The following is a 72,089-nucleotide window of genomic DNA, read 5'->3' as shown; positions in this document are numbered from 1 at the left end:
GATGGCCACATAGATCGGGTGCTCCACACTGCTCCGACTGCCTAGCGCCTATACAGGCAAACAACATGCCTCAACAGCCAGGGAGGAACAATAAGTCACAGCATTTCCCCATGTCAATGGGACCCATCCGCAGGTCCCTGGATGCACAGATTTCCTGAGCTAGAACTGCTACTCAGGATTCCAAGATGGTGGCCTGCTTCACACACAGGATACACAGGGTCCTCTGCACACAGCACAGCTCCGGAACCCCTGCTATTCAGCCCTGTCCTAGAGGCATCTGTGAGTATCCACCACCCAGGGGATGCCTCATCGGATTCCACAGAATCCCTAATAGGATACACTGTGGAAGATTTCCTGCTATCCCCTATGGAAGAAAGCTCCATACTCCCTCAGATGAGGGAGAACAACCAGACCCTCCAACCTGACCTGCCCACTAATATAGCAGACATGTTCTCCAGATTTTCAGACATGCTCAGCATTGGCCCATCCAAAAATGCAGCTAAAAGTACAGGGGATATTAAAGGGTCACTAAAGGATTTTTTTTAGCTAAATAGCTTCCTTTACCTCACTGCAGTCCTGGTTTTATGTCCTTGTTGTTCATTTTTGCTTTGATGTTGCTGTAATTCCTCTCTGTTCTGGACACTTCCTGGTTGTCTGTTTCCTGATCACCACAGTACTGGGAGATTTCTCACTGTGGTGACTAATCAAGGAGGTGTGATTACTGTTTGTAAGACAAAACTGGATTGGTGCTGAGGGGTTTTAGACAAAGCATCACTGCCCTCTATTGGCTCTTCTGGCTCTGTACATCAGAGAACCAGGAAACAACAGCAAAAAGGAAACTAAACTGTAGGTACATTATATGATTGGTTTTTATCTATTTTTAATAATTGTTAAAATGATTCAGTTAACTATTATGTCTCTATACCCTGTAAACCAGGGGTGCCCAACCTTTTGAAGAGCAAGAGCCACTTAAGCCACTTGGTAACCGGTCGCGGGCCACAATGAGTGGAGTGGGTATATGGCAGCCCACTCGGCTCTATAGAGCCCACTCTACTCTCAGCACACCAAACTCACAGGTAACAGAAGTCTATGGCTCTGTGCAGCTAACACACAGGTGCCCTTCTCTGTACCTGTGGATCAGTTTGAAAGCAGCCCAGTAACCACTGCAGAACATATATGCCCATATATACACTGTGATTTTAGTAATAAAAACTTACCTTTTAATAACAGTATTCTATTTTATTCCATCCCAAAGCAGGAGGTTGTGGGCCACATCAGAGGGCTTCACGGGCCACATGTGGCCCCCGGGCCACTGGTTGGGCACACCTGCTGTAAACAGTCATTACATTTTCCTTTAGTGACCCTTTAAGGCGGAACTACAGAACTTAAGATCCTGCATAGAAACGATTGAAGCGCATCTGGACACACAATCACCAGAACTAACCAAAACACAAGTTCGAAAACAGGATCTTCAAGACCAGCTAGAGTCAGCCATATCCAAGATAGATGACCTCGAGAATAGATCTCGCAGATATAACTTCAGGATTAGGGGCCTTCCTGAATCTTTCACTGATGTAAACGCAACAGTTTGTTCTCTCCTTCAGGACCTCATTCCAGATATTCCCTTTTGCAGATTGGAACAGATTGGAACGAGAGACATAGTGGTAAAACCCCACTGATATGCAGTCAAGGAGGAGGTCACACAGCAGGCCCGCTCGGCCACACAATTTTAGATATGGGATCACCCTGTCCAAGTCTTTGCAGACTTATTCCCATCCACAATTCAAAAAGAGATCACTCAAACCACTCCTCTCAGTACTTTCTCAAAAGAACATAAAATATCGGTGGCTGTTCCCATTCATTCTTAAATTTAAATTTTCAAGTCGTACACCTTCTCCAAATTTCAAGAGGGAGTTTTTTCCCCCTCATTAGGGGGGGTTCTTACCCCTCTCTTTACATATTGTGGATAATTTAGAATATTATACTTAATCTGAGATTTAATTATTACTGTTTTACATAAGTTGTGAATACCCTGGATGAGGGGCACTTTCCAAGATCATACATCTCTAAAATCATCCAGCCTAAATACCCTACTTTTTTCCCAAACTACAGCGGAAGATAAAAACAAAGGGGATAGCAATACTCTTTTTGCACAACTCAAAATTTACAGATGGAATTTAACCACTTGCCGACCTCCTCATGTAAATATACGTCAGCAGAATAGCACGAACAGGCACATGCACGTACCCGTACGTCCTCTGCTTGACGTGGGTCGGGGGTCCGATCGGGGCCCCCCCCATACATGCGGCGGTCGGTAAGCCTCGGGGAGCGATCCGGGACGACGGCGCGGCTATTCGTTTATAGTCGCGATCGCTCCCCGGAGCTGAAGAACGGGGAGAGCCGTATGTAAACACGGCTTCCCCGTGCTTCACTATGGCGGCGCATCGATCGAGTGATCCCTTTTATTAGGGAGACTCGATCGATCATGTCAGTCCTACAGCCACACCCCCTACAGTTGTAAACACACACAAAGTGAACCCTAAATGTTACAGCGCCCCCTGTGTTTAACTCCCAAACTGCAACTGTCATTTTCACAATAAAGAATGCAATTTAAATGCATTTTTTGCTGTGAAAATGACAATGGTCCCAAAAATGTGTCAAAATTGTCCGAAGTGTCCACCATAATGTCGCAGTCACGAAAAAAAATCGCTGATCGCCGCCATTAGTAGTAAAAAAAATAAAAAAAATAAAAATGCAATAAAACTATCCCCTATTTTGTAAACGCTATAAATTTTGCGCAAACCAAGCAATAAACGATTATTGCAATTTTTTTACCAAAAATAGGTAGAAGAATGCGTATCGGCCTAAACTGAGGAAAAAAAATATTTTTATATATGTTTTGGGGGGATATTTATTATAGCAAAAAATATTGCATTTTTTTCAAAATTGTCGCTCTATTTTTGTTTATAGCGCAAAAAATAAAAACCGCAGAGGTGATCAAATACCACCAAAAGAAAGCTCTATTTGTGGGGAAAAAAGGACGCCAATTTTGTTTGGGAGCCACGTCGCACGACCGCGCAATTGTCTGTTAAAGCGACGCAGTCCCGAACTGTAAAAACCCCTTGGGTCTTTAGGCAGCATATTGGTCCGGGGCTTAAGTGGTTAATGACCAGGACGGTAGATTCATTCTGCTCAAGGGGGTACTAGATGACCAGCTCTACTCTTTTGTATCTTATTATGCACCCAATCGAGGACAGGCACAATTCTTTGAGCACATGTTCCAGAAGCTGGGACCCTTGCTCGAGGGCACAATTTTAGTTGGGGCGATTCCAACATGGCCTTTGACTCAGGACTTGATACAAAGCACCAGTCAGGAGCCCATACAACTCATCCTCCCAAACAAAGCCTCTGAATAGCTAGCCTCATTCACCAACAAAAGTTAAAAGATGTCTGGTGAGAACGCGATCCCCAAATTACTTCACACACTTTTCACACCACACCAATCCTTTTCCAGAATTGACCACATTTTAGTGTCCACAATGCACATACCCCTAGCGCACAAATCATTCATTCGTTCATTCAAGAGACTCAGTGTGGTCAGACCATGCTATTGTTTTATTTATTTTACAAAGACCCCAAGGCCCTAGAGGAAACAGTCACTGGAGGCTTAATGAATCAATCCTTAGTGACCCGATGAGAACTATTGAAATTGAGAGAGCATCAATTACTATTTCCTCCTAAATTACATGGAAGGTATAGCTCCAGAAACAAAAGCCACCATCAGAGTGAAACTTATTTAGATCTCTTCTCAAATACGCAGAGCACACAAACTGGACATAAACTAGAAAATACATTCCTTCATATTCGCAAGCAGCATAAGAGGGACCCCACATCCATACCTGCAGCTAAACTAGATAAAACCAGATTAGCGTTAAATCTAGCTCTTACCTCCAAGGCAGAAAAAGAGTCTACGATGGAGTGGAGCCCGATTCTATCACATGAGAGATAGAATCGATTCTAAGCTAGCTGCTGGTCTAACTCCCAAACCTAACTCTCACACACTTCCAAAAATGTGCCTCCCTAATAGCTAAGGGACGCATAACCTTTAGAAAATAATGGGCGCCTTCTATGATTTTTATAAAAATCTTTATAGCGGAGGGGCACAGAAAGACCGCACTAGCATGAAATCCTTTCTCAACTCTCTACCTATTCCCAAACTAGTAGACTGCCCTATAAAGAAATACAAATCTCCAATTATCAGGGACAGACCCCCATGCTGCTTATGCTCTTACATAAACTAAATCACCTGGCTGAAGGCAGAATAGTTTTAGGAGGGGACTTAAATATTATGTTTGATCCATTACTAAACACAACGTCCATTTCCCCTCGTTTTTATTTGTCCCAGCTTAATCGACTCAAACGCCGATTGTATGAGTTACAACTAGTAGATGTGTGGCGGGTGCTCCATCCCACTGAACGTGATTACACAGACATGTGCATTGGATCACAAATCTGGTCGCATCATTTTCTGCTTTTTTTTTTGCTTTTTAATATACCACACTTTCCAAGATCAATAGCATCTTGGAGGATGATTGAAACTCTCTTAAAAAATGAATAAACTTGCAAGGCAGTATAAGGCAGTATACTTATAATCGCTCAATTCCTTATTGGATCATACACAGGATACAATGGCGCTTTTATTTATGTTTCAATATTTTTTTATTGAAGTTTTTACAGAACAAATAGCAAAGATCTCTGCATCACATTGAGCATTGCACAATAGCCTTAGTGCATTAAATGTGCAATATCCTCCTCCTGTGTTTTCAAGGCCAAGTATCTTATCCTGATGCAGACTGTACTGTATTTACTCTAGTAGTTATAATGTATAGATCACACCCCACCAAGATTCCTACACTGTACACTCTACATCTTTTTCAATGGCCCTGTGCATGCTGTATAACATAGGCCCCAGGATTTGCCCCACCCGCTGGGAAATGCCAGCCCTCCACCTTCTACTGGGGGAGTCTGGCTCCCCAGATCATGGGGTGGCACCATCCCGACCACATTAGGTCAATATCTCCCCGAGGGGGAGAAAGGTAGATCTTAGAAGAGAAGAAAAAGAAAATAAGAAAAAAGGGGGGCTCCTAGTCCGTGAAGGACAGGGCCAGAAAGGGAAGTTAGGGAGGGGGATGGCTCCACTCTCTTTGACATGTCCTTCAAGGAGGGTTCTGGTTTGTGAGCATCCTGGGAACATTTGTTAGGTATCTGATCCATGGATCCCATACTTTGTTAAACAACTTCATCTTATCCTGTACAATTGCTGTTAATCTTTCATTTAACATAAGCCATGACATTTTGTGTTTAAGTTTGTCAAATGGTGGGCTGCAGACCTCCAGTTTCTGGCTATGGTAGTTTTAGCTGATATGAATATAAATGTAAGAAGCCTCCTATGGTTTGTTGAGGAGTGTGTGCTTTGCAGACTTTTCAGACAGGCTAATCTGGGTGAGGGTATATATAAAGTTGTAGACCCTAATCCAAAATCTCTGGAACTTGGGACATGTCCACCATATATGATATGTTGTTCCCACCTGACCACATCCCCAAAAGCACCCCGGGGTGGCTCCGGGCACAAAAGCGCCCGTCTGGCCGGTACCATATACCATCTTACTAAAACCTTATAGTTAGCCTCTATAATGGAGGTATTGGTGAGCGATCGAGAAGCTGACATTGTTAGTGAGTGCCACTCCTCAAGATCTAGGGTTTCTTGAAAATCTTGTTCCCATTGGGTCATATAGTTCAGTTTCTTCAAGATATATGTCAAAATCGTATATGTGGCCGATATATGGCCCCTGAGTTTGTCATGTTGTCTGCACATGTGTTCCATGAGAGTCATTGTCACTAAATCACGCTTACGTGCTAAAGTTTGTATATAATGGTGTATTTGGGTGAGTCTATAGCATTCAGTGGTTGGCATTTTATATTTTTCAACCAGAGATCTTTCGGATAGCATACCTCTATGATCACAGAGATCCGCTATCCGTTTTAGGCCCTTGTTGGTCCACCATTCGAATGCGGTGGGAGTGAGGCCCAAGATGAATTCCCTATTTCTCAGTAGGGGTGCTAGCGGATTGTGGGGTGACTTAAATTTCAGAGCCCTGGAGAGTCTATCCCAAATATCTAGCGAGAAAGAGAGAGTAGGGCATAATATAATTGGTCTCTCTTTCATGGGGAGCCACATAATATCAGAGATTGGTTTGTGGTGACAGGAATAGTATCCTTTCCTGGTTTCAGTAAAACATGTAAATATGCTGCATTCTCATGTCTAGAGATTGTATTACCCTGTATCAGGTCGTTAAAATAGGAACATAAATGAGGAGCAAGGATCTCTTGATACTTTCTATAATAATGACCTGAGAAGCTGTCTGGGCCTGAGGCTTTAAAAGGAATGTATAGTTTTTATCGCCATCTTAATCTCCAGTTCTGTGAATTCTTTGTCCATCAGGTCTGTGTGGGCTTGATTAATTTGGGGAAATAGAACGTCTGGAAAGGGCCTTTCTGTCTTAGTTTGTGATTATTTAGTAGGTGGGCTATGCAGTTTGGCGTAGAATTTGTGGAATTCCTGGAGGATTAGTTCAGGATTTTGAGTAGGGTGCCCAATGGACAGTCGCAGTTTAGGTAAAGTTGGTGTGTATGTTCGGGGTACTAACTTCCTAGCCAACATTGTGGTTGGTTTATCTCCCAATGTATAGTATTTATGTTTGGACCAGTGAATATGTTTCTCTGTTTGAGTGGTCAGGCTTAGGTTTAGTGCTAGTCTAGCTTTGTCTATCTTATGCTGTATGTCAACCTGGGGGGTCATATGCTGTTCTTTCATTAGTTTGTCTAGATTTGCTTCTAATTGTTCTTGGATCTGTTTTGCTCTGGCCGCTAATTGAATTAATTTGCCCCATATAGTAGCTTTGTGGGCCACCCTAATTATTATGGGGGATGTGTCCGATGACTTATTGGTTTGAAAGTAGTCCCGTAATTCCTTCTCAATTTCAGTGTAAAGTATGGGGTCCTTTGATAAGCTTATGTTAAGTCTCCATGGAGAGGGATGAGGTTTAGTCCAAAGTCCTGTTAAGGAGAGTTTAATCGGGGAGTGATAAGACCAGGGGGTGGACAAAATCTTTACCGATGTCATGTATGGGAGCAAGGTGGTAAGCACTAAAGTATGATCTATCTGGGAATAGGTATGATGTACCTGTGAAAAGTGCGCATAATCTCTGACTGTGCGGTTTCTCTCCCTTCAGGCATTGATCAGGTCATAGAAGTGAAATAGACATGCAACTTTGCTGCTACCAGTTGGCAGTCGCTTAAGAATCATTTTGGTGGGGTCCAATTTGTCCATAATCCTATCTAACAGTATGTTGCTGTCCCCCCATAATCACCCGTCCTGCACTCTGGTCATCATTATCTTAAGCATTTTGCTAAAAAAACTCTGCCTGTCCAGAATTAGGAGCATAATATGAGATGAATGACACCAGTTGGTCGTGGAGGCATCCACCTATCATAATATATTGGCCACCTTTATCCTCAACTACAGTGATGGGTGTAAAGGGGGTCAGTTTTGAGAAACAAGCCGCCACCGCTCCTTTTTTTCAGGGTTGGAGGCTAAGTAATATTGCGGATACTTGATATTTAGGTATCGGGGGGCAGAGTTTTTTTTTATAAAAGTGGGTTTCCAGCAGTAGGAGAACATCGGCTTTTTGTGCATGAACAAATTGAAAAGCTTTGGTTCTTTTAGTTGGGGAATTAAAGCTGTGGACATTGTGGGTGATTACCAAGTAGTCAGTGGAATATGTCTTAATAAGCCTCATTTTGGGGATCAACCCCAACCGGATGTAATGTCCGGAAATTTGTGTGCAAGCTGTGTACCATCCTCCTCAGAGTTGGAGGAATGGTAGTCTCGCAAATGGGTGGCATGTATGGCCGCCTGACCCAAGTAACAAAACCCATAAGTAGGTCAACAGGAACTTAACTATGACTAATATAGTCATGTAAAACTTTTAGGTGGCCTGCACCGCCCCCCCCCTCGAGGGCCGTGAATCCAGGGCAGGCTGGTTCTCATCAGTTACACCTGCCCCGGAACCACAGGCCCAGGGGGGCCTTGCTATCCCCCTGTCTGATGAGACAGGTACAGTGCCTTGCTGTCACATAGTAACCTAGAAGCAAGTAACAAACAATAACCAAACATTGATCATTCAATTAAGCGATCAGGTCATGCAGTGAACTGCACTGTTCTTGTACCACAGGGATGACTGTATTAAATTAACTGTCATTTGTAGACTTTAACCGGTCCAACTAAGAAAAATTTGGCGCTACCTTTTGGGGGATTTAGTGACAAATACAGTTGCAAGAAAAAGTAGGTGAATCCCTTTGGAATGATATGGATTTCTGCACAAATTGGTCATAAAATATGATCTGATCTTCATCTAAGTCACAACAATAGACAATCACAGTCTGCCTAAACTAATAACACACAAAGAATTACATGTTACCATGTTTTTATTGAACACACCATGTAAAAATTCACAGTGCAGGTGGAAAAAGCATGTGAACCCTTGGATTTAATAACTGGTTGAACCTCCTTTGGTAGCAATAACTTCAACCAAACATTCCCTTTAGTTGCAGATCAGACGTGCACAACGGTAAGGAGGAATTCTTGACCATTCCTCTTTACAGAACTTTTTCAGTTCGGCAATATTCTTGGGATGTCTGGTGCGAATCGCTTTCTTGAGGTCATGCCACAGCATCTCAATCGGGTTAAGGTCAGGACTCTGACTGGGCCACTCCAGAAGATGTATTTTCTTATGTTTAAGCCATTCTGTTGTTGATTTACTTCTATGCTTTGGGTCGTTGTCCTGTTGCAACACCCATCTTCTGTTGAGCTTCAGCTGGTGGACAGATGGCCTTAAGTTCTCCTGCAAATTGTCTTGATAAACTTGGGAATTCATTTTTCCTTTGATGATAGCAATCCGTCCAGGCCCTGATGCAGCAAAGCAGCCCCAAACCATGATGCCCCCACCACCATACTTCACAGTTGGGATGAGGTTTTGATGTTGGTGTGCTGTGCCTCTTTTTCTCCACACATAGTGAGTGTTTCTTCCAAACAACTCAACTTTGGTTTCATCTGTCCACAGAATATTTTGCCAGTACTGCTGTGGAACATCCAGGTGCTCTTGTGCAAACTGTAAATGTGCAGCAATGTTTTTTTGGATAGCAGTGGCTTCCTCTGTGGTATCCTCCCATGAAATCCATTCTTGTTCAGTGTTTTGCGTATCGTAGATACGCTAACAGGGATGTTAGCATATGCCAGAGACTTTTGTAAGTCTTTAGCTGACAGTCTAGGATTCTTCTTCACCTCATTGAGCAGTCTGTGCTGTGGTCTTGCAGTCATCTTTACAGGATGGCCACTCCTAGGGAGAGTAGCAGCAGAACTGAACTTTTTCCATTTATAGACAATTTGTCTTACCATGGACTGATGAACAGCAAGGCTTTTGGAGATACTGTAATGCCTCTGTCATTATCTCTTTTGTTTCTCGCTTCCCCCAACATGTCCTCACTTATTCTCAAGCAGATTCTTCTTTTCAGGCTCCGTTTGACCAATGCGCTGCGTCACTTCCGGTGCGCGCGTGTTTGCGTTCCACCCTGGAACGCGGAAGTGCGTCTCGGCGTTCTCCGCCTCCCTCACACGCTGGCTCCCTATTTAAACCTTCAGACATGGCGGCAAGGTGTTCCACTATTCTGGTAGGACGCCTGCCGCCTCCTGGATACCAGAACCTTGCTTCACCTCCTGGATTACCAGACCCTGAACCCGGATCACGCCACTCACCTTGTGGAGTCCTTACTCGCTCTACCTTGAACTCGGGACATGCCATTGCTATCTTAGAGGACTGAATCAGCTAACCGCAAGTATACTGGTTACCAGAGTTTAAATCATACTAGTAGCATATGTTACCCAGTGACTCAAATCATGTTAAATCATATTCTTGGCACATGCTAATCATTGACTGAACGCTAGATATACATTAAGACCAGAGAGAAGTCACAATCTAAACATATGCCATTCGGAGACAAGCCATTTACTACTGCTGCAATCATATACTGACATATGTCATTCAGCTATACCTCCTGCTGCATCAGTTACATACTGTTCTTTGCCATATCTTAATAGAGTTCATAGACTGATTGTTTAATCCAAATTGCCTATGAGGGAATAGGCAATGACTCATTATTGTTATCAACTACCTATGAAGGAATAGGCAGTACTGATAAGATACACTTGCTGGTTCAACTGAGGTTGTGATGAGCTGATCCCTGAACTCTCTTAACACTACAGAGAGTGATTAAGGGAATCTTACTGAGAAACCTCTGCAGCTGCGATCCACAGTGTTTTTCTTATTCCAAGACAGCAGGGTCATTACAGATACTTTTATAACCCTTTCCAGCTTTATGCAAGTCAACAATTCTTAATCATAGGTCTTTTGAGAGCTCTTTTGTGCGAGGCATCATTCACATCAGGCAATGCTTCTTGTGAAAAGCAAACCCAGAACTGGTGTGTGTTTTTATAGGGCAGGGCAGCTGTAACCAACACCTCCAATTTCATATCATTGATTGGACTCCAGTTGGCTGACACCTCACTCCAATTAGCTCTTAGAGATGTCATTAGTCTAGGGCTTCACATACTTTTTCCACCTGCACTGTGAATGTTTACATGGTGTGTTAAAAAAAAAATGGTAACATTTAATGCTTTGTGTGTTATTAGTCTAAGCAGACTGTGATTGTCTATTGTGACTTATGCCGCGTACACACGGTCGTTTTTTGTGATGAAATAAAACAAAGTTTTTCATCATGAAAAAAAAACGACGTTTTTTTAACTTCATCATAAAAAAACGACGTTGCCCACACACCATCGTTTTCTGAAAATGCTGTAGTAAAGCGCGGTTACGTACAACACGTACAACGGCACTCTGTTCCATTCAAGCTCCCGTCTCATAACTTGCTTCTGAGCATGCGTGGATTTAAAACGTTGTTTAAAACATCGTTTTAGCCCACATACGATCATTTTTTACAACACAAAAAAATGACATTTTCAAAAACAACATAAAAAATTGAAGCAGGTTCGAATATTTTTTTTGTCGTTTTTCTGAAGACAAAAAAATATGTGAAGCCCACACACGATCATTTTAAATGACGTTTTTAAAAAAGGCATTTTATTTCATCACAAAAAACGACCGTGTGTACGCGGCATTAGATGAAGATCAGATCATATTTTATGACTAATTTGTGCAGAAATCCATATAATTTCAAAGGGGTTCACATACTTTTTCTTGCAACTGTATGTTCAGGTAATCTGAGAAGACCTTCAGGCTTGATGGGAGGAAGAAGGAGCGTGGGAGTCCCGTGTGATGATCCCCAGATCCAGCAGTAGGTCTTCACCATCTTGAAATGTTGAGAAAGAGTGGGATCTTCCTTCATATGTGAAAGACAACTTGAATGGGAATGCCCATCTATATTTTATCTGTTTGTTCAGGAGCTGTTGTAGCAAAGGCTTCAGATTCCTCAGTTTTTGTACCGTAGGTAAGGGGCTAGATCAGTAAAGAGTTGAATAGGTGCTCCAAATAAGTCCTGCCTATTGCAAGCGGCTAACATCAACTTCTCCTTTATGCGGTAAAAGTGCAACTTGATTATGATATCGCATGGCAGGCCATCCGTCCTCGGGGCTGTTAGGGCTCGATGAATTTGATCGATCTCCATTTGGTGCATGTTTATATTAGGAATCAGGTCTTTCATCAGCTCCCTCATGGCGCCCTCTAAATCAGTATGAGTTTCAGGGAGGCCCCGTATACCCATGTTATACCTGCGAGACCTGTTTTCCAAAGCTTTTTACATTTTAATGTAAGCCTCTTCCAGGGTGTCCTGGAGGTCAGTAATCATATTGGAATTCTGATTAACCTTCTTAACAGTACTGTCCATCTTTGTTTCAGTCATCTCAAATCTTTCCCCAATACATTGTATGTCTCATTTGAGATCAGTGGTAATTATGGTGCATGCTTTAGATAGCTCTTACTGCAGCATTGTAGAAAAGTGTGCAAGTAACACTGCATCTCCTGCATAATGTGCTAACTGAGGTGCAGAAATGTCAGGGCTGGGTTGACTAAAAATGACTACAGGCTGAATCTACACACTCTTTTATGTCTCTGTATGTGTCCAGTGATGGGGGCTGTGATAGGGACTCACCCTGTTGGTCTGGGGCCAGGTCTCCGGATAATTGAGAGGAGAAGGGATCCCTGACATGCTCAGGCTGGAGCCGTTTGGCCCCCTTCTTCTGGGATTTGTCCATATCAGTTTATTTACTTCCTCGTTTTTCTCCACATCCCGGTGCCATTTTTGATTGCGGCCTGTGTCCGGGGGAGGGCCCAGACGTTCCATTAGTATTGGACTGCTCATATTGTCTTGTCTTGGGCTGACCTTGCACCATTCATCGTCGCTTTCTGCGCTGTATATAGCTATTTCTGGGTCAGAGTGTGTGCAGAGCCATGTCATTTGATGTGATTGACAGCAGCGCAAGCCTATGGCTGCATTGCTTTTAATACATCCAGTGTTGCCAATCAACGGCCAGGCTGAATGGTGAAGAGGATGTTGGGGGCAGGCAAAGGACTTTCGATGGGTCAGGTAAGTATAACGGTTGCTCGGGGGGGTGGTATTGTCAGATGTTTTTTCACCTTAATGCATAGGATGCATTAAGGTGAAAAAAACATTTACCTTTGCAACCCCTTTAATATGCAAGTTATTGTCAAATAAAAGTGTTTGAGAACCTGGGTCCTGCCCCAGGGGACATGTATCAATGCAAAACAATTTTTTAAAAACTTCAGTTTTTTCAGTAGGAGTTATTTTAATAATGCTTAAAGTGAAACAATAAAAGTGAAATATTCCTTTAAATTTTGTACCTGGGGATGTCTATAGTATGCCTGTAAAGTAGCGCATGTTTCCGGTGCTTAGAAAAGTCCCTGCACAAAATGACATTTCTAAAGGAAAAAAAGTCACTTAAAACTACTTGTGGCTATAATAAATTCTCGGGTCCCGGCAATACAGATAAAAGTGTCAATACTGTGATATAACTTTGCCTGGTTCTATTGGAAGCTGTACTTGCTTACTTCTCCCTGGGTGTGATACACCAACAAGCCCGTTCGACTCATCAGGCGCAAGCCTCGCTGGGTCCAACTCGTTTGGTAAGTCTTTGATCTTCACGGTGGTGGATTACCTACAGACAACTAATTATAGAGTCACTTTCATCTCAGTTGAATATTTGGACTATATATTTACTTGTACACCAACAGACTTGGTTTATTGTCACTTTTGATGTTTATTATAGATTCACATTTATCACTTTGTGTATTCATTTACCCTGATTACTTGGACTTTTGTTTTTGTGCATCAATTGTCTTGGTTTTTGTGGTTTCAATATCAGTTTGATCACCATTTATTATTTACTGTGTGTACATCTTAACCAGCATATTGGTGCAACCTAATTGGTTAGTTTACACAGACAGTACATTTATATTTATTTATTCACTTATTTATATATTTTGAGCACATCAGAAGCATTATTTTGAGTGCCACACTTTATCACTTTTTATTTTGACTAAAGGGAACTCCTCCCTCCCCCAGGCACTATATTTTAAGGAATCTTTAATTTAGCATTGATGCATGTCCCCATACCCTTTTTATGGCCAATTACTTGCATATAAGCCTTTAAAATTGTATTTTTCAAGTCCAGGTCCCTCAGACTTAAATGTAGTTTGGTGATCGTGTCCAAACTTGTTGCTATGTTCAGCTGTTCTAGTGTGAACCTAAACGGGGGGTGTTCGGCCTATCTCTACTCCTAAACTTATTTTTCCTACTCCAAAATTCATATATATGTTTTACAATATGATGCCAAAAACTGGGCTCAATATTTCGGATGTGGCCCTAAAATGATTGATGCAGAAGCATTGCTATTTATATTGTGTTTTGAAGGTTGCTTTGTATTCATCAGCACCAAGCACGTGCACTAAAGATCTAGGGCCTAATCCACAAAAGGGATACGCCGGCGTATCTACTGATACGCCGTCGTATCCCTGTTTCTATCTATGGAACTGATCCACAGAATCAGTTTCACATAGATGGGCAGAAGATCCGACATGTGTAAGGGACTTACACTGTCGGATCTTAGGATGCAGTACCGCAGCCGCCGCTGGGGGCATTTCTCGTCGAAATGTCGCTTCGGGTATGCAAATTAGCACTTACGGAGATCCACGAAGCTTTTACGCTTTGTTTTTTCTCCGTAAGTATTAGTTTGCCGTCGCAAAATTAGGGCTGCTTTTACAAGGTGTAAAGTTAGTACACCATGTAAAAGTAGACCCTTCTTTCCCGCGACGCTGTCAATTTTTTTTTTACATTTTTTTTTCCCGCCGCATTTTTTTTTTTCCCGACGCAACTTTTTTTACCCGGCGCGATTTACAAAACTCGGCGTAACGTAATTTCGCGCAATGCACGTTGGGAAAATGATGTCGGGAGCATGCGCAGTACGTCCGGCGCGGGAGCGCGCCTAATTTAAATGGGACTCGCCCCATTAGATTAGGAACGCCTTGCGCCGGACGGATTTAAGTTACACCGCTCAAAATTTCTAGGTAAGTGCTTTGTGGATCGGGCACTTAGGTAGAGATTTTGCGGCGGTGTAACTTAAATGGCAAAAGTTACGTTGCGCCGGGTTTTTGTGGATTAGGCCCCTAGTTTGTGTTGAATCCAATTGCAGCAATCAGCGTCCTAGTATACAATACAGTTTTTGTTAGCTTCAATAGTCAGAGTCAGCTTATGTATCCTCTTTTTTTTTTGGTTACAAATGCCCAAATTTAGGCTGTCAAATGTTGTTTTAGAATTAGAAAACTGATGGAAATGTACTAGTAATATATAGCTTGCTTACATTTCCTTCTCTTGGACTATAGACATTTTAAAAATGTGATTATTCATTGTAAATGATCATAGCAACCAACGTTTTCATTTTTTTGCTTTTATTTTATATCATCAACAAGAAACTGACAGCTAAATTCTGACTGTTTGCAGTAAGTAAAAATTGCAATATTTTTTGGCAAAAAACATTACATATGATTGGCTATAACCATTTTGGAGAACAATTTGTTTACTGTATGAGTGTACAAATCACAGGGATTAAAAGAAATTATGCTGACAGAGATTTACAATTATATATTGCTGCGTACATATTTTACTGATGATAGAAATGGTCAATTGTAACCTTCCAGTATATGGACTATTGCTCAAATGATGACCTATGCAAAAAATGTAATTATTCCCCCATGTATGACTTGCCTTTACTCAGCCTTGCTTGCTTAGGTACTATCATTTAGAAATTAAATCCACTGACTTCATTTGCCCCTATAATGCTTTTTTTTATCAAATTAAACCAGATGATGTTACTCCCATAACATCCCTTTACCCATGAGGAACTGTAATGAATTATTTATTTTAATGAGCATAAGCAGTGATACATTATAATAGGGTAATTACTTGCTTTGGTCTATGATTATGGATTTAGCCTTACTAAAGATGGATGCATATTCAGTCTTTCTTGCTTTGCCTCATTGAGAACATGCAGAGCAGCAGCATATCAAGAAAAAACACAAACAGTATAATAATCACATTTTAGGATGTATTTGCATAGTGTTACAATGATTTTAAAAATTTAGTTTTACAATAACATAAAGGTTTTTTAATGTTCTTGCTTTAAATACTTGGCAAGATAAAGGATTAAGTTATCCATACCAGTTCCTTATAATATGTTTTAAGATGCCTTACATCAAACCTCTAGGATTATTTACAGATTATCAATTGGTTCCCCTTCACAGTTAGCTTGAAGCTTTTTTGTAAAGTCTACCAATAGCTTGAAACCCTTGAGAGCTCTATAAGGGAAATTGTGGCAAGAACTTGTATGGTTAAACTGTGTATAAAAACTTGCACGCTACCTGCTATTGCTGAGAAAAATAAACTAGATGAGCAGCAGCTGGCACTAATCATGTGATGTAAAAATTAAAGATAAAATGTTGCACTACCTAACTTAGTCCTAAAAAAATAAATGTAAACTGAAAAAATTACTTATAAGAACTGTGCCTTTTTATTAAACATAATATTCATAATCCATAAATCACATAGTGAAGATCAAAGTGCATAATCCAATTATCGCATAATATGATGATGAAACAATATTGCAAAATATAAAGTGACAAAAAATTGTGAAATTCTATAAAGTGTTGAGGTGCATAAATGCTGTGCTGCACTAGTCACATAATGCAACGCAACCCAAATTGCATCAAAAGTCCTTCTGTGATTTGAGAACTATGATTCTATTAGTGTTGTTCAAATGGTGCTGTGACATCCACACACAGGTGCTCCCCACCCTTAGGTAGTAGCTGTTCACCTCTGAGCATGCGACCTTGCGATTAAGCTTGGTCAAAACATGCTTATGAATCACCTCTGGATTGTTGCTGGGTCCCAAATTGCTTTGTGCTGCTGTCTCCAGCTTTGTAGTGCTGTCTCCTCATGAACAAATAATAAAACGGCTCGATAATGTGATATTGTTTATATAAAAATATATTTATTTAAGAAAAATCCCCTAGAGAGGGGCACATGGTTATGGTGCGTCAGTGCAGCGCTCTCTGCAAAGCATGTAAAACTTCATACAAATCTGAGGAATTTGTTTGCGATAAAATGTTTCTCCTCTGTGGGCAGACCAGCTGCCGTCTCCACCATCCTGTACCTCAGCACTTTATATAATTTCACTAATTTTTGTCACTTTATATTTTGCAATATTGTTTCATTTAGTGTAAAAAATAGTGCAGCGCAAATAAAATCTAAGACAATATAATAATAATTTAAATATTGAAGAAAGTCCATATAGTGCACAAGTGAAAAATCCAAATAGTGCTCCAATGTAAAGTGATTGAGTGCAGTAAATCAGAAATTCTGTGATCCACAGGTAAAGAATCCTCCACCGATTAACTAAATAGATAGTTGGCCTCTCACCTCAGCCATTCGACCATGGCTAGGTCACAAAGCGTTTTACACCTCCCAGGTGTGAGCAAGAAACCTTTAAATCCCAATAGGCAGACAGCTACCAGCAACTCAGCTCAGCCAATATCCAGGTCAGCAGGAGGGTATATGTGAATGAGAGAGGAAACAGACTAGTGCTCTCTGTCTGATATAACTAGATATTTATTGAAAAACAGGTAACAACTTACAATTAGTGGCACTCAAAGCCGAGTGTGAAGCATCAATAGCGTGTATCAGAGCTGCAGGCTTCCGATTCTATGATCTGTTCACACACCAGCATGTGAGACGGCGAGCGCGGGTGACGTCACGTAGCTCCTCCCCCTTTCGTACGTTACGTCCCAATAGGCGGGACTTCATCAGCATAGGGTGGGGAGATCAACGTGTGCGTCCCGCTGCGTGTTATATAGTATGCTGTTGCCTCGGCAACCTAGCACAACAAATAAAGACCTGCCAACAGCGCCATCTTGTGTCTATATAATAGAAGACGGTCAGACTTAACAGATTGCCAAGCAGACTGACAACAACTCTATGCGCAACATAAAGTGGAAAGATGGGGGCAGATACAATATTCTTTAAAAAATTAATACTAATTAATAAATATAATCAGATTTAAGTGACATCAGCCACGGTCGCCTTCTCACTAACAAACAAATATTATGAATGACACCAAGGACATTCATTTACTGCATAACATAGCAAAATTTGCCATATCATGCAGCACGGAACAGATTACCAATAATATCTCAATCCGTCGATACCAGCATATTAAAACAGTATAATATACAGTATATAAATAGAATTAAATTAAAATTCATATAAAATTCATATGTAATCCATACAGAATCATATATAAAAACAAAGCTTCTATCATATATAAAAAATTATTTCATAAATGATTCATATAAAATTCATGTAACATTCCCCAATACACAATCAAGATACAAAATTACTTAAAAATATTAAAATAGAATTATAATTTTTTAAAAAATTATTAAAAAATTACTTAGCGATTGGAAATAAAACAATTGGTGCGCCCTACATATTGCAACCCGCATTGGCATTCGAGCATATACACCACACCTACAGTCGAGCACGTGATCAAATCTTTAATAGGATATTCTGTCCCAGAGATTTGATCACGTGCTCGACTGTAGGTGTGGTGTATATGCTCGAATGCCAATGCGGGTTGCAATATGTAGGGCGCACCTCTCGTGAGTTACACGTGAGAGTGGGAGAACATGTTAGCAATATACGACGGGGTATTCGAAACCACAGTGTATCAAAGCACTTTAGAGAATGCCACAATAGGGACCCTAAAGGTCTCAAATTTTGGGGCATCGAGAAAGTTGCTAAGCATTGGAGAGGGGGACACTATATCCGGCAACTTAGCCGACGAGAATCATTCTGGATATATGAAACTAAAGTTTCCTCCCCGGCCGGCCTTAACGTGGAGTTTGATCTCAATTGTTTTATTTCCAATCGCTAAGTAATTTTTTAATAATTTTTTAAAAAATTATAATTCTATTTTAATATTTTTAAGTAATTTTGTATCTTGATTGTGTATTGGGGAATGTTACATGAATTTTATATGAATCATTTATGAAATAATTTTTTATATATGATAGAAGCTTTGTTTTTATATATGATTCTGTATGGATTACATATGAATTTTATATGAATTTTAATTTAATTCTATTTATATACTGTATATTATACTGTTTTAATATGCTGGTATCGACGGATTGAGATATTATTGGTAATCTGTTCCGTGCTGCATGATATGGCAAATTTTGCTATGTTATGCAGTAAATGAATGTCCTTGGTGTCATTCATAATATTTGTTTGTTAGTGAGAAGGCGACCGTGGCTGATGTCACTTAAATCTGATTATATTTATTAATTAGTATTAATTTTTTAAAGAATATTGTATCTGCCCCCATCTTTCCACTTTATGTTGCGCATAGAGTTGTTGTCAGTCTGCTTGGCAATCTGTTAAGTCTGACCGTCTTCTATTATATAGACACAAGATGGCGCTGTTGGCAGGTCTTTATTTGTTGTGCTAGGTTGCCGAGGCAACAGCATACTATATAACACGCAGCGGGACGCACACGTTGATCTCCCCACCCTATGCTGATGAAGTCCCGCCTATTGGGACGTAACGTACGAAAGGGGGAGGAGCTACGTGACGTCACCCGCGCTCGCCGTCTCACATGCTGGTGTGTGAACAGATCATAGAATCGGAAGCCTGCAGCTCTGATACACGCTATTGATGCTTCACACTCGGCTTTGAGTGCCACTAATTGTAAGTTGTTACCTGTTTTTCAATAAATATCTAGTTATATCAGACAGAGAGCACTAGTCTGTTTCCTCTCTCATTCACATATACCCTCCTGCTGACCTGGATATTGGCTGAGCTGAGTTGCTGGTAGCTGTCTGCCTATTGGGATTTAAAGGTTTCTTGCTCACACCTGGGAGGTGTAAAACGCTTTGTGACCTAGCCATGGTCGAATGGCTGAGGTGAGAGGCCAACTATCTATTTAGTTAATCGGTGGAGGATTCTTTACCTGTGGATCACAGAATTTCTGATTTACTGCACTCAATCACTTTACATTGGAGCACTATTTGGATTTTTCACTTGTGCACTATATGGACTTTCTTCAATATTTAAATTATTATTATATTGTCTTAGATTTTATTTGCGCTGCACTATTTTTTACACTATTTGACTCTGGGACTTTTTATTTGAATTTATCCTGAGTGCTGGCTTGCAATCTTTTGTTTTTTGTGTTTATTATTCCAGCGCTGAATTTTTCTTTATATCACAATATTGTTTCATTACCTCAGTATTTTTGTTACTTTATATTTTGCAATATTGTTTCATCACCATATTATGCAATAATTGGATTATGCACTTTGAACTTCACTATGTGAAATATGGATTATGAATATTATGTTTATCGAAAAGGCACTGTTCTTATAAGTAATTTGTTATTTTACATTTAATTACGGTAGTTAGGACTTAAGTAGCGTGGCATTTTTTCTTTCATTTTTAAGAACTTGTATGGTTGTTGTGTATACTTGACCTTTCTGACCACCTGTGTCTTATTATTAGCCAGAAATGCAATGGGTGACCTCCCTACCCAGTAGGAGGGTGCCGGGTTTTAGAACAGGGTATGATTAAACCAAAACCATGAAAGATATTGTCACAATTTCCTTTATAGTGTGCCATGGGATACCGGGCCATACAAATCTGGAAAGAGCATGCAAGCATCTGAAATTGTCTATAACTAGGAACAGGAGCCAATGCAATTAGTTCACTAGTGCACAAGTGTCCCAAATTCAAATTTCCCATCAGCCAGAAAATATACTAATGCCCCATGCAAGGCTTTCTGCCTGGTGTGGAGTGTCATGCTTGACCCCTCCCTTGGACTACTGGAGAGTCAGGACGCTCTCTACGTTGCAGATAGAGAAAGGAGCTGTGTGTTAGTGGGCGTCTTGACTCTCCAGTAGTCCAAGGGAGGGGACGAGCACGACACTCCACACCAGAGAGAAAGCCTTGCATTACTGACAGAAGAACAGGAAGTGAGGATTTCTCAGAAGAAATAAGGACATTTAAAAGCAAAATCGAAGGATGAGGTAAGTGAAGGAGGACTGCACTAGGGTAAAGGAAGCTATTTAGGAAAAAAATTGTACCTTTACTACCCCTTTAATCTTTAAAACTGTGCTCACATCTGTACATGATAACATGCGTGTGAGATCACCAATGACATGTGACTTCCTTTTCCCTTTTGCTTATATTCTTACCAAACAGCAAACTTTGTAACATGTATCTTTCCATGTATGCTTTCTCTAGTAAAGCGTAATAAATCTCCATTGAACTGTTTAACCAATTGACCATCCTTGAGTGCATACTTTTCCCTCAAAAAGCTTTTACTGATGGTAACATGAGATATTAAAGTGATTGTAAACAATAATTTGGTAAAACAACCCATTCAGTTTATGGCCGGGTTCACACTGGCACGACAAACACTCTGACATTAGGAGCTCATGTTGCATGACGTGTACAAATCAATGGTTCCCTATGAGAGCTGTCTTAACTGATCCAACGCAAGTCGGTCTGACTTTGAAAAAAGGTTCCTGCACTACATTTGTCTGACTTTGATTCTACTTTAGCCCATTGAATATCATTGAATTTGGATCAAAGTCGGATCATCATCTTAACTGATCCGACTTTGGCATGCAACTTATTAAAAAAAATGCATGGGGTTTCCCCTCCAAGACCATACCAGGCCCTTTGGTCTGGTATGAATTTTAATGGGAACCCCAGGCCGTTTTTGGAGTATTATGAAAACTCCAGTAAAAGGTGCTTATGCTGTATATAAATGATCAAACAGTATTCATTGTTGAATCCTAGGCACACAAAGGCTCCCTGGCCCTTTAGACACTCCACATTATATATTCCCAAGAAAAGAGAGGCAAAGCCCATAGCTTTTTTTTTTTATTAAAAAATTTAATGATTAAAAAAATATACTTACAAAGTCAGTGGTTCATCCAATGCTGGGAATAAACAAGATTCAGTTTTGTATAAGGCACCACACCACTACCCAGATCCTATGTGTGCAACTCATTTATGTGCATGGCAAGATTGTAGTATTCACAGCAAATCAGACCTAAATCACAAGAGTGCTATCAATTGCCAACTGCAGATGTTGCTAATAAAATCATACACATTTATTTTATATATGATAAAAATACTAAACATTTTTCCATATTAATTTCAATGTTTTTTTTTTATTTTACAAAGAAAATACACACAGCTAGGTAGCAATTTTCAAACATCAAGACAAACAAAAATATATATAGGAGGTATAATCTGTGTATTCCTCATACACAAAGGAAGAGCTTTGAAGTTGAGCATCTGTCCAAAACTTTAAAGCATAACTTCACTTTTGTTGAGAAAAAAATCATTCCCCTCTGGGTGATCTATGTACATTGCAAGGATTATAAAAAAAGTTGTTGCAGATTCCTACCTTTTGTTTCTTCTGAAGAAATCCATGTGTGTTTGTCTGTGCCTCTGTTCTGAGTAGGTCTAATAGGAGTGGTTTCATAATTAACTGTCAGGTGTGGAGCTACTGTACATGGCACTAAATGAGGAAATTTGCTGGGCTTGCATCCCTTTAGACGTGTTCCCATTGAAAGTATCTCTCAAAATGAAATTTTCATTGCAAGGGATGCCTGAAACCTGACTTGTATCTTAGGCAGACTTCTGGGAAAATTGGTGAGCCAATCACACAAGCAGAAAATGGTATTTCTGGGGAGTGGTTAGTACACACTCTGGGCCAGATCCTCAAATGAATTACGCTGGCTTATCTATGGATACGCCGCGTAATTTTTAAAATGCCCCGTCGTATCTCTGTTTTGTATCCACAAAACAATATACAACTGAATCTGGGCTCGATCCGACAGGCGTACGTCTTATTACGCCGTCGGATCGTAGGTGCATATTTACGCTGGCTGCTAGGTGGCGTTTCCATCGAATTCCGCGTCGAGTATGCAAACTAGCTAGATACGGCGATCCACGAACGTATGTCCTGCCGGCGCATTTTTTTACGTCGTTTGCGTTTGGCTTTTTCCGGCGTATAGTTACTCCTGCTATATGAGGCGTATCCTATGTTAAGTATGGCCGTCGTTCTCGCGTCAAATTTTGAAAATGTTACGTCGTTTGTGTAAGTCGTTCGCGAATAGGGCTTTACGTAGTATGATGTCACCGTCGTAAGCATTGGCTTGTTCCGGTTTAATTTCGAGCATGCGCACTGGGATACCCCCACGGACGGCGCATGCGCCGTTAAAAAAAAAATTCATTTACGTTGGGTCATGACGTATTAACATAAAACATGCCCCCATCACATACATTTGAATTGCGCGCCCTTATGCCACCTAAGTTACACTATGCCGCCGTAACTTACGGCGGGAATTCTTTGAGGATACAAAAAAAAGTAAGTTACGGCGGCGTAGTGTATCTGAGATACACTACGCCGGACGGAGAGAAGCGCCGCGCTTCGTGAATCTGGCCCTCTGTGTACAGAAAACTTCAGGTAGCCATATTGCAATGTATTCTCAGAAAATCACAAAGGATGCAGATTGAAAAGGAAAGGTAATTTTTAATAACATTCAATCACAAAATGATTAGTGTCGCAATCATATTCGCCATATTATTTTTTTCTTTAATTGCTATTTTTTTCCCCACAAAAGTGGTGTAACAACACTCCAAGTATGAAAGGGGTTAAAGTCGTTTAGGACATTCTATTCCGCAACACACAGGTGGCTGGAGTTGATGACATCAGCACCTTCTAACAGCATGTGTCCTAACAGCATGAATCAGTCAGTCTTTCCAATATGGCATATACAGGGTTCCCAGAGTCTGTGTGTTTTGGGGGTACATGGTCTCGAATCCAAAGTAACATTACTTCAAGGTCCCCAGGCATACAGCTCAAGAGTATTGTTCCCTTAAAATGCATGGCCCATAATCAGAAGGCAAGAGGCTAGCATTCAAAATTCCTCTCCAAAAGCCTCTGTCCCAGCTAGGTCTGTCACACATCTTCCCTTTCGGCAGGAGACTAACGCAGGAGGAGACCCCAGATGGGTTGACTCCGAAGTTAGTCAATAGTTCCAGTCCCCCAATGCTGGTGTCTACACAGTATCCCAAATAAATTGTCCCAAACAGAGCAATACTCACCCAGCCAACCTCTGCCTCTCTCAGAGAACATGCCCACCTAAGGAGAGAGGCCTGGACTGGTCCTTCTCCCTGGAGTCCTTTCAGCCACTGGAGAGAAGACAGGGTGACTGGGCTCACTCTGTCATGCTTTTGGGGATCTGGGCCAACTGCCCAGCATCCCTGGGGTATACAGGTGGGGACTGAAGCTCCATCCACTTTTACAGGAAATTTGTCATCTGTTAGTTGAGGGAAGAGGCCAGCAGAACTCTGCCCTGTTGACAGCCCTTCTGCTGGAAACCCCACGCCATCTGCTCCGGATAACTGTTGGGGAGGGGGGCCGACTGCCCTGTCTTCCTGGAACTCTTCAGCTGGGTTGGTGTCATCATTCTGGGGTGCTGTCTGCTGTTGGAACTGCCTTTTACTGGTATTGTCTTCCAGGTGCACAAACCCATGTTGGGGAGGGGAAATGACTGTTTCAACTACCAGCTAAGCGAACGGACCTTTACTCTAAGAATTTCCTATCTATCCTCAAAAACATACAACAAGATCTCAATAAGTGGAATAAAGGTTCCTTTTCTTGGTTTGGGAGAGTTGCAATTTTGAAATGTCATTTAAAATGATCGTGTGTGGGCAAAACAACGTTTTTTGTCTTGTGAAAAACGACCCAAAAAAAATTAGAACATGCTTCAATTTTTTATGTCATTTTTTTAAAATGTAATTTTTTGTGTCATAAAAAATTATTGTGTGTGGACAAAAACAAAGTTTTAAACCCGCACATGCCCAGAAGCAAGTTTTGAGATGGAAGGTAAAACTACCATTCATAATGGAGTAAGCACATTCATCACGCTGTAACAGACAAAAAAGCATGAATCGTCTTTTACTAACAGATAACCAGCTACAAGCAGCCTCAAGATGAATAGAACTTCCCCTTTAGAGTGCCGTCGCTTTGTTCATCATTCTTCCAAAATGATGGTGTGTGGGCAAAATTATTTTTAATGATGAAGTTGGAAAAATTTCGTTTTTTTTCATGATAAAAAATGGCTTTTTTTTTCAAGACAAAAAGTGATCGTGTGTACAGGGCATTAGAGTTTCTCAGCTGATTAGTCTGGTAGGCAAATACACACACAGACACACACAGAACTCTGTCTAACAGATCTGTGAGTTTACACTCTGATGCTTAACCTGTATAGTTACATAGGGCCAGATTCACGTAGAGCGGCGCAAATTTAGTTTGTCCCAACGTATGTCATTTAAGTTACGGCGGCTGAATTTTGTGATGTAAGTGCCGTATCCACAGAGCATTTGCGCCCAAATTTGCGCCAGCACGACGTAAATACCGAGGCGTAAGGCGGGGTTATTGCAAGTGGGAAGGAAGTGGGCATGCTCCATTGAAATGAGCCGTGACCCCATGCAAATGAAGGGCCGGCCTTACTGCGCATGTGCGCACGAATCTGCACCTCACTGGGCATGTGCAGAACTCGGCTCGGCGCAATCAGTGAGATAGGAAAAAGGCCAAGCATACTTAGTGTGAGAATCGCCCTGTGCTTAAATAGCCCCAGACAAACGCACTTCCATTGCAAAAGTACATCCCTGTGTTTCCCTTCCTAAAGTAAGGTGCTTTTGTTCTGTTGTTTGTGGCTGTTTGTTGGTTAGTGTAGTATTGTTGGATTAAAGATTTATTGTAGTAGGAGGTTGTAGTAGGTGTGTGTATTTTCTGAGTGTTTTTTGTGTCTGTTTCTTCTGTGTTTTTTGTCTGAATTTGTATTAGCTGTCTGCTTGTGTTTTTTCTTTTTTGGTGTTTGGTTTTTGCTGTCTGAATTTTTTTGTGTGTTTGTTCTGTGTATTTTTGTGTCTGTTCTGTGTCTTTTTGTTGGTTTGTTCTGTGTGTTTCTGTTCTGTTTGTTTGTTCTGTTTGAATTTAGTGTCTGTTTGTTGCTGAGTGCTGTTTGTTGAGATGGCACCTACGAGAAGGAAACTCAACTTCTCGGTGCGTGAGAAGCACTTACTGGCCAGGGCTATCACTCAATATGGGCGATTTTTGCATGGCCCTGAGAGCCGGGACGTCACCCCGACCAGGAAGAGGGCGATCATACAGCAAATTACTGATCGGATCAATGCGGAGGGGGGGGGAGACAAGGACCCCCAGTGGGATTCAGAAGAAGATCAACAATCTTAGGAGCCTGGTCCGGGATAAGCTGGCCAAGCAAACAGCCCATGCCAGGGGCACTGGAGGAGGCCCACCCTGCACCGTAAGGTGGACTGAGGAGGAACTTGCGGTGGCCCGTTGCTTCCACAGCCAGCAAGTGGTGGGTCTGCCTGGCTTTGAATCTGATGATCCTGTGAGGACAGGTAAGTTTGTTTTTTATTTCCATCTGGTGAGTAGCATGTGTGGGTGGGGGAAGGGAATATGTGCCAAGTGTGTGGATCCTCCAACCTGTGTATGTTTTGTGTCCTCCACAGATGGCCAGGAGATTGCTGGGCCATCAGGCCAGGAGGTTGCTGGGCCATCAGGCCAGGCTGCACCACCCCCAGGACAACAGGCTGCTGAGGAGCCACCAGAAAGGCCGGAGTCCCCAGGGCAGGGGAGTGGCCACAACTCCCCTCATGAGGAGGTTCAGGGGGAGGAGGATGAGGGGGGGGGATGTGGATGACTGGATGGACATTGCCCGAGAAGTGATGTTGTGTTGGGATCAGGATTCCCTTGTGGCTGACAGCAGTCAGGCCACCATCAGGGGTAGTCCCTCCCACTCCTCCCCCAACAGGGCTGCCCCCCCAGGGGGCTCCCCTCCTCCCAGGCCACAAGCCTCATCTGGAGGCAGTCAGGCCGCCATCAGGGGTAGTCCCTCCCACACCTCCCCTAACAGGCCCCCCCCAGGGGGCTCCCCTCCTCCCAGGCCACAAGCCTCAACTGCAGGCAGGAAGGCCACCCAGAAGACCAGAGGGGTGGCCGAGTTTCTGCCTGCAAATCTGCAGAGGGACCAGGCCCGGCAGACACAACATCTGGGTCAGGTCAGCCGGACTTTGGCCCAGATGGAGGAGAGCCTGGCCTCCATCAAGGAGTCAGTCAGTGACGTGGGCACAAATACTGTAGCATTCATCAATTGTTTTAGTGAGCTGCAGGCCGCCACAACAGGCGTGGCCCTTGAGGTGACTGCCCTGACCCAGGCTGTCCAATACAACACCCAGGCTCTCCAGGCCAATACGGCAGCCCTCACTCTGGGCCTGACCTGGATCACCGTGGCCTTGGAGGGCAGGCCAGCAGGTGGGCAGCCTCCCGGGGAGGCTCCTCCTTCCCCTGCTTCCCCCCCATGAGGCTTCTCCTTCCCCTGCTTCCCCCCCCCCCATGAGTCTCCCCTGAGGGCCCGTGGCTGGCCCAGGCATAGCTCACGCCGACATTGATCTTTTGGGATGTTCTTTTCTTTTCTTTTTTTTCGGATTTTATAGTGTGATTATGATTTGTTTTATGTGTGTGAATGATGTGTGAATGTGGGGGTGACATTCCTGGTGAAAAAGGGTGTCACCCTCAGTTTTGGTGGAGTAGGGATGCCCTGGACCAGGGAGAAGTGATCCCAGTTCCATGTGAAAGGTGTATGAATGCACAGTGACATAATTGGAGCCATGGCGTGGCGTTGCTGCTCCCTAATACCATGTGGTTTTCTTGGGTCTAAACCAATTCGATGTGCATGTGTGGTGTGTGTGCTAGGGACCACAGTGGTGTGCATGCATGCATTCTCATTGTGCCATGTTTAATGTGTGTGTTTAACGTGCAAAGATGCCTTCTGCGAGGCGTCTCCTGGCTGCTCTTCCCTCAGAAGAGGGGGTACCCTGGGTTAGGGGGGAATGTCTGGTTCAGGGGTCAGGTCATCACGTATGTCAATCTCCAGGCCCCTTCTCACTGCGAAGTTGTGCAGCATGCAACATGCACCGATGATCTGGCACACAAAGTCTGGGGAATACAATAGTGTACCCCCAGACTTATCCAGGCATCGGAAACGGGACTTCAGGAGGCCAAAGGTGCGTTCCACCACTCCACGGGTACGTGCGTGTGCTTCATTGTATCTTTCCTCTCCTGGGGTTTGGGGGTTCCGGAATGGAGTCATGAGATGGGGTCCAAGTGCATATGCAGAGTCACCTGGAAGGGAAAAGACAGGAGGATGTTAGCCATGCATGTGCCCCTCGTGATGTCTGCATCATGGGGGGGGAACAGTCATACCTGATACCCATGTCACTCACCAACCAGCCAGATGTCCCCATACACGTTCTGTTCAAATTCTCTGGAGATGTTGCTCTGACGGTATATGTATGGCTGGATCCTGGGTGTTTGGCACGGACATGCCATATGAGGTATTGGGCATCCACTATCACCTGTACATTGATTGAATGCCAATGCTTCCGATTGCGGTACATGTGCTCTGTCTCATGGGGGGGCTGTAGTGCCACATGTGTGCAATCAATGGCCCCGATGGTGCTTGGGAATCTGTCAATTTTGTAAAAATTGGTCATTGTGTTCATTCGCTGGACCTCCTGGGTGGGTTTGATGATTTGGTTGGCCATGCGTCTCAGGATTGCAGGGACAACCTGGTGCACACATCTGCTAATGGAGGATTGTGACATCCCAGCCACACCTCCACTTGTGCGCTGAAAAGAGCCAGTGGCAAGGAAATGGAGTGTTGCCAGTACCTTGATCAGTGGCTCCACTGCATGTGAGCGGTGTGTTGGGCTGGTGAGGTCATCCTGCAGGATTGTGGTTAATTCCAGGATGGCTTCATGGCTGAATCTGAAGGTGCGATACACCTCAGAAGCAGTCATGCCAAAGACATCTAGGCATCTGCGGTATACCCTCTCCTGTGCCCTCCTCCTCCTCCTCCGTTCCCTCCTCCTTCTTTGCGCCTCTAAAGTCACTAGTATAGTTATGAGCATGGATGCCCCTGGCATGTTGGCAGACAGATTGTTGTCCTGCAAGTGTGTGTGCTCAGCTCTTCCTTAATGGTGTTGCTTTAGCTGACCTTTACACGGCTGGAGCAAAGTTAAGGCACCTTTTATAAAGTGTAACTTCCCGCCGGGAAACTAACAGATGCGCACAGGGCGTAGCCTACGCCGCACACACTTAATTTTGTGGATCGCCTTATCTCCCTCATTTGCATCTTTGCCTAGCAAAACAATGGTGTGTCTAGCGTATTTTGCGCTCTAAGATACGCCGGTGTAATTGTTTTAGGTAGGACGGGAAAAATCTGGTTTTCAGGCGTATTTCGTTTTGAGGATCAGGCGCAAAAATACACGCGGCGCATTTTTCAATTACGCCGCGCATCTCTAGATACGTCGGCGTAAGTGCTTTGTGAATCTGGCCCATAGTTAGTCTGGCTGAAAAAAGACACAAGTCCATCTAGTTTAACCAACAACCAACTCTGATGCTTAACCTGCATGCGATCGTCAAACACACACCACAATTGCATAAAGATTAACAAGAATCTTAGACCAAGCATATAGACACAGCTGACACAATGCAACAATCTCTAGGTATGATAATTTTATCTTAGTACACAGAAGCCAATTTTAACCACTTGCCTCCTGGGCACCGTTACCCCCTTCCTGCTCAGGCCAATTTTCAGCTTTAAGCACTGTCGCACCATGAATGACAATTGTGTGATTTTTTTTTCTTTCACACAAATAGAGATTTATTTTGGTGGTATTAAATCACCACTGGGTTTTTTATTTTTTGCTAAATAAACAAAAAAGACACAAAAATTTGAAGAAAAATATATTTCAAAGTTTGTTTCTAGAATTGGGAAATATGTAATTTTTCCCCTTCACAGATGTGCGCTGATTAGGCTTCACTGATGGGCACTGATAGGCGGCACTGATGAGGTAGCACTGATGAGGTGGCTTTGATAGGCACTGATGAGGCGGTATTGGTGAGCAGTGATGAGGCTGCACAAATAGGTGGCACTGATGGGCACTAATGGGCACAGCTAGGCGGCACTGATAAGCAATAAAAGGGGACATTGACAGGCACTGATGGGCACTGGTAGGCGGCACTGATAGGTGACACTAGTGAGGAGGCATCGGATTGCAGCACTGGTGGGCACTGATTGGCAGCACTGGTGGACACACATTGGCAGCACTGGTTGATTTAAGTTTGTTTTGTACATAACAAGGATTTACAATTACCTGTCCACTTTTAGAACAATCTATACAATTTGCATGTTTGACCTGTAAGTAGTTTAGGAATCCATACTATAATGATTCACAAATTAAACGGAACATTGACACATTTCATACATTCAGTATTTAAAAGAATAAAAATGTGCATGCTTTTATAACCAATTTGCTTGTCAATAGCCATATTTGACCTAATCTGTCATATAGATTCATCATAATATGATACCTTCACTGAACAGAATCAGGAAATTCAAAGATGATTTGAAGATGTGAATGACAAAAAGGGCAGCTCATAAAGTATATCTAACAAAAGAAATAACTTCTGGTATTTTGAATATTCATTTACATTTCAGTCAAGCCTGCTTTAATTTTGCTTATAAACATTTGTACTGTATATGATTTTCATTAGGTTATTTCCATGCTTGACCATATCTGTGGTCATATTTTCAAATTATTGCAGGCGTTACCAAAAATTACTGTAATTCAAAATATAATACTTCTATTATAATACTTCTATAAATATGTTGATCTATAGTAAAAAGGCGGCCATACACGGTTCGAATATCGAAATAATTTTGCACCGTTATTGGCCTGCAATAACAACCGATTTTCGTATGGCAATCAAATTTGAGGAATCCGACATGTTCAAAATATTTTGAAAAACAAACGATTTTCTGATTAATGATGGGAGAATCGTGCGATAAATGCAATAGAAAAAAAAATGTGCAAGAAAAGAATATTCCCGGAGAGAAAAGAATATTCCCGGCAACATGAAGGTTTGGTCGGCCGAATTTCGAAAATCAATGGTGGCATCATCGAATCACAAAAAACACAACTCTGTTTTTGAAAAGAAAATTTGTTCGAAATTCGACCGTGTATGGCCTGCTTAAATATATCAAACCAGCAATCTATCCTATACAAAGAAATTATTTATCATGCTCTAACATAGTATTAACCCTCCTGGCGGTATCCCCAAGCGTGACTCGGGTTGATTTTTTCTACCAAAATCGGTAACCCCAAGTCACGCTCGGGGTAGATATGCAGAGCCTGCAGCGCGCGCTGGCTTACCTTCTCCTGGATCCAGCGATGTCACCACGTTGTGTGAGCGAGCGGGACCTCGCTCAATTCACACAGCGTCCTCCTGTGCCGCCGATCGCCGTTCCCTGCGACGTTACGACGCACGGGAGCGGAGATCAGCGCCAAATTCAAAAAAGTAAACAAACACTATACATACAGTATACTGTAATCTTATAGATTACAGTACTGTATGTAAAAAAAACACTGCCCAGTGTCCTTTCTGCCTGAAAACTGTAGATTGTCCATAGCAACCAAAAGTGTCTTTTTATGTCAAAAATGGTTTTAGATCAGCTAGAAAACAGCGATAATAAATTATAATCACTTGCAGAATTGTGCGATAGCGATTTGCGGGGAAATTCGTCATAAAAAAAAAAAATAATGACAGCAACAATTATGCAACTGAGCAAATGTCAGTGATTTTGTGTTGATTACATTATTGAATAATTTTTATTTTAATTATATTATTACTTGCTATAATTATTTATAATTATTTATTATATTATAATTTAAAATTTTGTTTTTAAAAAAATGTCATACCCGGGATGCCTATTAGATTCTTGTTTGGTCAGATTTAAATGAGTTATTCCTAATAATTACAGGCCTACAGTATAAAACACCAAATTTCCTTGCAAATAATTGTACCGCTTTCAGCATGTTTTTTCAGAAAGAATCATACCGCCAGGGAGGTTAAATACACATACAGTAAGATAGACAAGACATAAGACAAACATATGTCATGGTTAAATTGAATAATAATTAATTACCATTGATTGATAATTACCATTGAACTGACTGTGTTATGGTGGTCCAAAGACTCCTTCTCACAATTTATTTTCTGTGTCTGGATTGTTATAGGCTAGCTTCCATAGACTTAGGGCTGGTACACACTGGCTGAATATTAACTGACATAGCCGGTTCAATAGAAAGCAGCCAACATTTTACCAGTGTGTACATCAGCCTATCTGGCTTTTGTGGAACAAGCATGCTTGAAAACCAGCAGCCAATTGGCATCCAATCAGTGCTGGCAGGGGGCAGTCCCCCTATCAAAACACAATAGCTTAACGGGGAGATTGCATTGTACCAGGCATAACATTGAGCAGTACTGATTGATGGGAATTAAAGGAGTTCTCTGACCTAAAACCTTTAACCCCCGCTGTGCCCGGGCTGTAAAAAAATAGAAAATAAACTTTCACTTACCTGCCTACGATCCCCCGTTGTTCCGATATCGCCGTCCCGTTCTCCGGTCCCGGGCCCCTTCCGCTTCCTGTGTGTCGGTGACTCATAGTGCGCTCAGCCTATCAGCGGCCGCAGCAATGTCCCGTCGCGGCCACTGATAGGCTGAGCGCACTATGAGTCACCGACACACAGGAAGCGGAAGAGACCGGGACCGGAGAACGGGACGGCGATATCGGAACAACGGGGGATCGTAGGCAGGTAAGTGAAAGTTTATTTTCTATTTTTTTACAGCCCGGGCACAGCGGGGGTTAAAAGTTTTAGGTCAGAGAACTCCTTTAATTTAATCAATCTAATCAAATCTGATTAACCTCCCTGGGGGTATGATTCTTTCAGAAAAAACATGCTGAAAGCGGTACCATTATTTGCAAGGAAATTTGGCGTTTTATATTGTAGGTCTGTAATTTTTAGAAATAACTCACTTAAATCTGACCAAACAAGATTCTAATAGGCATCCCGGGTATGACATTTTTTTAAAAACAAAATTATAAATTATAATATAATAAATAATTATAAATAATTATAACAAATAATAATATAATTATAATAAAAATTATTCAATAATGTAATCAAATCAAAATCACTGAAATTTGCTCAGTTGCAGAATTGTCGCTGTCATTATTTTTTTTTTTTTTATGACGAATTTCCCCACAAATCGCTATCGCACATTTCTGCAAGTGATTATAATTTATTATCGCTGTTTTTTAGCTGATCTGAAACTATTTTTGACATAAAGGGACACTTTTGGTTGCTATGGACAATCTACAGTTTGCAGGGAGAAAGAAACGTTTTTATTATATAAAATGACATGCATGACACAGGGCAGACCACTAGGGACAAGGGGTGTGTGTTTTTTTTACATACAGTACTGTAATCTATAAGATTACAGTATACTGTATGTAAAGTGTTTGTTTACTTTTTTGAATTTGGCGCCGTTCTCCGCTCCTGTGCGTCGTAATGTCGCAGGGAACGGAGATCGGCGTCACACGGAGGCACTGTGTGAATTGAGCGAGGTCCCGCTCGCTCACACAGCGGGGTGGCATCGCTGGATCCAGGGACAAGGTAAGTAAACCATGCCTGTGGATCTAGCGAGGCAAGCCCGAGTCTGACTCGGGGTTACCGCTCGCAGCAGGAAAATCTAACCCCGAGTCAGACTCGGGAATACCGCCAGGCAGGTTAATCCTTTGAGGATTGGATGTTTTCAAATATTCCTTTGTTACCAGGAACTAACTCCTTTTCATGAAAAGTCATGAAGATTGGCCAATTGTATTGCTTATCTAAACAATGGAATCCCATGAGACTGATACCTGTATGGTGAAAAGAGTTGGTTCCCATTATTTAGATAAGCTAATCTGGCCCCAGGTAATCTACAGCCAGCCACCCAGCCTTTTATGCTGAATTCTAGCATACATTCTAGGATGATTTACTAAAACTGTAGCACTCAGAATCTGGTGAAGCAGTGCATGGAAGCCACTCAGCTTCTATCTTCAGTTTGTTCAATTAAGCTTTGACAATAAAACCTGGAAGCTGATTGGTTTCTATGCAGAGCTGCACCAGATTTTGCATGCTTCGGTTTTAGTAAATCTCCCCCACAGCATCATCTGTATATAAGAAATGACACCCAATTTGGCAGATTATATCCAAATCAAACCATTTTCCAACTTCCCAGAATTAGGTGTGTGATTTGTAATAAATGATTGGCTAATATTTATAACTATTTAAAGAGATATTTATGCACATACCTTTTAACCTCCCTGGCGGTATGATTCTGTCTGAAAAAACATGCTGAAAGCGGTACAATTATTTGCAAGGAAATTTGGTGTTTTATACTGTAGGCCTGTGATTTTTAGGAATAACTCACTTAAATCTGACCAAACAAGAATCTAATAGGCATCCCGGGTATGACATTTTTTTAAAAACAAAATTTTAAATTATAATATAATAAATAATTATAAATAATTATAGCAAGTAATAATATAATTAAAATAAAAATGATTCAATAATGTAATCAAATCAAAATCACTGAAATTTTTTCAGTTGCAGAATTGTTGCTGTCATTATTTTTTTTTTTTTATGACGAATTTCCCCGCAAATCGCTATCGCACAATTCTGCAAGTGATTATAATTTATTATCACTGTTTTCTAGCTGATCTAAAACCATTTTTGACATAAAAAGACACTTTTGGTTGCTATGGACAATCTACAGTTTTCAGGCAGAAAGAACAGTTTTTATTATATAAAATGACATGTAGGGCACTGGGCAGACCACTAGGGACAAAGAGGGAGTGTTTTTTTTACATACAGTACTGTAATCTATAAGATTACAGTATACTGTATGTATAGTGTTTGTTTACTTTTTTTAATTTGGCGCCGATCTCCACTCCCGTGCGTCGTAACGTCGCAGGGAACGGAGATCGGCGGCACAGGAGGACGCTGTGTGAATCGAGCGAGGTCCCGCTCGCTCACACAGCGTGGTGACATCGCTGGATCCAGGAGAAGGTAAGCCAGCGCACGCTGCAGGCTCTGCATGTCTACCCCGAGCGTGACTCGGGGATACCGATCGCAGCAAGAAAAACCCACCCCGAGTCACGCTCGGGGATACCACCAGGGAGGTTAACCTCTGCCAATGGAGGGCTCACATAAACTTTATATTGTAACACAGGTTAACATGCACATATTGCAGATCCATGACAATTTTTAAATTTCAGTTTTTACATTTCAATAGTTACAATTGTTTGAGCAGAAAAAAAGATCATTCAGTAGCTATGTGATGCCTTTTTAAAACAATGTTGTTTTATTGATGTTAATAGAAGCAGGAAAGAAAATGATTGGGACAATTTCCTTTGATAAAAAACTATCTAAAAGAACTGTTTAATACATGAGAGATGCCTTCTCAGAAGATTACATGATAATTATACTTCAAGTTGCCAGGCAACTCTAATTGCCATGTGATTTGTACTTTTTACATCTCTTGATAACACTTAGTTTACGAGGCAGAAATAATCATGTGCTTGTATGCCCAATAATTATATAGAGTACACCATGCAATTATATGATCACCATGGATAAAAACTAGTATGACGTTATCAGGCAATTTTAATAAAAAACAGAATTGCTTAGAGAAATTTAAAAGCAAGCACTTGAAGCTAATCATTATTACCTGAAGTATGTGAGTTAAAATATTAATGAACTTGGACACATGAAAACACATAGATTACAAATGAAAAATTAATGCTAATTTGTGACATAAAATTATGTACAACATGTACAAAAATAAAAATCATTCAGCAAAACAAGGCATTTGTTTAAACAAAAACAATATTTACAAGACTTTAGTGATAGTATAATAATGGGATATTTTGCTTGGTATATACTGCTATCTATTATTATTTGTTTCATTGATCCTTTTCATTGATTGCCCAATGTTTGGCTTTTTTATGTTTTGTAAAAGTTTCAAATCTATGAAAGCTTGAATCTGTATAATTAATTAAATCATGTTTTAAATATTTTAAAATTGAATTTAGCTAAAGATTAGGCAAGGAAAAATATAGTACTAAAGTACTGCACGTGCTGCCATGTATGCCAACAGTTCCATCTGAACGCATATGTTTGATGAAAATGTCTCTGCTTTGTGAAATTGTGTTATGTCTAAACAGGAATATTAATTAAAGTTAACGCTTCACTTATGAACTTTATTTTTTGCTTGTTTGATCCGCATATTGTGCTAGCAGCTTTCTCCTTTTATATTTAAGTTAGCGCAGATATTTTCACGTTTTTTTCCAGGAATATTAATTAGACAATCAAGGGGAAAATTATTTATCTTAACTTTTCCTGAATGACCTCAGGTACCTCCCAAGTGGCTTTGGTTTGCTCCTTTAAGTGTGTTTTGACTAAGGTCAATGGAGAGTCATGAAGATAAATGGTTTAGAAATTGGCTCACAAACATACATGTCACCTAAGGTACTTGATTCATTCTTGAGTGATAATCCATCAAATAGCCTTGGAAAGAATACATTTTCTAGTGCACACAATGTAAAAAACAGTACAAAGCATAGTCATTTTTTTGAGTATGCATTATTTATGGAAAAATAAATTATAGAATGTGCTGAATCTTAACATTTTTTATATGCAAATATAGCATACAAAGGAATCCGTTGAATTGAATAGAAGAATATATAATTTATTAATCCATGGCTTATTTTAGGGATAATTTATATATTAACTTTTTGGTTTACAACTTGATATATTTTACCATCTTTCATTGTTCAATGTCATAGATCATATTTAAAAAAAAGAATGCATAAAATGTTATTGGTGGTTGTATATCAATGTAGGTGCCATGCTAAGACTGAGGCCAAGTAGCAATCCTAGTCTAATTTAAACGCCGCAAGATATGATTGCATATTCAAGCTGGACTTTTCAATATGAAACCTGCCAGCTTAATTAAATTTCTGGAATGCACTGGAGAAAAAAAATGAATTTATCTGGGTGAAAGCTGCAATCATTCAGGCTGTATGTGCCTTAACATGTACACCCCTTTGGCAAAACAACTTCAGTGGTATGAATTATGCCCAATCACAGATTGTGATTCTTCTAATTATGTTTTCACTTCATCCTTACTATATACTAAGATAAAGGGTAAATTATGTAAGGTTTATCTCTGTGTTGACAATGCATTTTCAACTGCTAGGTAATGTAACTGTTTACACAAAATACTGCTTTGTCATTTGGAATAGCAAATATGGCCATTTGTTTTAAGTAAAAATAGAGACGGTACGTTGCAAGGTGTAAATCTGCATGTATTTGAAAATGAAGTAAAATGTAAGATTTTAGTATACACATTGTTTTAGAAAGAGGCTCACAATATACAAATGTATACTTTATATAGCAAGGACACAATGGGCTTTATGTACTAAGGGAGTAGAAGCTGTTCACTGAGCAAAGTGTAAATAAGCTGTATTCACTCTGTATCCTAAAAGCCGGTTCACACAGGGGCAACACGACTTCCAGCATGACTTTGGGAGGCAACTTGGACATGACTTGAGTATGAATCATCAGGCAACTTACAAGGCAACTTCAAGTTGCCTCCAGGACAGTACAATGCAATTTCAAGTCACCTCCAGGACAGGAGGCTTTCCAGTGGCCAATCAAACAACAATCAGCTCTGTGGGAGGGAGGGGGAGGGAGGGGTTTGCCTGAGAAATGTATGTTATCTTCCTGTATTGTTGCTTCAGTTAGGACAGTGATCAGATCTCTGAGGCAACTTCCATTGAAATCAATGGGTACAAGTTGCCTACAAGTTGCCTAGAAGTCGGATTGAAGTAGTACAGGAACCTTTTCTGAAGTTGGAGCAACTTCAGTAGTGTATATTAAGATGGCTCCATTCACTTCCATTGATTTTCTCAACCACACAACTTGGGACAACTTGGGGCAACTTCAAGTCGGATCCCAGGTCGCCCCTGTGTGAACCGGCTCTCAGTCATTAGCAAGAAACATTTACACAATTGGGATGTGGGTGGAATCACTAAGTGCAACTGGGAACCAGACTAGCTACACATCCAATTTGCCAGACACATTCAGATTATCTGATAGGAGGAAATATAAAATATTTAACATTTACTTTGCAAATTTAGAAGCCATTGCCTCAGGTTTACAACCAAATAGTGACTTTATGGCCTTTGTGTTGACCCAATAGCTTCAATAACTTTGTCCAGTGAACAAATAATCAAGTAATTTGTTCTGACCTCAGTTGCTGCATGACTGTTTTTGGTCATGAAAAATGAAAGTTAAGAACAACAAAGCAAATATTATTTTTTAGGAAGTCAACAAATACAGGTAACAAATTCTACCAGACCAGGCTTGATTTGAATTCATTTTGAAATGTAGTTTAGATTATTATGATATTTTAAAGATATTATATTTTCCAAATTATATCATATTTTTAGGCTTTAATAATCTTATGGTATAAAAAGTTATGCATGGCATTTTTGTGTGTCTGTGTTGCTGTTGGGAACAAGAAAAAGGGGTACCATGATGGTCACCCAAAGGTCGGACTTTGAAGGCACAGTAAACAATAGAGAATATACAAAAAATACAATATTTATTGAAAATAGTACATGGTACATATAGAGCATTAGGAAGAATTAAAAAACAAGGGGCAGATCCACGTACATCAGCGCATATATAGACCGGCGTAGCGCATCTCATTTCCGTTACGCCGGCTCAACTTAGAGAGGCAAGTACCGTATCCTCATAGTATTTGCGCCCGACGATGCGCCGGCGCAACGTAAATTCCGAGGCGTAAGCCGGCCTAATTGAAAGTGGGAAGGAAGTGGGCGTGTTCCATTGAAATGAGCCATGACCCCATGCAAATGAAGGGCCGACCGGACGGCGCATGCGCAATGAAGCTGACTATGTTTAGCGCCTCTCTGCGCATGCTCAGAACTCGGCCCGGCGTAATCAGTGAGATATGAACTAGGCCCGGCGTAATTAGTGAGATACGCCCAGGGCATAAATATGCCCAAACATGCGCCCGTCCAGTGCAAAAGTACATCCATTTGTTTCCCCCCTGAAGCAAGGTGCTTTTGTTCCGTTGTTTGTTGGTGTTTGTAGGTTTTTGTCGGTGTGTGTTTTTTGGAGCCATGTCAGCGAAGGAGAGGAAGCTGAATTACTCCCCACAGGAGAAGACCATCATTGTCAGGGCTATGACCCTGTATGATAAGTTTCTCCATGGGCCTGAAAGTGTGAATAACACCACGGCCAGGAGGAGGGAGATCCTGCAACAGATAGCCAGGGGATGCTCCTCCTTCTCCTGATTTCCCCCCCCCATGAGTCTCCCCTGAGTAGCCGGGGCCGTGGCCGCCGCAGGCGTGGGGCACGGCAGCGCCGGTAGTTTTTTTTTTTTGTTGCTTTTACTCAGGTGATGAGTGTTTTATGTTTGTTTGTTATTTTACTCATGTTATGAGTTGTTTTATTTTTGTGTAGCCCAGGCAGGCTACAGTGTGAATGATGTTTGAATGTGGGGGTGACATTCCTACCGGAAAATGGGTGTCACCCTCGGTTGTTGGGAAGAAGGGATCCCCAGGACCAGGGAGAAGTGATCCCCAGGTCCGTGTGAATGGTGTATGAATGTCCAGTAACATAATTGGAGCCTTGGCATGGCGTTGCTGCTCCCAAGTCCTGAATGGTGGACTTGGGCTAATCCAATTTGATGAGGATGTGGGGTGTGTGTGCTAGGGACCACAGTGGTGTGCATGCGTGCATTCTCCTTGTGCTATGATTAATGTGTGTGTTTAATGTGCAAAGATGCCTACTGCGAGGCATCTCCTGACTGCTGCTCCCTCAGAAGACGGGGTAGCCTCGGTTATGGGGGGATTGTCTGGTTCGAGGGTGAGGTCATCACGTATGTCAATCTCCAGGCCCTTTCTCACGGCAAAGTTGTGCAGCATGCAACATGCAAAGATGATCTGGCACACGAAGTTTGGGGAATACAACAGGGTACCCCCGGAATTATCCAGGCATCGGAAACGGGACTTCAGGAGGCCAAAGGTGCGTTCCACCACTCCACGGGTACGTGCGTGTGCATCATTGCTCTCCTGGGGTTTGGAGATTCCGGAATGGAGTCATGAGATGGGGCCCAAGTGCATATGCAGAGTCACCTGGAAGGGAAAAGACAGGAGGATGTTAGTCGTGCATGTGCCCCTTGTGATGTCTGCATCATGGGGGGGGACAGTCATGCCTGACTCCCATGTCACTCACTAACCAGCCAGCTATTCCCGTACACATTCTGTTCAAATTCTGTTGGGATGGGGCTTTGACGGTATATATAGCTGTCGTGGCTGGACCCTGGGTGTTTGGCACGGACGTGCCATATGAGGCATTGGGCATCGGCTATCACCTGTACGTTGATGGAATGCCAATGCTTCCGATTGCGGTATAGGTGCTCTGTCTCATGGGGGAGCCGTAGTGCCACATGTGTGCAATAAATGGCCCCCACGGTGTGTGGGAATTCTGCAATTCTGTAGAAATCACGCATTGTCTTCACCCGCAGGTCCTCATGGGTGGGTCTGATGATTTGGTTGGCCATGCGTCTGAGGATTGCGGGGACAACCTGGTGCACACATCTGCTAATGGAGGATTGTGCCATCCCAGCCACGACTCCACTTGTACGCTGAAACGAGCCACTGGCAAGGAAATGGAGTGTTGCCAGTACCTTGACCAGTGGCTGCACTGCATGTGAGCGTCGTGTCTGGCTGGTGATGTCATCTTGCAGGGTTGTGGTTAATTCCAGGATGGCAGTAGAAGTGAATCTGAAGATGCAATACACCTCCGAATCACCCATGTCAAAGACGTTTATGCGCGGTCGGTATATCCTCTCCCGTGCCCTCCTCCTTCTACGCGCATCTAAAGTAGTATAGCTATGACCATGGATGCCCCTGGCATGTTGGCATACAGATTGTTGTCCTGCAAGTGTGGCTGCTCAGCTCATCCCTAACGGTGCTGCTGAACTTGACCTGCACACATCTGGTGCAAAGTTAAAGCTGCTTTTATGAGGGGTAACTTTAGACCGGACGTACAGCTTACGCGCACAGCACGTAGCCTGCGCCGGACAAACGTACTTTCGTGGATCGCCGTATCTCCCTCATTTGCATATTTGCATAGCAAAACAATGGTGCGTCCAGCGTATTTTTGAGCCCACGATGCGCCGGTGTAGAAAAATTACGTCGGTCGGAAAAAACTGTTTTTCAGGCGTATCTCGTTTTGGGGATACGGCGCATAGATACGACGGCGCATATTTACACTTACGCCGTGCATCTCGAGATACGCCGGCGTAAGTGCTTTGTGGATCTGCCCCCATATATATAAGATACACGATATAGAGTGAGCCCCCTTGACGCACAGGGGCTCACTCTATATCGTGTATCTTATATATATGTTTTTTTTCAAAGTCCTACCTTTGGATTACCATCTCGGTACCCCTTTTTTCTTGTTCCCCTTATCATTTACAGATGTGAGTGCTTTCTTTCCTATTTTCTGTGTTGCTGTTTTAGAGGTATCCTAACATCTGGTTTTGATTAAACATTGTAAGCAGGTTAGGGCAAAGTTATAACAAGCACAACTGATGAGATATTCCATCCCCCAGGAGGCCTACCATTTTCAGATAATATTTGGCCTAGCCATGGTCCAGTCACTACAGGTATTAGCTTTTAAATGCAAGCCTAGAGATTGGTGCACAACAGATGTTTACAGAGCATTTCACAGAATTCAAGCTCACAAAGTACTTTTCAGCTTCACTCTGAAGCAGTACATTCTTTCAGTTAGTATTAACACTCTAAATTTGGTGTTAACGGGACCATTACTTGAGTTAATAGTACAGTACATAAACAGCTACTTGTGCTTAGCCTTTGTGACAATGTCTTTCGCAGTGAAGTCCAGGGTGGTTCTAGGTACACAGGTGAACAGCTCTGTCAAAGTGCATACTGCTGGTTGCAATAAGAGCACATCCAGCGGCTGGGTCTTTTATAGAAGCTGAAAGCTATTTGGCTCCCAACAGGTATTTGCCTATTAGGGTTGATTTACTAAAGGCAAATAGTCTATGCACTGCAAGTGCACCCGCTCTATATTTAAGGGGAACATACAAGTAAAATAAAAAACAGCATTTTTGCTGGCACGTGATTGGATGATAGAAATCAGTAGAGCTTTCCCACATTTCAGAGCTTCCCTTAAAGTGGTTGTAAACCCTTTGAAAAAAAAATCTGCAAGACAAAAGCATAATGAGCTAGTATGCATAGCATACTAGCTAATTATAAATTACTTACCTTACATCGAAGCCCCCACAGCGGTCCTCACCCCCCCTCCGGCGGCAACATCTCTCCCGGGGTTACTTTCAGGTATCGCAACTCTGACGCTGTGATTGTTTCAATTTGCCCCAGTGTGGGGACAGGGGATATCTCCTAAACCACACAGGTTTAGGAGATATCCTGGGTAGCCTACAGGTAAGCCTTATTATAGGCTTACCTGTAGCATAAAGTGGTCTATACGGGTTTACAACCACTTTAAGATCTATAGCAACTGTACTTGCAGTGAATTTGCAGGTGCACTTGCAGTGTACAGTATATTTGAATATATTAAATAAACCTCATTGTGTTGCATGTTCTAGAAAAAGTTAAAAAGCAAGCACCTTCACATGACCTCGAGGATTTCATATTGATGGACTGAGGCCTCGTACACACGACAGAGTTTCTCGGCAGAATTCACCGAGAAACTCGGTCAAAACCCGGATTCTGACGAGAAACTCTGTCGTCTGTACAGTTTTGGCTCGATGGAGCCGCCGAGGAACTCGACGAGAAAATAGAGAACACGTTCTCTATTTTCTCGTTGTCCTCGTTGTTCTATGGGAGAAGGCGGCCCGCCGAGCTCCTCGGCGGCTTCATCCCAAAACTCGACGAGGAACTCGACGTGCCAAGCACGTCGAGTTCCTCTGTCGTGTGTACGGGGCCTGACTGTTTGTGTCTTTTGAGTCATAAATAAACCTAAATTCAAGCAGATAAGCAGCATGAACACATTTTGTATTCATAATTTAACATGTTTGGTAGTTTAGTAAAATCCCTGCAATGTACATTAGTAAGATCCCCCAGAGGGGAATGTTTTTTTCTCAACTTAAGTGGAGTTAAATGTGCTTACCTTTGAATGAATTTCAGGATAACCTGTCACACTGATTCCTATTACAAGGGATGTTTACATTCCTTGTTATAGGAATAAAAGTGATCAATTTTTTTTTTTTTAAAGTGTAAAAATAAAAAGAATTAAGTAAAATAAAAATAAAATTAAAAAAATAATAATTTCAAAACGCCCCTGTTCTTGATATCTTGCGCACAGAAGCGAACACACATGCAGGTCCCGCCCACATATGTAAACACCGTTCAAACCCCACATGTGAGGTATCGTTGCTTGCGTTAGAGCGTGTGCAACAATTCTAGCACTAGACCTACTCTGAAACTCGAAAATAGTAACCTGTAAAAAATGTTAAATCGTCACCTATGGAGATTTTTAAGTACTGAAGTTTGGCGCCATTCCATGAATGTGTGCAATTTTAAAGCGTGACATGTTAGGTATCTATTTACTCGGCGTAACATAATCTTTCACATTATACAAAAAAATTGGGCTAACTTTACTGTTTTGTTATTTTTTAATTCATGAAACTGTTTTTTTTTTTCCCAAAAAAAGGCGTTTGAAAAATTATTGCGCAAATACCGTGCAAGAAAAAAAGTTGCAATGACCGCCATTTTATTCCCTAGGGTCTCTGCTTAAAAAAAATATATAATGTTTGGGGGTTCTGATTAATTTTCTAGCAAACAAATTGTGATGTTTACATGAAGGAGAGAAGTGCCAAAATTAACCCGGTGGGCAAGTGGTTAAAGATTACCTGCAACAGAAATGTTTCTTTGTTGTTTGTGGACAGTCACAGCCATTGTACACAGTGGGGCAGATTCACATAGAATTACGCCGGCGTATCAGCAGATACTCCGACATAACTCAGAATCCAAGCCCGTCGTATGTTTAAGTGTATTCTCAAACTGAGATACACTTAAACATGCCTAAGATACGATGGCCAGCGCCGTCGTATCTTAGGGTGCAATATCTACGCTGACCGCTAGGTGGCGCTTCCATTGCGGTCGGTGTAGAATATGCAAATGACTAGTTACGCCGATTCACGAACGTACGCTTGCCCGTCGTAGTGAATTTACGTAGTTTCCGTAAGAGATATGCGGCGTAAAGATAAACATGCCCCCTAGGTGGCGTATCCAATGTTAAGTATGGCCCGCAATTTGAAAATTTTACGTCGTTTGCGTATGTCATCCGTGATTGGCGCTGGACGCAATTTACGTTAACGTCGAAACCAATGACGTACTTGCGAGGTAATTTCGCGCAATGCACGGCGGGGAATTTCGAGATGGAGCATGCGCAGTACGATCGGCGTGGGAACGCGCCTAATTTAAATGATCCACGCCGCCTACCTGGATCATTTGAATTAGGCGGGCTTGCGCCGGTGGACTTTACGCTACGCCGCCGCAACTTTACAGGCAAGTGGTTTGTGAATCAAGCACTTGCCCGTAAAACGTGCGGCAGTGTAACGTAAAGGAGATACATTACTATGATCAAATTGAATATGTTTTCAAATGTAAATATGACAGTTGAAGACTAATAAATAGGTAAATACATATTTCCTAGGCATATGCTTTTCTCCTCACTTTAATACCCTACTAGCTTAATAGGGCTGTACGACTCTAATAATCAGCATATTTTCAAGGAGGGGTTCACAGGTGTTGGCTGTGGCCAAGAAGCCTGAACAAATCAATGACAGACTGCAAGTTCTTTGGTCCATGACCATTTATGTGTGACTGTCCTGGGACGCTGAAAATATTTTCATTATAATTTTTGTCAAGGGCATGTTTACAGTGATTAAAACAAAATGAAAATCAATTAGAATTTTTGTTAATTGATGATAACTATGACAAAAATCAATTCCAATGTTCATCAACTAACAAAAACTGATGGCAAATATAAGGGAGGGATGTTTACCCATGTGAACTTCCACCTGTAAAGCCTGTGAGTGTTTCCCCTCCCACCAAGCAAGGTAGTGATCGAAGCGTGCTAAATGGTGTGGCGTGCTAAATGGTATGGTGTGCTTAGCCTTGTGCAGAATTTCAGGGCTCCTCAGACAACCATCCAGAGCACTGTGCAGAATTTACAGGCCTTCTCAGATGACTAATAAATGGAAAGTGCACATCCAGAGCACTGTGTGCATTACAGGCCTCATCAGACCATCCAGAGCACTGTGTATAATACAGGCCTCCTCAGACCATCCAGAGCAATGTGCTTTATAGACCTCCTCAGACCAACCAGAGCACTCATTGTGCATTACAGGCCTCCTCAAACTGTCCAGAACACTCACTGGGCATTACAGGCCTACTAAGACCTTTCAAACCATTCACTCCCATTTACTTCCCATCCTCACTTGCTGCACAAAATGTACAGCAAGTGTTGGCATCTGGGACTGGCAAAAAGAGAAGATCTATTAATGCATTTTACATTTGATGCCAAGGACAACAGACCCTTTGCAAATCTTGTATAGCAACAATCACTGGTAAACATATAGCAAACTTGAAGTGTCATTTGCAGATGAGTTATCCTGAAATTCATTCAAAGGTAAGCACATTTAACTCCACTTAAGTTGAGAAAAAAACATTCCCCTCTGGGGGAACTTACTAATGTACATTGCAGGGATTTTACCACACTTAACAAACATGTTATTAGTTTTTTTCTCCAGGACTATATAATGAGTTTGGAAATTATAGAGAGATGCTTAAATAATGCATTACAATTTAACTAAACCCATTTGATTTTAGTCAACTGTAGATAATGGAGCTATGACTAAGCATTAGTTGTTAATGCGAAACGCGTCAGCTGTCTATCCCACTGTATGCTGTTGTGTGCTGTGCATTTTTTCCTTTTTACAATAAAGAGCACGTTTTTTTTCAACAAGACTTTTTGGAGTGCGGCTGTCCATCCATTCTCCCAACTGCTTAATTCTATGCATTGCCAGCACCCGTGTGATTCCTGAGTGGACATTGATTACCTGCCTGTGCTCACCTGGAGCGGCGGTCTCCCTACCTATTGTAGATAATGGAGATTTTATTCTACTAAAATGTACCAGAGATTTTAGTTGACCAAAATACAACTAAAACTAAAAAAAATCAGTTGACTAAAATACAACTAAAACTAAAATATAATTTTAGTCAAAAGACTATGACTTAAACACAATATAAATTTGATGTTAAAATTAACACTGCTACCTGAGCAATGCTCCCTTTCTTGACAGAGAAAGAGTGCATGGAGAAGGTAAGACACTGATGGAAATTGATTGGTTGCAGTGCAGCGTGGACTAGGCCTATGCCTTGCAACCTAAGGAGGAAAATGGTTCAGATTGATTTTTACACAGCCGGTACTTTAGTACAGCCCCACTGCCCAAATGGATTTGGAGGGAGCCTTAGTCCAGGGAAACAGAATACACTAGAGCAGTGGTTCTCAACCTGGGGGTCGGGACCCCCTCGGGGGTCAAATGATGATTTGCCAGGGGTAACTGAATCCTGGGTTGTTCCTGAAGCCCACAGCACTCAGCCTTTTTGCAGCCACCCAGCAGGGCAGTCCCTGGAGCCTGTGGCATGGCTGTGGGGCAGGCAGAGACTAGAGGTCAGCTGACTGGTGAGAAATGTGAAGTGTGAAGGGCTGGAGGAGACCCTATCTTCTGATTTCAGCATAGGTGTCACTGCTGCAAGACACCACAGAGCTGGAGAATACATGGAAGTGTGAGGAAAAGAGGGAGAGAAAAAACAGGAAAGATGGCTAGAGAGAGGGATATTGGGAAATAAAAACAAGAACTTAAGATAGAGATAAAAGGGAAAGCAATGAGAACATAGCGAGAGTGGTACATCCTAAAAGGTACCATGAGGGGTTTTAATACTGTATGAGTGGTAGGGACTCAGGGAGCCCTGAATGTCCGTGGGTTAGGGGCGCAAATTACTTGCCTTGCCTTGGGTGCTGACAACCCACGCTATGGAAATTCTACTGTTAGGGGTCCCCACAACTTTTTATCAAGGGGTCACACCACTAGAGGGTTAAGAACCATTGCACTAGAGGCTGCTGTAAGCATGTCTGTGACAAAGAGTCCAGGAGATGACTGAACGTTGCTGTGAGCCCAGAGTGTGTGCAGGGAAAGCTTAGGGATATATTTTCTGAGCAGTGTGTTGTGAGAGGCCCACTGTTGCAAATAGCAAACCAAGAAATAATAATATAGTGTGTACTATTGCAAGTCATATTGTAATTGAATGTTATTTAAAATTACTTTTCCTTTTCAATCTGCAGTTGCTGTAATTTTCTATAAATGCAATGCAATATGGCTACATGGAGTTGTTCTGTACACAGAATGTGTACTGACCACTCCCCAGAAACATAATTTCCTGCTTGTGTGATTGGCTCACCAAAATACAAGTCAGATTTTAGGAAAAGGTAGGAATCTGCAACATAATTTGTTATAATCTTTGCAATGTACATAGATTTGGATGGTAATGTAGCGCTACAAGTGAGCCAAAAAGCAATGGCTGTATACACCTAATGGGGTGTGACCATATATTGTGACACAAAGGATGAAATGGCAAAAATTGCAACACAACAAAATGTGAAATCAATAAAGTGAACAATATAAAAAAATGTAATGTAGTGTCCATAAACAATATAACGATGAAGATGTCATGAGATGGTGAGGAACTTCCCAACAGAAATCTTCAAATATGAGGTGGAATACATATGCGCTTACCGCAACCGTTGAACCCAAATGTCGTACGACAGTGGATCGATCGAGTTTGGAATGTCCCACAGAGATGTCACCAGAAGTCCAGAAGGAAATGGAGTCTACCTCCTAGGCAGTCAGATGTCGTCAACCCAGGAAAGGGCAGGAAGACCAGATGTTCATCGACCACCGACTACTCCAATACTGAAGATCCTAGTAAACCTTGGGTATGGCAATCATAAAAGATCCTCCAAGCATCCAAACACTATCTGGTTCAGGTAAGTGAGAACCCTGGCATGGGTACTGGAAACCAACTGGAGAGGGTTAAAAAAAAAACCCTATCTTCCACAAATTCACGTAAAGAGAAGAAAACAATGGGGGCTCCAATGGTGTAAGTCATAAAGAGGTTTTAATGAAAAAAACAATACACATAATAAAATATAAAAAGAGGTGATCACAATTCATAAGTATTAAAGCAATATGGGGAGCAAAATGTATGGCCTGACGCATCTACAGGGGCGTCTACAGGGGCACTCCCATTCAGGGTTCATTCTTTGTTACACTTATTTTTGTTTTTGGGTAGCGCACATATTTTTTCCCTTTACAATGTACATAGATTACCCAGGGGAATGTTTTATTTTCTCAAAAAAGTGTAGTTATGCTTTAAACTGTTTCTGGTGTGTTTGTGGTTGTTGGGTTCAGGTATAGGGTTGTCATCACTGGTAATGACAGAAGGACTTAAACAATCAAACTAGTGACTCCTCCAGGGGTACCACTACAGGTGTAAAAATTTACATATGAGATGTATTAATAAGTATTTTTTGGATTTTCCTTCAGACAGAGGAGTAAGATGAAGTAGAAGCATGTTTGAATTATTTGGTAAGGAAATAACCATAGGCTAATGTATGATAGTGGACACCTGTTGCGGAAAAGAGGCTAATACAGAGTGGTCTCAAAAGATATAGAAGAGGGAACCATTAGTCTTGTGCCAACAGGTATCATCAACCTGTGTGAAGATATTCATAAGATCCATAGGGGTTCTTATCTCATCATTATTTTGCATTTTGTTTTACTTGAAATGTCCCACTGATGATGACTGAGAAGTATTCTGTTATTTTGGTCTTCTGAAGAAATAAAATTGTATGGAGAGCACTGGAGGTGCCCTATGCTGCAAAAGAAGATGGTATGATGTGGAAAGGGTTCCCCTTGCTGTGCCCTTCCCTGACATATCTCTTTGAAGATTAAAATAGGTCTGCAAAAGTATAATGGCTTAGGGAGAGAATGTAGAAAATGTCAGAATTGGCTTTGTCTTCAAAAGCCCAAATTAGGTATTTCATGGTCAATGTGAATTTCCTGTATGTTCAACTAGCATTTTGAGACAGCTGAAACATGCAGGTGTGTGGTTTATGGAGCTCAACACTTTCCATTTGTGTTGCACAAACTCTGTAACAAAGTTTTTACTTTTAGAATATTTTAACATAGCAAGCTACAAAAAATATACTGAAGGTGTTACCCCTAACTAAACCACATTAAGTCAGGAAAGAAAACTGAAAATATCATTGGTTTATGTGCCTCCAGTACAGTATATACTGTATAACCTAAACCCACTGTGTTGGGAGTTTAGAATGGTACAGCGCTGTATAACAGTCTTTTCAAATGACGATTCTTGGATATTTTTAACACATAATCTATTGCAACTTGTACATCCTCTCATCACAGTTCCAGTCAAGGTTCACTGTAACCAATCTACCCGCAAATTGACCTACTAATAAGTACTGGATTACTGCAAGCACTCTTGAACTCACATTTCATTGACTTCACAAATCCGCCTGATTGTCCCCATGAATAATGGATGCATTGCATGGAAAACAGTCATGATACACTTCAGCTTCACCATTTTGTTTGGAAATTAAGCCATTAACTTCTCTGTTTAAACTCAATGGCTTTGAAACAAATCTGAAACATATAAATGAATAGGTAGTGAAGAATCTTAGTTTTTTATATGTAGTAAACAGGAGCATTGATATTTTTTTTCCTGAGGGTCCTAGCTTTGCCCATCCGAGGCAAGACAAATGAGCATGTGCATTCAATGAACCAAAGTGAATTGTGGGTTAGGAAAAATTGCACTGCGAGAAGGTCTTGCAACTTTAGGCCGCGAACACACGATAGGTCCATCCAATGAGAACGGTCCGAAGGACCGTTGTCATCGGTTAACCGATGAAGTTGACTGATGGTCTGATGTGCCTACACACCATCAGTTAAAAAAACGATTGTGTCAGAACGCGGTGACGTAAAACACAACGACGTGCTGAAAAAAAATAAATTCAATGCTTCCAAGCATGCGTCAACTTGATTCTGAGCATGCGCAGGTTTTTAACCGATGCTTTTACATACTAACCAACGGTTTTGACCTATCGGTTATCAGTCCATCGGTTAAATTTTAAAGCAAGTTCTAAATTTTTTGACCGAAGGTTAACTGACCGATGGGGCCCACACACGATCGGTTTGGACTGATGAAAAGGTCATTCAGTCCGTTTTCATCGGTTTTGACTGATCGTGTGTACGCGGCCTCAGTCTGCTCACCGTGTACACAGAAACATATGCAAAGTCCTTGTATCTACAAAATACACAAGCAAGAGCTTAACAGACATATACAAACCTCAGCACAATTCCTGTAAGTTTTGGGAAAAAAGTGGAAAATAAAAGGTAGTTAAAGTTACCTAATAGGTTAATTCATACTTGAATGATTGAAATGCCAGTTATATGAGGGACTAGTACTAGAGCAATATGAATGTATACCAGATCACAGAGAAAATACAGTCCCATCAAACAACAATATAATCCGTAATGTCATCCACAGTAGAACACATGCATAGCATCCCGTAAAAAACAAGTGAAAGTTATAAGAGCTGGCCAGACTACTGTGCTGGGCCTCTGAGAGACAAAGGGGGTTATTTACGAAAGGCAAATCCACTTTGTACTACAAGTGCACTGGAAGTGCAGTCGCTGCAGATCTGAGGGGAAGATCTGAAATTGGGGGAATCTCTGCTGATTCTAACATCCAATCATGTGCAAGCTAAAATGCTGTTTTTTTTTTCCTTGCATGTCCCCCTCGGATCTACAGTGACTGCACTTGCAAGTGCACTTACAATGCAAAGTTGATTTGCCTTTCATAAATAACCTCCAAAGTGTTACATTACCTGCCTCCAACACACTCTGCCATCACCTTGCAGTGCTCCCCCCCTCCCTCCCAGCTCGGGGGCCACTGTTACCTACTACTTCCAGCTGCAAATTTGCTGTACCCTAGTTTGTCTGCGCTCTGTGCACTGCGACTGCAGAGGGCCAAGTGCCATTCAGAGCACCCACCACCTAGACACAGAAAGTAGGTTGCCTCAGTCAGATTTAGTCTCCTCTAGCTGAATAATATAGCACTCCGCAAAATCACAAGGCACCTCATCCCAGCACAAGAAGGACTTGTCTCTGGTGTAGGGCTGAAAGGGCATGATGCCTATCACTATAAGCAAGCTGTAAACTCATTGGGACTTTAATGACAAATGTAACCATTGATATGAAAGAGTTAAATCACTGATGACCTAAGGGATATTTTTCATGGAGACAAAAACAGACATAGTCTATAGAACACTAAACACCTGTTCCTATATACTGTTTCCCAAACAGTATGAGTGCCTGCTACAATTATGAAGAATACATTGGCTGTAATCATAATTTGCCTTTTCTGCACACTCACAACATAGCTCACTGACTGTCATGAGTGTAGCTGCTGCCTGAGAGTGAAGAAGCTGTGGACTTTGTACTGCTCCCTTGAAGGGAGCAATGCAGCCTACAGAGAGAACACAGTGACTGTCTGTGACTGTGCAACTAACTAGAAGAGAAGAAACAGGAGCACATGAGAGTGACAACAATCCTGCCCACCCTGAGTAATAGCTAATCAATGCATAGCACTGTCTTCCTTTGAGAGAGGAGTTTGTAATTTTGGTGAAGTGGGGAACCCAGGCCAGTTGACTCATCCGTACTAAAGTTTTGTTCACTAAAGTTGTGAATGCATAATAAGAATTTAAACTAGCACCTGACTATAGAAAATATTGCTCAGTGAATTAACGACAAACCATTTAACATGGGTTTTGGTGATTAAACTACCACCTTTTGACTATCCTGTTATAGCTAGCTGTGTGGAAATAAAAGTGAAGTCTGAATTTATTTTCCCCATAGGCATGCCCAAAAATGCTACAAATTGTGCCAAATGTACATCATTACTTCAAAGTTTTGCCCGTCTGTTTTAGTGAAATTTTAACTGCTTAGATCTTTACTGAAGCATATCATAGACTACATTTGGCAGGGATAGGAACACAAAATTAATTGAATTGCTGTGATGGCTTTTAGCCAGGTTGAAAGCTTTAAAATCCTGCATCCATCTAGGTAGCCTGTCAAATTCATAATTGCAGATCCCCTTTGTTGTGTTGGAGGTTACAGCAATTCATACGGGCAAAGGTGTTTGCTATTGAATATGTACAATGGAAGTTTATAAAACATAATCCCAATATCTCTATCTACATGAGTAGTATATTGAATCTTATAATATACTGTATGTTGCAGTTGGAAGAAAAATGCTTAGTTATTTTTTTAGTAATGGCAACAATGTAAGAGCTGTAAACCATGTTTAGATACTTTAAACAAAAACAACATACCAAGCATTTTGGGTGGATGTTGGTTTGAAGATACAGTAAATGGTATATTTGCAAATGTATCCTATTCCTATTCCTATCCCTATCATTTCAAATAAACAGAAACAAGTATTAGATCTGTAACCATCAAGAAAGGGGACTCACCACAAGTCTTGTATGGAATAAAGGTTTATGACTGACAAAAAAAAAACGCAATAGAGATAGTCGGACTGTCAAGGGCCCAGATTCAGATAGGAGATACAACGGCGTATTTCCTGATATGCCGTCGTATCTCTAAGGCTGACCGATCGTATCTATGTGACTGATTCATAGAATCAGTTACGCATAGATATGCCGAAGATCCGACAGGTGTAAGTGACTTACACCGTCGGATCTTTGGCTGCAATTCCAGGCCGGCCGGGGGATTTACGATCCACCAGCGCAAGTTTCGAGGTAAGTGCTTTCTGAATACTGCACTAGCCTCTCAAAATTGCGCCGGCGGATCGTAAATCAGATAGATTACGCAGATCTAAAGATCCGCTAATCTATCTGAATCTACCCCAAGGAGTCCAGCAACACAAGGGTCCAGGACTGTCTAGGAGCAACCGGTTCATCCAGGCAGCATTATCATTGATTCAGATAAAACAATGTATTTGTTTGAAAACTTTTGAGTCCTCTACAATCAGCACCTAACCAGAATTGTATTTTACTACATGGCACAGGTCTGAGCTGCCCACAGTGTAGATATGTAAAATATATAAAATGGTGTAAATGATTCAGTTCACCACTAGCATAAACACATCAGTTTTTGTTTTTTTATTCCTCGAGTCACATATTTTTATTAAACAAAAATATAATGTGTGTCATCACATAGCGTGACACTGAAAAAGGGGGGGAATCAAATATATTATTGCATCATAAAACCCTATCGGTCTGCCTCCACATACCCCAAGCAAGCATCTAAAAAAAAGACTAGGGGAAAGACCCTAAAAGAGAAAGCGGGTACTAAATGCTACCACAAGATTATGCTACTATGAAAATATATTTTATTGGGTCTACAACATTTTGGAAAAGGTAAAAACTAGCAAAATAAACACCTCCACCCACCACTAAAAAATGTCAATAGTAAGGCCCCATACACACGAGAGGATTTATCTGCAGATACAGTCCAGCGGACCGTATCCGCGAATAAATCCTCTCGAGGATTTCAGAAGATTTCAATGCGATGGCGTGTACACACCATCGCATTGAAATCCGCGCTGAAATCCTCTGCCGATGACGTGTCGCGCCGTCGCCGCTATTATGACGCGGCGATGGGCGCGACGCTGTCATATAAGGAATTCCACGCATGCGTCAAATCATTACGATGCGTGCGGGGAATCCCTTTGGACGGATGGATCCGGTAAGACTGTACAGACGAGCGGATCCATCCGTTGGAATGGATTCCAGCAGATGGATTTGTTGAGCATGTCAGCAAATATCCATCTGCTGGAAATCCATCCCAGGGGAGATTTATCTGCGGATAAATATCCGACGGAGTGTACACACCATAGGATCTATCCGCAGAAACCCATTTGATGGGATTTATCTGCGGATAGATTCTATGGTGTGTATGGGGCCTAAAACTCATTGAAGAGTCTAGACTCAGCCAAGATAATGGGTCACTCAAGCTTCATATCATCCAGCATCCTCCCAAAGCTCACAGTAGGGAATAAACAATAACCAATGGGATAAAGGAGTGCTATTGGGTGGAAAAGCAAAAGTGAACTCAACCAAATGCTCATGAGAAATACAAAATCAATTGACCAACAATGCTCTGGCTGATATAGAGAATCACACTAGAGCAAGAGTGCTTAAATCACTGGAAGGAGAGTTAGACCCCTTTCACACTGAGGGCGTTTTGCAGGCGCTATAGCGTTAAAAATAGTGCCTGCAATCCGCCCTTAAACAGCTGCTCCTCACGCTCCAGTGTGAAAGCCTGAGGGCTTTCACACTGGAGCGGTGCGCTGGCAGGGCGTCAGGAAATGTCCTGCCAGCAGCTTCTTTGGAGCTTATTAGCAGCGGTGAACTCACCGCTGCTAATGCGCTCCTGCCCATTGAAATCAATGGCCAGCGCTGCCGTACCGCCGGTAATATGCCGCTGTAGCGGTGCATTAAGGGAGGTTTTAACCCTTTATCAGCTGCTAGCGGGGGGTTAAAAGTGCCCCGCTAGCAGCCAAAATGCGCTAAAAATGCCGCCCATAGCATCGGCAGTAAAATAGCGGTAAAACACTGATATTTTACCCCCCGATGCTATGGGCGGCACCAGTGTGAACGGGGTCTAATGGGGGCAGGTGAGATGCTTCCTAGGTCGCTTCATAAAAAATATGCATACACAGATATAAATTGATTTATATTAGAGTAAACTACACTTTGTCAGAATGTTTATACTGAAATAATAAAACAGTATTGTATTTATGAAATTATGCAAATCTTGGTTTTGGTTTTGGGAGATTTACCCGTTTCTATAAATATTAATAGGGATGAGCCGAACCTGTTCGGTTCGCACCAGAACTTGCGAACACACCAAACGTTCGTGTGAACTTTAGAACCCCGTTAAAGTCTATGGGACTCGAACGTTTTAAATATAAAGGCAAATTTTAAAGGCTAAAACACAAAGGCAGGGGGCGCTCATTACCATTAATGAAGATATATATGGTGAAAAATAAATATTTAAATTGTTCTATGAAATTAAATTCAAAATAGATACCAAATCTGTGCAGTTTCTGGCATCCACCCAATTAAGGATGTTTACCCAGTAATTCAATAACACAAAAATAATCACATGCATAGAAATAAGTACATATGTGAAAAATGAATAAAGCAAAGAGTCCATAGAAAACTGTGTTGTAAGTGTTCAAATTCCTTGCAATTCGTGCTGTGCAAAAAAGAGGACAGAGAGGGTTTCCACCTTCACCGATTGAAGACACCAAATAGTGCATATAAGGATGGCTCCTTACCAAAAGTAGTTGACCTTTCTCGTTAGAAAAGAGGTCAAATAAAGCTTGTTGTCACCACGGACAGATATGCAACATATGAAGTTCCCTTGGTTCAGCTTGTTTGAGCATCATAAGGCATGGTAAGAAAAAAGAGATACCACCATGGCATAATAATGTTTTATTAAAAAAATAAAATACACACAGTGCCGAGTGGCTCCTTACTTTGGGTGGTGCCCACGTCCCGGCACTGGGGCTATAGGCTTATAGGTCAAGTAAAGATGCGTCCTTGCTGGGAGGCTTGGCGTGCGCTCCACCTCTCACTAATAAGGCTAATATGCAAGTTATTGTCCTAAAAAGTGTTTGGGGACCTGGGTCCTGCCCAAGGGGACATGTATCAATACAAAAAAAGTTTTAAAAACGGCCGTTTTTTCGGGAGCAGTAAATTTAATAATGCTAAAAGTGAAACAATAAGAGTGAAATATTCCTTTAAATTTCGTACCTAGGGGGGGTGTAAAGTTAGCATGTGAAATAGTGCATGTTTCCAGTACTTAGAACTGCACAAAGTTTAATTTCTGAAAGAAAAAAAGTCATTTGAAACCGGACTTGCGGCTATAATGAATTGTCGGCTCCCGGCAATTCAGAGAGTATTCATTCATAAAAAAAAATAAAAAAAATTGCGTGGGGGTCCCCCCAAATTCAATTACCAGGCCCTTCAGGTCTGGTATGGATATTAAGGAGAACCCCGTTGTGAATTTAAAAAAAATGACGTGGGGTTCCCCCCAAATATCCATTCCAGACCCTTCAGGTCTGGTGTGGATTTTAAGGGGAACTCCACCCCAAATAAAAAAAAATGGCGTGGAGTTCCCCCAAAAATCCACACCAGACCCCTTATCCGAGCACGTTAACCTGGCCGGCTGCAGAAAAGAGGGGGGGACAGAGTGCGACCCCCCTTTCCTGAACCGTACCAGGCCACATGCCCTCAATATGGGGAGGATGTCCCCATGTTGATGGGGACAAGGGCCTCATCCCCACAACCCTTGCCTGGTGGTTGTGGGGGTCTGCGGGCGGGGGGCTTATCAGAATCTGGAAGACCCCTTTAACAAAGGGGACCCCCAGATCCTGTCCCCCCCTATGTGAATTGGTAATGGGGTACATTGTACCTCTACTATTTCACGAAGGAAGTGTAAATAGTTGTAAAAAACACACACACACCGTAGAAAAAAGTCCTTTATTAATAAAAAAATAAAAAAATAAATCCAGCGATGGTAATCAACTCGGTCCCGGCTCCCTGCTCCAACATTGTCGGTATCCAGCGATGTGTGATCTCCTCTCCGGTCCAGCGATGAGAAGATCATTCGGGATCCAGAGCGCAGCATCGTCGGCCTCCTCTCTCTGCCGGACACAGCCCAGCGAATGACGCGGCTGAAGCTGTGACATTTCTTTTATAGGTGAGGTGGGGCCACCCGTCACGTGACCCCGTCCCCCTCTGACGCACCCTCTGCTACGTCACTGGGGAAGCCTGGCTTCCCCCTTGCGTCAGAGGGGGCGGGGTCACGTGACGGATGGCCCCGCCTCACCAATAAAAAAAAAAATGTCACAGGAGAGGAGATCACCCGTTGCTGGATACCGACAACGTTGGAGCAGGGAGCCGGGACCAAGTGGATTACCACCGCTGGATTTATTTTTTATTTTTTTATTAATAAAGGACTTTTTTCTACAGTGTATGTGTGTGTTTTTTTACAACTATTTTACACTTCCTTCATTACCAATTCACATAGGGGGGGCCAGGATATGGGGGTCCTCTTTGTTAAAGGGGTCTTCCAGATTCTGATAAGCCCCCCGCCCTTAGACCCCCACAACCACCGGGCAAGGGTTGTGGGGATGAGGCCCTTGTCCCCATCAACATGGGACATCCTCCCCATGTTGAGGGCATGTGGCCTGGTACGGTTCAGGAGAGGGGGGGCCGCACTCTGTCCCCCCCTCTTTTCTGCGGTCGGACAGCTTAACGTGCTCAGATAAGGGGGCTGGTGTGGATTTTTGGGGGAACTCCACGCCATTTTTTTTTTACTTTTGGGGTGGAGTTCCCCTTAAAATCCACACCAGACCTGAAGGGTCTGGAATGGATATTTGGGGGGAACCCCACATAATTTTTTTTTTAATTGACGGCGGGGTTCCCCTTAACATACCAGACATGAAGGGCCTGGTAATTGAATTTGGGGGACCCCCACGCTATTTTTTTTTTTATGAATAAATCCTCTCTGAATTGCTGGGAGCCGACAATTCATTATAGCTGCAAGTCCGGTTTTAAATTACTTTTTTTCTTTCAGAAATGACACTTTGTGCAGTGACAGTTCTAAGTACTGGAAACGTGCGCTATTTCACATGCTAACTTTACACCCCCCCAGGTCCGAAATTTAAAGAAATATTTCACTTTTATTGTTTCACTCTAAGCCTTATTAAATTCACTGCTCCTGAAAAAAACGGCTGTTTTTAACCACTTGAGATCCGCACTATAGACAAAAGACGTCCACATCGCGGCTCTCAAGTGCGAAGTGGACGTCTTTGGACGTCTTTTTCTGTGCATTACCCGCGCGCGCCACTGGGGGCGCGCAGCGGGTAAACACTGTGCCGGCGCATCGCTGGGAAGCTGATGCGTGTACCTGGCGGCCGCGATGTCCGCCGGGTACACGCGATCGGCGGTGACAGCAGGGACGTGGAGCTCTGTGTGTAAACACAGAGCTCCATGTGCTGTCAGGGAGAGAGGAGACCGATCTGTGTCTCTTGTACATAGGGACACAGCATCGGTCACCTCCCCCAGTCAGTCCCCTCCCCTAGTTTTTTTCTCACAGTTAGAACACACCCAGGTAATACATTTAACCCCTTCCTCACCCCCTAGTGGTTAACCCCTTCCCTGCCAGTCACATTTATACAGTAATTAGTGCATTTTTATAGCACTGATCGCTGTATAAATGCTAATGGTCCCAAATTTGTGTCAAAAGTGTCCGATATGTCCGTCGCAATATCGCAGGCCTGACAAAAAAAACGCAGATCGCCGCCATTACTAGTAAAAAATAAAAAAATAAATCATAAATCTATCCCCTATTTTGTAGGTGCTATAACTTTTGCGCAAACCGATCAAATACGCTTATTGCAATTATTTTTTAACAAAAATATGTAGAAGAATACGTATCGGCCTAAACCAAGGAAAAAAATATTTTTAAAAAGAAAAAAATGGGATATTATTATAACATAAGTAAAAAATATTGTGTTTTTTTTTTTTCAAATTTTCTGTCTTTTTTTGCTTATAGTGCAAAAAATAAAAATCGCAGAGATGATCAAATACCACCAAAAGAAAGCTCTATTTGTGGGGAAAAAATGATAAAAATATAATTTGGGTACAGTGTTGTATGACCGCGCAATTGTCATTCAAAATGTGTCAGCGCTGAAAGCTGAAAATTGGTCTGGACACGAAGGGGGTTTAAGTGCCCAGTAATGAAGTGGTTAAAACTTTTTTTTGCATTGATACATGTCCCCTGAGGCAGGACCCAGGCCCCCAACACTTTTTAGGACAATAACTTGCATATTAGCCTTTAAAATTAGTACTTTAGATTTCTCCCATAGACTTTAACAGGGTGTTCCGTGGCTTTTCGAATTTGCCGCAAACATCTCAAATTGTTCGTTGTTCGCCGAACAGGCAATGTTCGAGTCGAACATGAGCTCGTCTTGAACTTGCAGCTCATCCCTAAATATCAACAAGAAATTTTGTATGGGAGGGATAGATACCTCCACCATGTCTTACGCCCCCTGAATTTTACAGGAAACATTTATAGGGTCCCTAAACCACACCATTGTTTAATCACTACATTATCCTCCCTTACACTCACTTAACCTCCCAACTCCCATCCCACGCTATCCCTTTCCACTCCCTTCTCTTGTGTGTATCCCCATCCATTCATGGATGGGAGTGGAGAGGAACTTCTCCTATCCCCTTCTTTACTGACCATAGTATCTGCTCTATATTCAGTATCCAACATAACCCAACTCAATCCCCCCCCAAAAAAATGTAACAATCACCCTTTCATTACATTGTGTGACAGGCTCTCTTGTAAACAATATATCTCGGAGACGCCCCACCCATTAACCATTTTACCCCATATATCAGGCTTCTCCTTTATCTCCTAAAAACAAAAACAAAAAAAAGGGAGGGAATACTTTGTTATAGATCATTGGGTGCTTTCATAATTGTTTAGAAATCCATATTTAGTATAAGGACCTTCTCCCAGCCCCCTATCTTTTACTTTCCCCTCCTGTCATATCATCATACTTGTCAAAACTATAGCCATCAACACTCTATTGCATTTTCGACACAATTTCTCTGATATATAGTCCACGACAGAGACACTGCTACACCAAGAAACATTAAAAAAATAAAATAAAAAGTGCATTATTCTACATGCTATATCATTAATATCAATATGCTTTTGTCATTATCTAAATCTATACCAATCTATAATCATTTATGTGTCAAAAAGGAAAAAAAAATACTATACAAAAAATACTATACATCCCCCCACTATATTTGTGTCTCATCCAACATTTTCCATTTACTGCAAATAGTGTATTCCCACGTGTCATTTCATAATACCATAACCTAAAACTATAACCTAAAAAAATACTTTTCCATACTGTTAGATCATTCAAAAACAAAAACAAAAGGAAAATCCCTAAATGAACTCCATATATATACAGAAGAGGGAGAGGAAAAGACAGAAAAAGGAGGGAAAAAAATGTTTTTCTTTTCTGAAAGAACAAATATTTCAAATTGCTTTTATCTAGTGTACAGCCATTCTGCTGCGGAAGCTGGCGTATTCTTGCTCATAAGTTTACATACATACAGAATTTATGATTTTTTGGCCATTTTTCAGAGAATATAAACGATAACACAAAAACCTTTCTTTCACTCATGGTTAGTGTTTGGATGAAGCCATTTATTATCAATCAACTGTGTTTACTCTTTTTAAATCATAATGGCAACAGAAACTACCCAAATGACCCTGATCAAAAGTTTACATGCCCTAGTTCTTAATACCGTGTATTGCCCCCTTTAACATCAATGACAGCTTAAAGTATTGTGTTGTATTTGTGGATGAGGCTCTTTATCTTCTCAGGTGGTATTCCTCTTGGCAAAAAGCCTCCAGTTCCTGTGAATTCTTGGGCTGCCTTGCATGAACTGCACATTTGAGATCTCCCCAGAGAGAGTGGCTCAGTAATATTGAGGTCAAGAGAATGAGCCACTTCAGAACCTTCACTTTTTCTGCTTTAGCCAATGACAGGTCGACTTGGCCTGTGGTTTGGATAATTGTGATGTTGGAATGTCCAAGTACGTCCCATGCGCAGCTTCCTGGCTGATGAATACAAATGTTCCTCCAGTATTTTCTGATAACACACTGCATTCTTCTTGCCATCAATTTTGACCAAATTTCCTGTGCCTTTCTAGCTCACACATCCCCAAAACATCAGCGATCTACCTCCATGTTTCACAGTAGGAACGGTGTACCTTTCATCATAGGCCTTGTTTACTCCTCTCCAAATGTAGCATTTATGGTTGTGGCCAAAAAGCTTAATTTTGGTCTCATCATTCCAAATGACTTTGTGCCAGAAGGTTTGAGGCTTGTCTCTGTGCTGTTTGGAATATTGTATGTGGGATACTCTGTGGCATTTGCGTAGTAATGGCTTTCTTCTGGCGACTCGACCATGCAGCCCATCTTTCTTCAAATGCCTCCTTATTGTGCATCTTGAAACAGCCACACCACATGTTTTCAGAGAGTCCTGTATTTCGTCTGAAGTTATTTGTGGGTTCTTCTTTGTCTCTCTGGCAATTTTACTGGCAGTTGTGGCTGAAATTTTAGTTGGTCTACCTGACCGTGGTTTGGTTTTAACAGAACTCCTCATTTTCCACTTCTTGATTAGAGTTTGAAGACTGCTGATTGGCATTCTCAATTCCTTGGATACCTTTTTACATCCCTTTCCTGTTTTATACAGTTCAACTACCTTTTACCGCAGATCCTTTGACAATTCTTTTGCTTTCCCCATGACTCAGTATCCAGAAACGTCAGTGCAGCACTTGATGAAAGATGCAAGGGTCTGTCAGGAGTCCAAAAACTCATTGTCCTTTTATACACACACTAATTACAAGCAAACAGATCACAGGTGAGGATAGTTACCTTTAATAGCTGTTCAAACCCCTGTGTGTATGTTATCAGGCCAAAATCACCAGGGTATGTAAACTTTTGATCAGGGTCAAAATTGGTAATGGGGTACATTGTACCTCTACTATTTCACGAAGGAAGTGTAAATAGTTGTAAAAAACACACACACACCGTAGAAAAAAGTCCTTTATTAATAAAAAAATAAAAAAATAAATCCAGCGATGGTAATCAACTCGGTCCCGGCTCCCTGCTCCAACATTGTCGGTATCCAGCGATGTGTGATCTCCTCTCCGGTCCAGCGATGAGAAGATCATTCGGGATCCAGAGCGCAGCATCGTCGGCCTCCTCTCTCTGCCGGACACAGCCCAGCGAATGACGCGGCTGAAGCTGTGACATTTCTTTTATAGGTGAGGTGGGGCCACCCGTCACGTGACCCCGTCCCCCTCTGACGCACCCTCTGCTACGTCACTGGGGAAGCCTGGCTTCCCCCTTGCGTCAGAGGGGGCGGGGTCACGTGACGGATGGCCCCGCCTCACCAATAAAAAAAAAAATGTCACAGGAGAGGAGATCACCCGTTGCTGGATACCGACAACGTTGGAGCAGGGAGCCGGGACCAAGTGGATTACCACCGCTGGATTTATTTTTTATTTTTTTATTAATAAAGGACTTTTTTCTACAGTGTATGTGTGTGTTTTTTTACAACTATTTTACACTTCCTTCATTACCAATTCACATAGGGGGGGCCAGGATATGGGGGTCCTCTTTGTTAAAGGGGTCTTCCAGATTCTGATAAGCCCCCCGCCCTTAGACCCCCACAACCACCGGGCAAGGGTTGTGGGGATGAGGCCCTTGTCCCCATCAACATGGGACATCCTCCCCATGTTGAGGGCATGTGGCCTGGTACGGTTCAGGAGAGGGGGGGCCGCACTCTGTCCCCCCCTCTTTTCTGCGGTCGGACAGCTTAACGTGCTCAGATAAGGGGGCTGGTGTGGATTTTTGGGGGAACTCCACGCCATTTTTTTTTTACTTTTGGGGTGGAGTTCCCCTTAAAATCCACACCAGACCTGAAGGGTCTGGAATGGATATTTGGGGGGAACCCCACATAATTTTTTTTTTAATTGACGGCGGGGTTCCCCTTAATATCCATACCAGACATGAAGGGCCTGGTAATTGAATTTGGGGGACCCCCACGCTATTTTTTTTTTTTATGAATAAATCCTCTCTGAATTGCTGGGAGCCGACAATTCATTATAGCTGCAAGTCCGGTTTTAAATTACTTTTTTTCTTTCAGAAATGACACTTTGTGCAGTGACAGTTCTAAGTACTGGAAACGTGCGCTATTTCACATGCTAACTTTACACCCCCCCAGGTACGAAATTTAAAGAAATATTTCACTTTTATTGTTTCACTCTAAGCCTTATTAAATTCACTGCTCCTGAAAAAAACAGCTGTTTTTAACCACTTGAGATCCGCACTATAGACAAAAGACGTCCACATCGCGGCTCTCAAGTGCGAAGTGGACGTCTTTGGACGTCTTTTTCTGTGCATTACCCGCGCGCGCCACTGGGGGCGCGCAGCGGGTAAACACTGTGCCGGCGCATCGCTGGGAAGCTGATGCGTGTACCTGGCGGCCGCGATGTCCGCCGGGTACACGCGATCGGCGGTGACAGCAGGGACGTGGAGCTCTGTGTGTAAACACAGAGCTCCATGTGCTGTCAGGGAGAGAGGAGACCGATCTGTGTCTCTTGTACATAGGGACACAGCATCGGTCACCTCCCCCAGTCAGTCCCCTCCCCTAGTTTTTTTCTCACAGTTAGAACACACCCAGGTAATACATTTAACCCCTTCCTCACCCCCTAGTGGTTAACCCCTTCCCTGTCAGTCACATTTATACAGTAATTAGTGCATTTTTATAGCACTGATCGCTGTATAAATGCTAATGGTCCCAAATTTGTGTCAAAAGTGTCCGATATGTCCGTCGCAATATCGCAGGCCTGACAAAAAAAACGCAGATCGCCGCCATTACTAGTAAAAAATAAAAAAATAAATCATAAATCTATCCCCTATTTTGTAGGTGCTATAACTTTTGCGCAAACCGATCAAATACGCTTATTGCAATTATTTTTTAACAAAAATATGTAGAAGAATACGTATCGGCCTAAACCAAGGAAAAAAATATTTTTAAAAAGAAAAAAATGGGATATTATTATAACATAAGTAAAAAATATTGTGTTTTTTTTTTTTCACATTTTCTGTCTTTTTTTGCTTATAGCGCAAAAAATAAAAATCGCAGAGATGATCAAATACCACCAAAAGAAAGCTCTATTTGTGGGGAAAAAATGATAAAAATATAATTTGGGTACAGTGTTGTATGACCGCGCAATTGTCATTCAAAATGTGTCAGCGCTGAAAGCTGAAAATTGGTCTGGACACGAAGGGGGTTTAAGTGCCCAGTAATGAAGTGGTTAAAACTTTTTTTTTGCATTGATACATGTCCCCTGAGGCAGGACCCAGGCCCCCAACACATTTTAGGACAATAACTTGCATATTAGCCTTTAAAATTAGTACTTTAGATTTCTCCCATAGACTTTAACAGGGTGTTCCGTGGCTTTTCGAATTTGCCGCAAACATCTCAAATTGTTCGTTGTTCGCCGAACAGGCAATGTTCGAGTCGAACATGAGCTCGTCTTGAACTTGCAGCTCATCCCTAAATATCAACAAGAAATTTTGTATGGGAGGGATAGATACCTCCACCATGTCTTACGCCCCCTGAATTTTACAGGAAACATTTATAGGGTCCCTAAACCACACCATTGTTTAATCACTACATTATCCTCCCTTACACTCACTTAACCTCCCAACTCCCATCCCACGCTATCCCTTTCCACTCCCTTCTCTTGTGTGTATCCCCATCCATTCATGGATGGGAGTGGAGAGGAACTTCTCCTATCCCCTTCTTTACTGACCATAGTATCTGCTCTATATTCAGTATCCAACATAACCCAACTCAATCCCCCCCCAAAAAAATGTAACAATCACCCTTTCATTACATTGTGTGACAGGCTCTCTTGTAAACAATATATCTCGGAGACGCCCCACCCATTAACCATTTTACCCCATATATCAGGCTTCTCCTTTATCTCCTAAAAACAAAAACAAAAAAAAGGGAGGGAATACTTTGTTATAGATCATTGGGTGCTTTCATAATTGTTTAGAAATCCATATTTAGTATAAGGACCTTCTCCCAGCCCCCTATCTTTTACTTTCCCCTCCTGTCATATCATCATACTTGTCAAAACTATAGCCATCAACACTCTATTGCATTTTCGACACAATTTCTCTGATATATAGTCCACGACAGAGACACTGCTACACCAAGAAACATTAAAAAAATAAAATAAAAAGTGCATTATTCTACATGCTATATCATTAATATCAATATGCTTTTGTCATTATCTAAATCTATACCAATCTATAATCATTTATGTGTCAAAAAGGAAAAAAAATACTATACAAAAAATACTATACATCCCCCCACTATATTTGTGTCTCATCCAACATTTTCCATTTACTGCAAATAGTGTATTCCCACGTGTCATTTCATAATACCATAACCTAAAACTATAACCTAAAAAAATACTTTTCCATACTGTTAGATCATTCAAAAACAAAAACAAAAGGAAAATCCCTAAATGAACTCCATATATATACAGAAGAGGGAGAGGAAAAGACAGAAAAAGGAGGGAAAAAAATGTTTTTCTTTTCTGAAAGAACAAATATTTCAAATTGCTTTTATCTAGTGTACAGCCATTCTGCTGCGGAAGCTGGCGTATTCTTGCTCATAAGTTTACATACATACAGAATTTATGATTTTTTGGCCATTTTTCAGAGAATATAAACGATAACACAAAAACCTTTCTTTCACTCATGGTTAGTGTTTGGATGAAGCCATTTATTATCAATCAACTGTGTTTACTCTTTTTAAATCATAATGGCAACAGAAACTACCCAAATGACCCTGATCAAAAGTTTACATGCCCTAGTTCTTAATACCGTGTATTGCCCCCTTTAACATCAATGACAGCTTAAAGTATTGTGTTGTATTTGTGGATGAGGCTCTTTATCTTCTCAGGTGGTATTCCTCTTGGCAAAAAGCCTCCAGTTCCTGTGAATTCTTGGGCTGCCCTGCATGAACTGCACATTTGAGATCTCCCCAGAGAGAGTGGCTCAGTAATATTGAGGTCAAGAGAATGAGCCACTTCAGAACCTTCACTTTTTCTGCTTTAGCCAATGACAGGTCGACTTGGCCTGTGGTTTGGATAATTGTGATGTTGGAATGTCCAAGTACGTCCCATGCGCAGCTTCCTGGCTGATGAATACAAATGTTCCTCCAGTATTTTCTGATAACACACTGCATTCTTCTTGCCATCAATTTTGACCAAATTTCCTGTGCCTTTCTAGCTCACACATCCCCAAAACATCAGCGATCTACCTCCATGTTTCACAGTAGGAACGGTGTACCTTTCATCATAGGCCTTGTTTACTCCTCTCCAAATGTAGCATTTATGGTTGTGGCCAAAAAGCTTAATTTTGGTCTCATCATTCCAAATGACTTTGTGCCAGAAGGTTTGAGGCTTGTCTCTGTGCTGTTTGGAATATTGTATGTGGGATACTCTGTGGCATTTGCGTAGTAATGGCTTTCTTCTGGCGACTCGACCATGCAGCCCATCTTTCTTCAAATGCCTCCTTATTGTGCATCTTGAAACAGCCACACCACATGTTTTCAGAGAGTCCTGTATTTCGTCTGAAGTTATTTGTGGGTTCTTCTTTGTCTCTCTGGCAATTTTACTGGCAGTTGTGGCTGAAATTTTAGTTGGTCTACCTGACCGTGGTTTGGTTTTAACAGAACTCCTCATTTTCCACTTCTTGATTAGAGTTTGAAGACTGCTGATTGGCATTCTCAATTCCTTGGATACCTTTTTACATCCCTTTCCTGTTTTATACAGTTCAACTACCTTTTACCGCAGATCCTTTGACAATTCTTTTGCTTTCCCCATGACTCAGTATCCAGAAACGTCAGTGCAGCACTTGATGAAAGATGCAAGGGTCTGTCAGGAGTCCAAAAACTCATTGTCCTTTTATACACACACTAATTACAAGCAAACAGATCACAGGTGAGGATAGTTACCTTTAATAGCTGTTCAAACCCCTGTGTGTATGTTATCAGGCCAAAATCACCAGGGTATGTAAACTTTTGATCAGGGTCATTTGGGTAGTTTCTGTTGTCATAATGATTTAAAAAGAGTAAACACAGTTGATTGATAGAAACTGGCTTCATCTAAACACTAACCATGAGTGAAATTAATGCTTTTGTGTTCTCATTCATATTCTCTGAAAAATGGCCAAGAAATCACAATTATGCCAGGGGCCAGGGTATGTAAACTTATGAGCACAACTGTATGTATGTGTATATATATATATATATATATAGATATATATATATATATATATATATAATACATTGCCACTAACTGAATAACCTGCCTGCTTAATCTAAATCAAGCTATCTCTCCGTCCACAATGACAACACTATACAGGGCCGCAGTGTAGGCAGCCAAATATATAGTGTGGGGCATGGACTTAGTCCCCCTGAGCCATGATTGGCCAAAGGTACCCTGCCTTTGGCCAATTATGGCTCTCTTAGCAGAGGGTCGCTGGGATTGGCCAAAGCATGCAGGTCAGGTGCATGCGTTGGCCAATCATTATATAGCAATGCACTGCAATCTTGCAGTTCATTATGGGAAAGTCTGTGGCGCTCAAATTTTCCGCAAATGCCCCATAATGTTCACTGTTCGCCGAGCGAGCGAACACCCAATGTTGAAGTCAAACTTATGTTTGACCCGAACATCGAGCTCATCCCTAGTAATGAGTAAAAGAGCTGTGCTACACTGCTATGGTGTGGTAATTATGTTTGTGGTGAACAGCTGGCATGAGAGGAGCTGTTTGGCTAGAACAATGTTATGTAAAATAGAATGTGGTGGGATGTATGGGGATGCTCACCATGGTATGAGGGTTTCTGGCTGCGTGTCAGGGTCTGTACAGGAGAAAGATATAGTATTGTTGCTGCATGTGACAGTAAAAAGTCGTATTGTGGCTGTGACTTTTAAAACGTGTCTTCACTGGGCCATGACCACACTTCTTACACCACCATTGTACTTTTGTTGTTGCCATGTTATGCATATCAATAACCTATGATCTGATTTGAAGCGATAAAAAATAAGAATTTCAGTGGAGCAGTGCAAACAGCAGTGGTAAAGTGTAACTTGTAGTAATCAATGACAGAAACCAGACAATAAATCATAATTTCTCAATTATGAATGCTGGTTATTTCATTTTCATGTTATACATACCATAGCACTTTTTGTTACTGAAAAAAATATTTCAGATGTTTTGTTTATAAACTCTATGTAAAAAGGGCATCCTTTGAATATATTGGCCCTCCAGTTGCATTTTTGGCAAAATACTTTTAAACTTCAAGCACTATAAAGTTATTTGCTTATTTCTCATGGCAAGAAACTCAAAACTCAGCCTGCAGAAATAACCCTATTATGCATGCGTGCTTTTTCGTTTGAAATGCTATCATAAAAAACACAGCTAATTCATTAATCTTTCAAAAGGCTTGTAGAGATCCCTACAGGCATCTTAGATGGATCATAACAGCAACATCTATAGGAAAAGGTTTAATGGTGAGAAACAGAATAACTCACTAGCTGTGCTGCACAAAACATGTGTTCCAGGGGACGGTGCAAACGGCAATGTTTACTTGTGCTGAATACACACAAAAGAAAAGAGAAAGCTGCTTTGTGGCATGTACAATATGACTTTACATTGTGACATTAACAAAAAAAAAAAATCAAATTCGCTGCAAAACAATATTATTATTATTTTTCATAAATTCTACAAAAATATGTAAAAACAGATTGCTGCATCATATTTATCATTGATGTAAGCCGATGAAAATTACTGAGCTGTTTTTGTAAGTGTGGAAGATGAATAGCTCAACTTTAACTGTCTTAATGAGAATGTTTGAGCTGGAAAAGTGACATAATAAGATGATTGTTAGGGATGTCTGACTTGTTCTCCCTCTCCCCACAAAACAATCGCTCCTACCGTCCCCACATCCACTACTTTACTTTCTCCCCACATATTGTTAGTAGCCAGAAAATTAATTTGCCACTTCTTTTGGCCTCCATCTGTCTACCCCCACCTTGACTGGTGCTGTGGTGCTTTATTTACATTACAAGTCTAGTGGACCAAGCTTGTGAAAGCAATAGCTTTCTAGCTCCTGTATTTTGTGCCTTGTTTTGTCTTTGGATCATTTCTGCCGCTGGCAGCTTACCAGGATAAAGGATTACGCTACTAACCGTCACCAGCTCTGACCCTTTCCTGGGTAACATATTATTTTACTTATTACCAGTTGTTCTAATCCTTGAGTGCAAAATAGGTTATGATACTGATTGCCATCTAGCCTTTATTCTTGCTTGGATACTGGATTATGCTACTGTTTAACACCTGCCCTAATCCTTTTCTAGATATTGGAATGTGCTATAGATCAGCACTAGTCCTGACCCTCATCTGGATAATGGGTTGTCTTACTGATTGTCACCTGCTTTGAGCCTTGCTTACATAACAAAAACTGCCATTGCCTTCTGCCTGCCCTGACACATGCTTTATTCACTTTTCACTTTTCACAGTGTGCATTAGAAGCTTCAGCGAGTCAGCAAACCAGCCTCATCTCCTGTCTGGAGGGCTCCACCACCATTCAGCACCTTCCCCCCAACCTTACTGTCTTTGGCCCATTATTTTCATACTGTAGATTTAAGTTCTTTCAATCATACAGTCTGCCAAGGAATCGCCACCCCTCCAGACAGACATTCACCCATTAAGGCCATTCAATATTTGCATAACTCCTCCCAAGAGCCAGCCTCCTGCTAGCATGAGTGTTGAGTGTTGAGCACTAAGGCTAGGTGCTGTGATGTTTTCAGGAAGCTATGTACAGCACCTTGTCGGCCACTACCACCAACCATTATGTGCCTGCACTTCCTAAAGAAGAGAGCTAGCAATGACTAGGTTTAAGATGTGGTATATAAAAAAATGGAAATGTTTTAATTTACATTTTTTGTTTTTATTTATATATACCTGTATATAAAACAATTATTAGCATGTTGATAAACCAGGGAAGACAAAAGTGGATTAAAATTCAGTTTTCAAATAATACCACCTGATTCTGTCAAGAAGATCTTTGTTCAGGCTATTTCTGTTATGAGGTGACAACTTTCTCCCAGTTATGTTTCTGCATTGTAAAGCCTCGTACACTCGCTCGGTGTACTCAGCAAGACCCAGCAAGAAAACAACTGGCAGAGCTTTCTTGCCGAGTATACAGAGCGTGTGTACGAGGCTTTCAGGTTTCTGGTCAAGAAAACTGCCTAAAATCTCGACGAGAAAAATAGAGAACATGTTCTCTATTTTCTCATCGTGATTCTTGGCAGTGTTTTCCTGCTGAGAAACCCGAGAGTGTGTATACTTACCTGTCGCCTTGAAAACCAGCGCACGTCGAAATGACTTTGACACATGCGCAGTAGCTTCCTAGGCATAGGTAGGGTGCAGCAATATGATGGCGACGGCATCGAATGTGACGAGTGCATGCTCGTCGTACCCAATGACGTCACTGCGTTCTTGCCTTCCAAAAGAACCGTGCAACTGAGTTGCAAAAAAAGGATAGGAAAAAAAAGGTTAAAACAGTATCTTATTGGGGAAAAATAACATGGTAATAGTTTACAATACATACAATTCTTTAGCAAAGATTTCAAATGCTCAGCATTCCCTGGGATCCTACCAGAAGGAAATAATGACACGTAGGCTATGCTGAAAGCTGTCTATAAGATAGTACTTATTCTTTTTCCTTTTTTTGTCATTTTTTGTCAGCATGTTTAAATGGGAGTTTGGGAACTCTACCAAATAGTTGTACCTTGCATTTCCATGGAAAGTCTGCTTTAAAGGTTCATAGCAGTGTGCACAGGATTATTTGAAAATGAATCCAATAATCTTGATAATAATGAATACGTGGAATATATATTATCATCTTATTGGTTGGCATATTTTATTCTGATTACAAGAAAGAAAACTATTTCAAGCTGTATTATACAGGATAGCAGTCTGTACCCCCTGATGGGATAAATAACATCTATTGGGCTTGCATTTACTAATATGAGGTCATCACTACTACACTAAGCTTTTCTTAAACCTTCATTTTGCACAGATGTCTTCAAGAAATGACTTGTCAAGTCTCTAGGTCTATTATTTATAGCTTTATCTTCAGTGGGATTTCAAGCCCTGAAAGCAGCAGATAAATGGTCTCTATTCATGTGTTTTAAGTGTAGATATTTTAGTGAAGATGTTACTATATTCTGGAGTGGAACAGCTAAATAAATCAAGTAAACCAAAATATTTCTTAATCAGTCAGCTTTAGCTTAATATGAAGGGAGTCAATCACATTGAGATTCTTAGCTGGACCACTGTATGCAACTATGGAACTAGCAACATATACTCAATTAGCTATATGCATGCTTGTGCAGTTTTCTAGGTGCTGTCAGGGGTTAGCTCAAATGGGATCACCTTCTCTGGGAAAAAAGGAAGTCCAAACGACAGGTTTCTTAAAAATCTAACTTGTAGCCAGTTTTATTTAATAGGTTGCATGAAATTAACACAAACAAAAACAGAAAATAAATCTTTCCCATTCAGGCACTAACTGAACAGGTTCCTAACTCACGTGTGAAGGTCTTCTCCCAGTCACCCATAAAACAAATATAATGCAAACCTTTTATCTTACAAAGCAAACTTCACATAAGCAGCTCCCAGGCCAAGAGCAATCCTTCCTGCCTTATTTATACCACCTGTTGGGGGACACAAGTGACCTGCAGATTTCACCTTAGTTCTCTTAAAATGAACGCATATTAGGTGAAACATAACGTCCATCAATCACCTCGCCTTTCAAAATGTCACAGTACATATGAACTCTTTGTCAAGTCATTAAATTTAGACATGTTTGGTATGGGTGTCTCCTCTGTGGAATAAGCCTCATGGGGCATGTGTAGCACTTGGTTAAAAAATAGCTATGAAATCATCTATAAAAAATTTAAATGTATTGTCATCATTATAATCTAGTGTTTTTGATTCAATACATTTTTATAATTTTTTTAGAGAAAAGTAACAGAATACAGAGTATAAAATATAAGATATCCGATACAAAACATACTGAGAAGGTGCATAACAGAGAACCAAATAACAGTCATATCGCTGGTACATGAACTTGTATACTCATACATTCCATATGATAATCATATTTCACTTAATAGTAGATACAACGATCGCTCCACAAGCAAAGCTGGCATAACGAACATATCTAATCCCAACAAGGAAGCGGCACCCCCTCTGGACACCCCATCTGGGTACATACTGTGGGGCCTCCACTCGCCCCAAA

This window comes from Rana temporaria, chromosome 9 (assembly GCF_905171775.1).
Source record: "Rana temporaria chromosome 9, aRanTem1.1, whole genome shotgun sequence".
Taxonomy (NCBI): Eukaryota; Metazoa; Chordata; class Amphibia; order Anura; family Ranidae; genus Rana; species Rana temporaria.
This window is presented reverse-complemented; position numbering follows the sequence as displayed.